The sequence below is a fragment of the Zalophus californianus genome, chromosome 9 (genome assembly GCF_009762305.2).
Source record: "Zalophus californianus isolate mZalCal1 chromosome 9, mZalCal1.pri.v2, whole genome shotgun sequence".
NCBI classification, from domain to species: domain Eukaryota; kingdom Metazoa; phylum Chordata; class Mammalia; order Carnivora; family Otariidae; genus Zalophus; species Zalophus californianus.
The window spans coordinates 34,960,115-35,032,203 of NC_045603.1; positions in this window are offsets into that span (position 1 = coordinate 34,960,115).

The window sequence follows — 72,089 nt, forward strand, 5'->3', positions numbered from 1 at the left end:
ACCTATGTCTTACAAATAGAAGTTTTCAGAAATACAAAGTTAAGTGACTCTTAGAAAACAATGGGACTCAAAGAATATGTGAACTTCTGTAAGACAGATATAGAAGTAATGCCTAGAATTACACTAAAGCATCAATTTTTATCTACTGACAATGACTCAAAAGCTGTTTATCTCATCTTTTGAAAAACTATACTTATACATTAGTGTGTAAATAGTTGTATATTAACTGCATGTTTTTGTAAAATCCTTAGGATTAATGAACTTTATATTAATGTTATTCATATTAGTGTTAAACATAATATGCAAGTCTGAAGAAGAAACTAGAAATTATTTTACTTACAGTCAAGTCAGAAGTTATTGATCATATTCTAATTCTGATTTTGTCTGAATTGCTTTGGGCAAGTTAATGAATTTCTTTGAATATAATTTTTTATCTGCTAAATTAGAAAAATAACATATCTTAACCTTAAAATCTGCCATTTGATCTAAACATCATTCAAAAAAGAGAGATTGATAAAATAGATTTTAAAAAAATAACCAACCCTAGGGTTCAGTCTTGGTGCTATACATTCTATAGGTTTGGACAAATGTATGACATATATCCATCATTATATCACGCAGAGTAGTTTCACTGCTCTAATGTAATTGTTTTTTATAGGCTTCATTTCTTTGAAGATATTCTCCATCTTCTCATTCATTATTTCCCTCTTTTCTCCAGGTCATAATCAGCTAATTCCAATACCTAGGTCATAAGTGGTCCTATATTCATGTGTTTGTGAGTTACATTTGCTTGCTTTTCACTTGTTTAAGTATGTAATGTTTGCCATAAATTAGGAATAGATTAACAGTAGGAATTGATACATACCATTATTTTTCTTAAAGTTCATAGTTTTCTTGTGCTTGAAAGCCTGTTCCTTTTTATGTCTACTGACTGAACTTAGGAGATGATCATTCACATTTTACCAAGTGCAGGTTGATTTGGAAGTGGGCCATAGGTTTTGATAATTGAGCACACCTGCTATGATGTTGGTAGAGCTGCCAGATCCAGTGTATTTGATCATATCAATGTTGAGTCTAGGGGATGGGCTGGTATTTGCGGGCAAATTCATTAGTAATGGCCTCTAGTTTCAGAGACTTTTGCAATACACAAATACTATCATAACCTTTCTGAGTTGCAGTCTCAACTTCATTGAACAAACAAAAAGAGTGGAAAATGGAAAAGATTGAGGTATTGCATAAAGATTTAGCTGGTGAGAACTCCTAGAACAATTTTTAAAAATTAAAGTTATCCTTAACTGTAACAATATCTCTATGTACAAATCATTTTTGAATAGCAGTTATCAGGGTAAAGTGGTACTTTGTAATTGAAATTATAGAGTTAGATGAATATGAGTTATAGATATTCCTCTAATATAACAAAATGTTATAGAGTGAAATTGTGCTTTCCCAAATGTTCTTGGTTTTATAAGGGGCAATAACTTTTTACATTCCCCTAGAAAATAATAATTCATATTTTCACTGATAAGGGGAAAATCCTTGACACTTTTTTTTTTGTCTTTAATTTCTCCTCTTCTAAGTACTTGCAAGTTAAGTTCTTATCTGAAATCCAGTTCAGTCATGGTACTTTCTTTTTGCCAGTAAGCTTGTCCTGTTTTGTTTTGTTTTGTTTACCCTTGAACAACAGTTAGTTTCTCATATAAAATAATAAACCTTAAAGATTCATGAACCTTAAAATTCTGTTTGAAGAGAAAACTTATTTGGAAAACTAATCATGCCAGTCATGTGGTTAATATTATTCTCATTGACTTTATCAATTATTATTTTATATTTTTCAAAAAGTCCTTTTACATATTTTCTTATTATTGTTATTTACCCAAATATATTTTGAAGAACTTTATGAGCTGCAAAGCTGTTAAACAGTATGATTATAATTACATAAAGTGTATATGTATATAAACATGTATATCTTCAGTTAAGGACAGAAACAGCACTAATGACAAAGGCTTCAGTCCCCATATTTCCATTCCCTATTTCTATGATTCAAAAAAAATAACAAATGCATATACAGAGGGATAGATATAGATAAACATATATTCCAATATGTACAAGATACTGTGGTTTAAAATATTATCAAACTTTAATCCTATCGATATATTGTATGTAATCTGCACACACAAAACCGTATTTTTCTAATACACAACAAAATGTATCTAGTATTTTGGAGAGAACTTGAAATTTATAGTTTAAGGAAGATGAATTTGAAATCCAGCTCTACACTAGCTTGTGATAACCTGTCTTATTTAAAATACGGATAATAAACATTATTTTTCAGTATTCTTAGGAAAAATACATGAGATCTGCATGCAATATGACTGGTGTATTAATTACCTTTATTAATACAAATAGTTGTGTTAGAAAAGCCAGAGTAGTGTTCTGAACATATTCAGGAATACAAAACATTACATTTTTGTAAAAAGTAAAATTTTTACTCTGGCATTGATTTTTTGTCTGACTCTCAGCTTCTCCATGACAACTCTGGAACTATATAACCATCCCACAGAGTTTTCACGTGGATTAACCAGTGGTAGGCGGTTTTATGCTACTCAATTAAGTGTATTGAGGTGGTGAATCCCCCATCTTACTAAGAAAGTGATGTGATATTCATTTAAGAAGATGCAACATCCATAGTCACCACAGGCATTTTGAACTGCCTACCTATAATGATAATTTATTTATTCAGCACCATCCACACACCTGAGGCCTCTTGTACCCAGCAACATTCATATCTGGGAATAAACTTTCAACAAGTGACCACAGTACATAAAACAGAGAAAAGGGCTTTCAGTTTTTCCTGTGAGTCAAGATGTTTGAAAGCTTTCCTTGTTCTTATTTTAAAAAGGGGTTTCCTTTCATTAATCCAGTTTATAGTGTGTGCACATGTTTTATTGAAACAGAGTGCACTCTCATGAAAATGTCTATTAGACAAACAAATTCTTTTTTGTTTTTGGTCTTTTCTCACTGTGGAAAATTGAGGGAAAATAAGAATTCTTTACAGATGGATTTATGTAAAGGCCCCCGTAATTAGAAGACATGATGCTGTTTAGAAGGTAGTTTGATGGAAAAAACATAAATAAATTTCTAAAAATTAACCAAAAGAATAATTAATATATCCTGATGTTGCAAAATCAGAAATGACAATGCCTATGATTTGTATGCTATCCTGTTTATTTACATTACAGGAGAATTTAAAAAAAATAAAAAGTTACATGTTTCTTTGCTGCCATATAGTCATATATTTAGAAAAACTCCTGTCTTAATTACCTGGGTCAAAGATAATAAGCACCAATAATTTGTGTGTATTTGCCAAAACAACCCTAGCTATTTGGTTGTTTTTCATTAGTTGGTTTCCATTGAGGAAAACTTAGAGTTCATTTTTTCCAAACCATCCCTTTTGTCACATCTTGGAGCAATTCATCCTGCTTGAGTATTTCTTAGTGGGCAGCTCATTAATTTTCATGACATCTTTTATTGCTGAATAGCTCTCATTTAAAACACAATAAAAACCATCAATATTTAAAAGTTTTTCCAAGACATATTTCCCTATCATTTTTTCTAAATCAATTATCCATCTATTATCTATCTACCTATACCTATAAGTATATATAGATACTTATATATGTGTATATGTAGCTATATTTATATATTTGTATCTACATCTTCATATAACATAATTGTGAAGCTGTCAGATTACTTACAGGAAAATTTATACACCAAAGAGGAAGGCAAAATCTTAAGTACAATGAGTGAATATTTGACTGAATGAGTGACACATGAAACAGTTGATGAATTAGATTTTGACAGGCTTATGGCAGCTACTTGCTAAATTTCTTATTGTTTAACTGTGGTGGATCATAGAACTTGCTGAAAATAATATTGGCAAGAAAACTAGTACTTATATCATCTCAAAATCTCTAAGAACATAATAGTAAAATCAATGATTTCTGTCAAGTAGAAACGTTCTGTGTGTGGTATGGACTCAGAGACTCTGGGCTGATTCTACCTGTTAACAGAGTCTATGTTTCCATATTGTCTGGGTGTCTTCCAGGTTAAATTGGCTGAGCCTGGACTATATTAGTGATTCTATAGTAGCAAAATTGCATCTGGAGACCATACGCACACTTTCTTTCTTACCAATTTTCACTTGGTTCTATTTATTGAACTTATAGAAGTGCTGAGTGAGTCATGGCAAGCTGCCTGTCAAGTGAAAGGTGCCATCCAGCTTGGCTGAAGTCAGCAAAGGGACTCAACATCTTTGTACTAAGTGGCTGGTAGGCAACAGCTTTGCAATTTCACAATTGCATATGTAAGCAATAAAATCACTTTTATTAGATGTACAAAATTTTAGTTGTTAGGGATTTTTGGTCATTTTATTTAATATGGGAATGCTTTCCATCTAACCTTCCACTGAGATGTCCATTCAGACTCTGAATGTTTCCTATACAAGGCTACATTAGTCAAACACTTCCATTGTTTAGCTGTTCAAATTGTTGGCTCTTTCTTAAATTTTTAATTCTAGATTTAAAAAAAAAGTAGGAAAAAACTAGCCTGTCTGCCAAAGTTACAAAGAGCCCATAACATCTATGGGCTCTAGGTACAGGTGACTTTTTAAAATCAAATTAGAAGTTTTATGGAATAAACTTATAATAACTTTCAACTGTGATCTTGTCATCCTATAACACTGCATGTTTCTGAAAAATAACATTTCAAATCTTTTTACGTGATATCTGTCTTTTGCATTTCTTAAGCATTGAACTCAGATCTTTAAACCAATGACTATCACTTGGGGTGGGGGAAGGACAATTTTGCTGCTGAGGGGACATTTTGCAATGTCTGGAGATATTTTTGGTTGCCATAACTGAGGATAATGAATGCTACTGGCGTCCAGTGGGTAGAAGCCAGTGATACTGATGAACATCTTACAGTAAACAGCATGGCCCCATAACAAATAATTTCCTGACTCAAATTGTCAATTGTTTCAAGGTTGAGACACAGTGATTGAAGGCAACACAGAATTAATCTAATTATTTTAACATATATACTTTTAAATAGAAGTCATATCATTTTCCACATTTATGAGAGTATATTAAGAAACAGGAAAATGACTTGAGGAGTATCATAGAGCTAGAAAATATCCCCCAGTTGAACCCAGATTTCCTGGATTCATAGCCAATGCTTTATCTGCTTTATTCATTGGTGTGTAAGACAATGCTTGTATCTCATGCCAAAGCTATCAGGACTAAATCATGATTCTCCTTGTTGGTAATTGGTTCCAAGATAGTCAATCAGACCAGAAGAATTTGGAAAACCTTTATCATGTTTTTACCTCTCTAGCTTTAGGATATCTACCTAACTGTTCTACTTATAATAATTATTGCTAAAAATAACTCAATATTTCCTTGCTTTTCTACTTTATAGGATGTCTGTCAATGACTTCTTCTGCATATCTTCCCTTCTTTTGGGTGGGAGGAGGGAAATGAGGAGTGAAAACTTTGTGTCTCCTGTATTTACTTAATTCTGTGTCTAGCAAATGTTCATTAAGTATTAATGCACCATTCCTTTATATATGTATTTAATAGATCACTTGTTACAAATTTGCACAAAAAGTAGGGCATAATTCTACAGAACTATGGTCAGTTTATATTCATAACTGTTAACTTTTCTTTAACAAGTAAAGAATTTTTTTCTTGATAGCAAAGTAACAGTTGGAGCAGTAGAGCTAGGTGCAGTTAAATGTCTCTGATATTATCTGTGATAGTAAAGAAGCATTGAAGGCAAAAGTGGGACATGTGTCAGCTTCAATTTCTAGAGGGTATGGAAATATCTATAGGATAAAGCTATGGGATAAACTCAAAATCAGAAACGCAAATTGTGAAACATAAGCTACCATTCTATTTTGGTTTGCAGTGTAATGTAAAAAAATAGATTTTTTTATTAATAGAAAACAATCCATTAGAAGTTTGGTAGAGTCAACTCATAGTGACTCTTTAATCATACCTTATCCACCAGGTTTGCATTTTGTTTGTACACACATATGCTAAAGTTTTAAAATTATCACAAATATGTTTCTTACTCATCAGCATTTAACATTTTGTTCATGGAGACTGAAAGGTGTATTAAAATATTTTTATATTTTTGAAAATATAGTCTAAAATTTCTTGTAAAATATCTATTTTGTTTAATAAAAATTGCTTTTGAAGATCGATGTAACTCTTCAGGTATTTCCAACTAGCCTGTGTTCCCCTCACTCTTAGCCCCACCTGCCCTCTAAACCCCTCTCCCTGATTTAGCTAAGCCACAGTCATGTCCAGGAAGATTTTTTTTTTTTTTTTTCCAATGCTGGCAACAAAAGTGAGAACAAAAAGCAGCTGAGGTGGAGGCTATTTGGCAGCAAATAAGAGAAGTGTAATGTGCTGTGAGGAAAATACAAGGACCTCGCCATACGAAAGGTAGCCACTCTGAAGCAATTATCCAGAAGAGGGTTTGGGCTCAGAGTCACAGCTCTTGAATTTGCTCTACTCAAACTTGTCCCTCCAGGCTGCTGTGATCGAGAAAACTGAATTCCCACCTGTTAGCCTTATGAATGGTACCTTATTACTAATGCTAGAAGACAATGCCCAAAGGCAACTATTATTTGGCAAAATAATCCAACATCTACCAACAAGCCATTTTTCCCAACTCTCTTTCCTATATCTCCCCAAGGGAAAAAAAACCCTGGCAAAAAAAAAAAATAAATTTAACCTTTGATGATTTTTTAAATTTCTATTTCTACACATTTTTCAAAATGCATTTTGCTAATTTTTCCAAACATTTACTCTATTGTTCTAACAACCACATTAGTGTTCTTTGATCACTGATCATGTATTTTCTTCTACTTATAATAGGATATGCTCTACACATATCTCAAAATACCCTAATATACATTGATAATCTTTAATATGGTTTGTCTGCTTATGATTTTTTAATTTTGAAAACCATTAACATGTTCCTTTTTAAGTTATTTTTAAATTCATATATAATCTTTGAGTAGTCTATGAAAAAACAAATACTCATTGTACAACAAACACACAGTGATAATCTACATATTATCCTACATTTACCTTAATCAAGAGATCAAGTAACTATTTAGTGAGCATCCACAAAATTGCCTGTGGATGTGGTCAGAACAGAAGATGAAGAGACAAACAGTACAATATGTCTGCCCTTAGAGAGATTATACTCTTGTAGGAAACACCAAAAGCAACAACTACAACATAATGTTTAAACAAAACATATATATATATATATAAAATATTCTGTGAGCACAATAAAAGAGTATATTTAATTTTGGCTGTGTGGGAAAGGAAAGACTCTAAAAATACAAAATAAACAATCTTGTTTTCCAGAAAAATTCTGAACCACCCTAAAATCCTAACAAACCTACAATCTTATTTTTTTGTTTTAATAACAACTTTGATATGATTAAGTAGACTGTTCTAAAATTATACAATCGTGGATAGATGAAGTATCACTGCTTTGTGTTGGTGTTCAGGAAACAAAAAACACTAACTAAATGAAAAAGCTGCTGTTTTCAATCATTTTCATGTCAGATTCAAATGAAAAACACATCAATTTAAGCAGAGTCTTTTCTTGTTTGTATGGGTGGTTATTATATCAGAAGCCCATAATGAGTATAGAATTCACTATCTCTCACTTTATTGTACAGACTATTATCTCTCAAAACAACTCATTTCATTTTGAGATAGCTGTAAATTTCAGCCCAGAAGCTTTTACAATTTTATTAAATTGCAATATGAAGGGTCCAAATAGAATTGCAATTTAATTATTTTTAGTTAAATTTCAACACATCCAAAACCAAGTTTAAAATGGGATGTTTTCTATCGCCTTTTATATAATGGCCTATTCATATTTATATCCATTCAGATCTAACTCAGTATCTAGCCAAAATCAAGCATTAGATATATGGTTATTTAAGCTTTTATATTTTGTGAAAAATGAGAAATTGACCATTTCAAGAAATTCACAATTTACAGTGGAAAATGTTAGGCTTGAGGCTTACATTCATGCATATAATTTTAAATTGAAAATGCGTAAGAAACAACATTTCTCATTTGAATTTTATAAAGACAAACCCACAGCAAGGTTCAGGTACACAATCTTCAAGAGTACTCCATAATTGGTTAAAACTTTTTTTTTTTTTCAGTTTCTTCTCAGATTAAACAGACTTCCTCTTTATCTGTTGCATCAATGTATTCACTGGCTGTCCAGACTAATGAGAAGTTAACTTTACTAATTCACTAATTTACCTAACTAATCAGTGATTCCTTGAAATTAACAGACTCTCTTGTCTTACATAATCTGGAATTAATTGTGATACATAAACAGTAAATGGCATCTGAAATAGTTCAACAAAATTCAAAATAAAATGTTACCTTTATTGCCACAATTGACCTAATTTCCTTGACCTCCCAAGTCATTATTTCAAATGAAATTTTTTTATTTCAAATGAATGAAATTCGAACTGGTGAAATATCAAAAGGCTTTTAGACTCTATTAATACTTAATGTTCTTACATGCAATACTAATGTATTTAAGCTCAAATTATTTTTATTCATTTTATATACGTATATATGTTGTTTTTGTTTAAGGTCTTGGATTTTAAGAATAATTTTTTAAAATTGCTTTTGACACTATCTTCAATTTCTTTTAGTCTTTTCTTCCATATATTTTTATTTGGAATTTGGTTGTCATGGATTGCTTAAATATCTGCTAAACTAACTTCTAATTCCTGGGGCGGGGAGTGAATGGGTTGTGATCTTTCTTTTCTCTATTTAATTTGTGTTCTCTTCAATTTCCTGAATATCATATTTTTCCTCAAGGGACAATTTTTGCTTTGTTTAGAGATTATTTGATTATGGGGCACCTGGGTGGCTCAGTTGGTTAAGTGACCGACTCTTGATTTCAGCTCAGGTCATGATCTCAGGGTCCTAAGATAGAGCCCCTTGTTTGGCTCTGTGCTCAACACAGAGTCTGTTTGGGATTCTCTCTCTCCCTCTGCCCCACCCCCTGCTAGCACTTGTGCAACTCTCTCAAATAAATAAGTAAATAAAATCTTTTAAAAAACCATAAATAAAAAAAAAGAAATTATTTGATTATATCAATAATGAAGCAAAAGAAAATGAATACGATACATTCTTCATTCATAAGTAACACTTGACAATCAATACTCTCCATTCTAGGATGAGTTGGCAACCAGTCTTCCATTTTACTGAGCATTCCCAAATGCCAAAGTGCAAATGATGTCTTCTGGGCTACCATTACAGCTATTCTTGTCCTTCCCAGTCACATAATTACATTTGTTGATATGTATTTACCTAGGACGTAGATGCTTGCCTTCTAATCCTCTTAGGTTCAGGAATGGGGGAAGGGAAGTGCTTTATTATATATATCAGGGCATCCTCCATCTCAGTCCAGAGATCCCCCGGCATTTAAAACGGGCAAATCAGGGGCGCCTGGGTGGCTCATTCGTTAAATGTCTGCCTTCAGCTCAGGTCATGATCCCAGGGTCCTGGGACAGAGCCCCGCATTGGGTTCCCTGCTCAGCGGGAAGCCTGCTTTCCCCCCTCCCACTCCCCCTGCTTGGGTTCCCTTTCTCTCTGTGTCTCTGTCAAGTAAATAAATAAAATCTTAAAAAAAATAAAAATAAATAAAACTGGCAAATCAGTTCTCTTTTCTTCCGTCAGCCTTTACTGAGCATGTCATTAACCATGGCTTCCACTACCCTGCTTTATCAGTCAACATACTTTGTTCTTCCAGGTATTTGTTAGAACCATTTGTCTATCAATGCCCCCCGTCCCCACACTGATGTTTTTTGTTGATGTGGACTTACATGGCTCTTAAAATAATTTTAATGAGGTTCCAGGAGGGCAAGTAGATAAACTGAGTTTGTAATCTTGAACCAGAATCCCCAATTACCTATTTAATACTTGTTTTCATTTGTCTGACTCCTTGGCAAGAGAATCCTACTCATCTTTTCTTTCTCAGTACTTGGCATGGTGTTTGGCTCGGAGCTGGCACTCAATGATATTCATTTGAGGAATTAATGTTTATCTGCAAAATGCTCCTTTACATTCTTACTGCTCTTAAGACCAGGAAAGAAAGACAGTCTCTATCTATCTATCTATCTATCTATCTATCTATCTATCTATCTATCTGAATTCGTGTTCTTCTATAATTCCCTAACAGGGCCCTCAAGAAAATGCCACCAAACTTCCTCTAATTCATCCCAATTTTGGTAGAACACATATTATTACATCATGGACTTTGGAAGGGGAGTAAATTATGAATACCAAAACGAAAGTATTTTTAATGTGACTGAATTATTAAATGTTCCCAAATGAAATATGGAAGTGATCAAGAAATCTATAGATTTAGAATTCAAACAATTTGAATTTGAAAGAGGCTTTTTAAAGATTTCATTTATTTAGTTGACAGAGAGAGAGAGAGAGAGTGAGCGCATGTGCAGAAGCAGGGGGAGCAGCAGAGGGAGAGGGAGAAGCAGACTCCCCACTGAGCAGGTAGCTCAATCTCAGGACTCTGGGATCATGACGGGAGCCGAAGGCAGCTGCTTAACTGACTGAGCCATGCAAGCGCCCCTTGAAAGAGGTTTAGAAGGAATTAAGCAATTGTGGGTGAAAATGAACAGATCAAAATTAAATTTAGGGCAACAATTATCATTAGTACAACTTATATTTGTGCTAAAAGCATATATTAGTGTATTTTCCTTAATTTATTTTAAACTCTAAACACACACACACACACACACACACACACACATATATATATATATATACATTTTTGTAACATATTTTTGAAAACAGAATTATAGCGAACATCATTTATGGTGATCAAATAGTTCGGGAGGAGGCTTGAATTTGTATTTATATTATAAAAAGAATTAAAGATATATCAAAGACAATTGAGAATCTGCTATTCACAAAAGGTAATTCTTGCAAAGTTAAAATGGTCATAGAAACAAGCACTCATAAACTTGTCTAAGATTAAGCTGAACTTCCAAACTGCAAGGTTGCAAAGTTTCAAAATATCCTGAATTACCCTTAGAAATTATTAAAAGTAAAACTGATAAGCAAATTCAAAGTAAAACGAGTCTTAAGAACAATAGCATAGCAACAGCTTTATACTACAGAGGTAACTATTTTGCTTTTCCCAAAATAATATTTTTTAGTAGTATAATCTTTGCTGGTCATTTAGTTATAGCTATTTAGTATTTGGTGATACTTGTCCTAAAATTTGCTGCTTACTGTACTGTTCTCTCCTACTATAAGGATTAACATTTCCTCTATTAAACTTCTTCCATTTTGATAGAAAGCCAAGACTATATTCATCTGTGTTCCTTGGGAGGGATCAACTATCTCAGCCCCTTTCAGCAGAATCAGGAGTTTGTGGGCCAACTGAGCAATAGCATTTAATATGAGATGTTCAGTGGTGAGCATCCAGTGAATATCCAGGAGTATTTTAAAACAGACTTTTCCATTAATTTTCTTTCAATTATATTGAGTTACATTAAGCCTTGTTGGATAACAGAAGGAATATAGTTTATGGAACCAGACTGTCCTGGATTTCAACCCTGGCTTCACAATTTCTGTTATCCTGGAAAATTTACTTAACACCTTTGAGATTTAGTTTCCACTTTGTGAAGGGCTTATGTGATGACTGAATGATAGTAGAGTATTTAGCACAGTGATTGGCATACTAGGCACATAATAAATGCTATTTCTCTCCAGAATACCTAAAGGCAGCATTAAAAAAAAAAAAAAGCCTTGTTTGAATACTCATTTTCTCTGCTCAGGTAGGGAATTATTTCCTGTTAAAAAGACATTTTGTAATGCAAACAACCAAGCAACCCATAATATATTTGCCACTTAAAACTCTTTTACTTCCTTTATCATAACTGAATGAAGTCAGCCGTCTAGGTAGGCTGAGCTCTCACAGGTTTAAAACCATGGGAAAATAATCTTGAATGCAAGGAAATCAGGAAATATCTTGGTTTTGGAGTTAACTCCTGAGAAAGCTAGTCATTAAGACTTTCCAAAGGACTCGCTGTAAACTAATTACATAACCAAGGATATCTGAGAAAGAACCTTTGCTCCATTGTAGAGACCTTGGTTTCTCTAACTGGAGAAACTGAGCAAGTTGCTTAACATTTGTAATGTGTGACTATAGGGGAGATACATATGTGTGTGTGTGTGTGTGTGTGTGTGTGTGTAATCTAAACATTTTATGTATAAATATGTATATTATATATAATATGTATATAATCTCTCCATACACTCATATATACATTTATAGAGGGGGAGGGAAGGAGGAAGAGAGGTGTCAATGCCTATCATTATCACTATGTTGCACTCAATAACTGATAAAAGGATAAAAAAAAATCATAGCAGATGAAGTCCTAGGAGCAGACCAACCACAAAATGTCAGAACAAATAGCAGATTTGATGTTTTGGAAGATTTACCCATTGAGAATGAAGATATATAATAATTCTTTGAGTTACTGAATCTATGTTCCTGGCTTCTGTTTCTAAAGAAACTCAAACTGTACATTAGGAAATATTGTCAGAAGCCCAGTTTCATTGAATGAATTAATAACGCCATTAATAAAGCTTGGACTATTTCCCACAGGTATGATCCTGTGATTTGCTTCAGAACTGGGCAAAGCTAGATGATGAAACAACTCACAGGTGAGGGTATGCAAAGTAGGAACTGATAGTAGGTTATTTTCAGTAAAACAGTAAAATTGTGCTATTTAAAGATGCATTTTCTATTACTGAATCCAAACAGGATACCAGAAAACAGGAAATTAAAGTAAGAGAATAGAGGTGCCTGGGTGGCTCAGTTGTTAAGCATTTGCCTTCGGCTCAGGTCATGGTCCCAAGGTCCTGGGATTGAGCCCCGCATCGGGCTCCCTGCTCTGCGGGAAGCCTGCTTCTCCCTCTCCCACTCTCCCTGCTTGTGTTCCCTCTCTCGCTGTGTCTGTCTCTGTCAAATAAATAAATAAAATCTTTAAAAAAAATAAAGAAAGAAAGAAAATAAAGTTGAATTTTAATGTAATGGCATTATTTTTATTTATAAAAGCTATGTATTTGATTTTTGGAGCAGTTTTAGGTTTACAGAAAAATCGAAAGAAGGTACAAAGACTTCCCATATACCTCGTGCCGCATACATGCACAGCCCCTCCCATTACCAACATCCCCCACGAGAGTGGTACATTAGTTACAATGAATGGAAAGCTATGTATTTTTATTGTTGAAAATTTAAAAACTATAAAATCTTGAACATTAGAGGAAAAGAGTACAAAGGAGAAGATGAAAATCACCTATAATGCCATGTTGCAAAAAAGATTAAAATGTCAGTGTTTTCAATACGTGTGTGTATATATATATGTGTGTGTATTTTATATAATTACTTACATATATATTCTTTTATAAAATTGAGAAAATTACATATAACTTTTAATCCTTTTTTTCACTTTCAATATGTATTATGAACCGTATCTTAGTTAAATTCTCTTCTAGAACACCATTTTTAATGATTTTGTAGTATTTAATCATATGTCTGCAAAATAACTTATCTAACATATCTTTGCCTTTATTTCTATTTGGGAGCAATTGCTGTCAATTAGACTGTTATTCTCAAATCCTTGCTATCTTCTTCTAATAGGATCACTGATAAAAGCCTGTTGCCATGCAGTGGCTCTCAGTAAAGAAAGTTGAATATAAGCCCCTTGCCCCTTCCTTCCATTAACTTGGGCTACAGCTTTGGGACTTATTTTGAACAATGGAATATTGGCAAAAGTGTAATAATGCTTCCGTTTCCAGAAAATACTTTAAGTGGTGTCTAGTTTTAAGCTCACTTCTCTGTCATTGATCTTAGAGTTTCTTCAGACTAAAGTCAGATGGAAGACACATTGAATCCAGAAGCGGCTCACACAGGCACAGCTGGGCTATAGCCTCATGTGCATTATATAAATGCTTGTTTTTACAAATGAGATTTTGAAACTTTTTATTACCAAGTTGATCAATGCAATTATTACATAGAATGTTGTAGTGACACTCTTCGTAGACTTAATCTTTTTGTGTATTTCTTGTTTCATTGCTAAGTTTACATTCCAACAATGTAAACTAAAGCTTTAAAAGATACTCATATTTTTAAGGTCTTTAATTTGAATTGCTAAATTTTATTCAGAAATATATTAATCATCCTACTTCATCAAAATGTTTGAGAATACTCATTCTGCTACATCATAAAAAGGGGGAGGGGATTAAAATAAGTGCATATAATGTGATCTATCTACTGATGATGGCATCTTTAACAAAAATTAAAATATATCACCTGCAATATTTTACAATTTTCATTTTTTCCTTACTTAGGCACTTAAATATTTCTCCTGAAAGCACACTGTAATATATGTGTCATAATACTCCTTGGGAAAAGATTATATTTGACACAGATGGCAGATTTTATTGTCCCATTGCTGATTCATTCCCAGATTGATGGACCCGAAAACTTTAGGAAATATCAAAATATCTTTCTTATCCTTGCATGAAATAACTGAAACATGACTCTTATTCTTAGCACAAAGGCATGTAATTGAACACTTTGTGCATCAGAGGACGCATCATTTGCTGAAGATCCCAGGAACATCACTAGAGTATTAATTAAGAGCATTAGGGGTACTATACCACTAGCAAACGTCATTAATTCTTCGCTTGTGCCAGTTTCAAAGTTAGGCCATTCTTTGTTAGCTATACCTTAAGTACTATGTACAGTGTAAATAAAGTAAGAAGTTATGCAATCATAGAACCATAACAAAGCTGCTAAAGCAGGGGTAAGTGGTCTTATTCTTGGTTTCAATCCAAATTATTAAGGCACGGCATGGTAAACAATGGAAGAGATACTGATTAAGTAAACATTATTTGTCAGCTACTATGCCAGGTGTTTTACAAATATTGATATAGCTGTTAATTCTCTCCCTCTAAAGATTCTCCTTTTAGAAAGAATGCTTCCCTTCCCTGCCAAGGGTATAACTAGAGATTAAAACGCATCACGCTACTAATAACATTTCTTTCAGCTAGATGTGGCCATTTAGTCATTAGCATCTGAGCTTATGCAATGTTCACAATTTCCATATCATGTTTTTGTATAAGAAAATCATTTGCCTTACACCTCTTTCATTCTTCCCATGTGGTGAAATGAAGTCATTGTGTTGTGAGCAGCAGTAACGATGTAGGTGACAACCATAGAGGCTAACAAAGAAAAATAAGAGAAGGAGGTTGAATAGTTGAATCCTGAATACCTTATACCTGAAGGTATACCTGAATACCTTAGAACAAAGTACAGATCCACTGTCAACCACTTGCCCATCTATGAATATGTACTATGAGACAAAAATAAGCTAACCTGGTTTAAAACACTTAATTTTGGAATTTTGTTCTTAATAGTATAGTTTATATTACTAATTATTCAAAAAACTAATCTCTTGCCATTTTTTTTTTTTAATCTCTGAAATATGTAGTACTGGCTTAGAACTTGGGAGGGCAGGGAGTATTGCAGATCAAAGAGCTGGTGATCCTCATTATGTTATGGTAAACATTTGGTTAAACTGCTGTTTGTTAACCTTGAAGGCAAACCACATGCCCACCGAGACTAGACTATAGCTATAGAGGAAATGAATGAAAATTCAATAACTTGAAGTCTTTCATAGGTTGGGAAAAGTTATTCAAATGTAATTAGCAGTTGGTATTATTTTTGTTCAGATATTTACTCTGAGACCTCTTATTAAGAATTTCAGCCAGATGTTGTGAGTCAGACCCATGGCAAAGATTAGTCTAAGGGAGGTGTTTCAAATGGCTTACTGCTTCACATAGCGTCATTAAATCCATGATAGGTAGATGATCTAAGCACAGAATTCAGTAAAAAAAAGAAGAGAATTAGTAGGCTTAAGTATGATGTCAAGAATAGACTTTAGGTTTGGTTACTCAACAGTGGAAGTTTTTCTAAATAATCAGACTTGAAACCTGATATATAATTTTACTGGCAAAGAAACAAGCCTGAAATACAAAATTATCTGTGATTGTTTCATTCCTATAAAAGCCCCCAGACTCCCAAACCTACCCTAGCAGGAACTAAACTCCAAAATTCACCATCCCCTGGAAAAGACACACATTCTAATACTAACTTAAATTTGGCTACAAAGAAAAATTATGCATGAGTCGGTATAGACTGAGTTTTGTTGCAAAATCAAAATCTCTATAGTATACACCACCACCACCACCAACAACAACAAGTTTTTATTTTTTGGACCTGAAATGTTTGATGTGAAATTAGACATCTCTCCAGAGCATATAGCCCCCATGTCAATAGATGTTTCCACCATCATAAAGATGCTTCCACATATTTCACTGGCCCAAGAAAGTTATGTGGCTACTTCAAAAAGGCATGGAAGAACAATTTTCTTTCTGCCTATAAGCAGAAGTATGCTCATTAGTATTGTATATTAATAATATCTACCCTAAATAAATAAGAAAATCTCTCTTCAGGAGCAAAACCAAAAGACATAGAGAACAAGATACAAAGATTTCCAGAGACAAGAATCAGATAGAGCCAGATGGACTAACAGAAGAATTTGCTCTATTGATACAACAGGACTCTCCTTGATTCCTGCCTATAAGAAATTGCTAACGAATGTGTTTCCATTTTTCCTTTTTTCTAGATCAGTTTCAGAATTATATGCAAAGTGATGGAAGAGATATCACATTGTTCAGAGATCCTGGATTTTGAACTGGATGAAGTAACTGCATAGGATTTTATATTTTCCTCACTGGAGGAAAATTGAAGACATTTACAGAAAAAGCTAAATGCAACCTTCCTCCTGTGTGACTGAACCCCTAAGATTTTAGTTAAGTACATGACCACCTATGCTATTATGGGTCCTCTGAGATGCATATGATAGGGCAGAATTAGATGTGAAAGAGATATGGCTCCCACATAATTGGAAATGGTTTAAAAGATTGCAGGAAGTACCTTTAGATTATAATACAGTGTGACATCTGTGAAGGGAAGAATGGAAGGTAAAATTACTTGGGTAATAAGAGTCTCAGAGCTGAGTGCGCCATTGAGAAAGTATATGCCAAACCAATAAGGAGTCCCCCCCCCCGCCAAAAAAAAAACATTTCCCATTAGAGAAATTCCAAGTTAAGCAGAAATGGTCTACCTATAGTAACCCCACAAGTATAATAACTGGCTTGGTACAGGCCAAGGAAAGCATGACATTGACTAGATTCCTATGGTGAATCCAAGTACATCAACTTAGATGCTGTCAGCCAATTACATTCCTCATAGCATTGTCTCTTAAAGGGAGATCTGAGTCAAGTATTTCCATAACTCACACATTACTTAACTACAAACTACCATTATCAGTCTCTCTTGAAGCTAGGATTGGCCATGACTGATTTGGTCAATGGAATAAAAGAAGTGATTTATACAACTTAAGTAAAGCATTTTATAAGGCAATTTCTTGCTTCCCATTTCCTCAATTCCCTCATTATAAATTAAAATTTGGATGATATGTGAAATAAGGTCAGACCTTAATTGATGATAAATCAAAATGATATAAGAAACTTGAATCTCTTTAAGACCTTCAGGTGGGCTATTGTCATGCTAGTTTAACTGCCCATTCCTAAATCAACTGCCCATCTCTAGACTGTTACTTGAGAGACAATTAAGTTTCTATCTTATTTGGGTCAGAGATCTTGGAGTCTCTTTGTAATAGCAATTAAAGCTATCTAATACAAAAACAAACAAAAACAAACAAACAAAAAATTCTAATGCCTCATATAAATACTACTCTAATATAAAAGCAGAGGTAACCAAATTCAGAAATTAATTTTCAATTTTCTGTCACTAGTAATCAATAGAACTTGTGCTCAAATTCAAATTGTAGAACAAGCCCTAACCAGAAATATGATTAGTGCTTAAAACTCCTTCCTAGATTCAGACAACTGGAGTTCAAATTTTGGCTCTACTATTACTAGTTGTATGATCTTTGACAAGTCATTTAACCTTTCTAAACCTCAAGTTCCTATCTCTACTTTGACATGGTCATTATTATTGCATCTATTTCATAAGATTATGAAGATTAATTAAATAAGAGGACAATATTCCTGATAAATATAATGTAATGTTAATCATAATTGTTCAATATTATTAACATTTTCTTTCTCTACCCCTGCCATTACTCTCTTGTTCCCTAATTGTTCTAACCCCACATTATTTGTAGGTCCACAAATATGATTGCTAACATTTAAAAATAACACCAGTAATAGTTCTAAATGGAATTATCTTCTATTTTTCTATCTGTATTTATTTATATGAACTATGAGTGTATTTTATTAATTTAAAATGAACCAAAATGACAGGAAAGTTGAAGGGGTGGGGAGAGACATCAGAAAAGAAAGTTTAAAGTATTTAGGGGACAATTAAAAATGTTACAAACAATGAACTAGCTATCAATAACCATACAGGTCTGTTAACAAAATATGACAAGTGACTCAGATAAGCCATCAGGAAACACAAAGGATGTCAAAGCTATTTGCTGGTGTGGGAAAAATATTATCCATGAGGAAACAAAAATGTTAGGAAAAGTAAGGGTTTTTGTTTGAGTGATTGTTCAAACATATTTTTAAGAATATGGAAAGGGGAAGGGATCATATATAGATTCCATAGGAGACCAATTAATCACTCATATCTGTTAAAATCAATACATTTTAAATATATTTATTTATGTAAAATACTGAACTCTGAGGATACTGATACAGGGAAAGGAGACAATAAAATGCATACATCATTTATGACAATGAGTTTTCCAAAGAACATCTTTAAGAAACCCCTAGTTTTAATGGGAACATTGGGTTAAAAGTGCATTTGGCATCTTAAGAAGAGGACTGAAATTGATTTGAGGTGTTTCTATTTAGAGGAAGCATGTTCTGGTACAGATTCATACACACCATCTGTGATTAAGCACACAAATACCTATGATCTATGAAAGGTTAACTAGACTCTCTTGATCTACATTATTTTCTTTTAAATTATAGCTCTAAATGTTTTTAACCATCTGATCATTTAAATTCATTCTTTTCTTTTTTTATTTTCATATTTGTCTTCCATTAAAGATAAACCTTAAGATCTACATTGGTTCTGGTTTGAGCAGACTGTGGCTATCATGATCAAAAACCTATATTATTTTCTTGTTTAGTTGTATGAGGTGTTGCAAAATAGATTAAACTGACTCAGCATCTTTGCTTCTTTCTCTCAAGTAAAAGTAGAACTATCCACCCCCCACAGTAAAACTAATCCCACCATCTCTACACTGTATCTTATCACTTCCTCCCTATGCTTTGTACTGTCTTTCTCATTATTATTTAATCATACCCTAAATTTTGAAGGAAAAAAAAAAAAACTCTCCCTTAAATCCACATGTTTGTTGGATATAAAAACAGTCCCTGACTGTATGGTTAGTTCAATTTATGATGGCTCAACTTACAATTTTTCAACATTACAATGGTGCAAAAGCAATACTCATTCAGAAGGAACTATACTTCAAATTTTGAATTTTGATCTTTTCCCAGGCTAGTGATAAGTGGTACAAGTATTCCTTCACAATACTGGGTAGTGGCTGTAAGCCACAGCTCCCTGTCAGTCATGTAATCACAACTAATACAACTGCTCTGGACCCATATAACCATTTTGTTTTTCACTTCCAGTACACAATTCAATAATTACATGAGATTCAACACTGTACTATAGGTTTCATGTTAGATGAGTTTGCCCAACTGTAGGTTAATGTAAGTGTTCTGAGCATGTATAAAGGCTAGGCTAAGCTATGATGTTCGGTAGCTCAGGTTATCTTAAATGCATTTTCAACTTATGATGAATTACCCCTAAGTCAAGGGAGATCTGTAATCGTCTCTTTCATTCACACCTAGGAGACCAATCATCTCTTTCATTCCCATTAAATCTTGTTTCCAACTATTCATCAATTCATTTCTCAAATTCTTGCAACCTGGTGTCTACACTCAAATCTATGCTCAAGTCTTAAACTGAAACAAGTCTGGTTAAAGTTGTGAATGATCACTTTGTAGGAAAATTGACTTTTCAGTTGCTATCTTTCTTGGTTTCTCTTTGGTTCAACACTATCAACCACTTTTCCCTCTTCATGTGCTTTTTTGCCTTGAAATTTGGAATAACATTTTCCCACATTTCCCCTACATACGTAGTGTAGTGAGTGGGGGGAGGGGCAGAGGGAGAAGGAGAGAGAATCTCAAGTGCCTCCCCGCCGAGCACAGAGCCTGATGTGGGGCTCCATCTCATGACCCTGAAATCAAGACGTGGGTCAAAATCAGGAGTCAGATGCTTAACTGACTGAGCCACCCAGGCACCCCAACTTATTACCTCATTTACCCCAGAATCTCTTCCTTTTCTGGTGTTAATGGTAAAGGACATTGTGTACTAGCCAGTGTCTAAAGGCAGAGATCTAATTTCAGTTGTACTAGCCTCTCCCTTTCATCCCTGCATCCAATGAGGGAAGTCCTCTCCAATTTCCTTAAATCCCTTGACACTCATCTTACAAGACAGTCACCTCTCACCAGATTAATTCCACAGCCTCTAACTATTCTCTTTGTTTGTGGGTTTTTCCTATATGTTCCTTTTGTCCATCCTTCTCCATTATATATTGTTGTGCCAATCTTCTTTCTACCAATATGATCATATCATTCCCTTTCATAGTTCTTTGTTGATGAAAGGATCAATAATAACACAAAATAAACTAGAAAATTTTAGGAAGAACATATTACCGTAGATATTAAATAAATAACCATATCAAATTAATAGATTTTATATGAAAACTAGGCAAGTAGATAGAAATAAAATTCCCCAGTGATCCTAGAACATATCTTGTGTCACAGTAGCAATTTCTATCAAAACTGCAAATGGTTTTAATGTAATGCAATGGGAACTGGGTTGGAGGTATAAAGAACCCAGTGAAAACTTTAATCATGTTCTTGTTTCAAAGCATTGCTATAAAAATAGAATATGAAAAGGTAAAAGCATTTTGCACTCTATATAAATAGTTTCAAACATAAATGTCATTTTTATCCACATCACTTTTCTCTACCTTCTTACACTAACCCATTATGGTTATGGTTTCCTTGTTTCTTCTATCCCTACTCTTTGCTGTAATTAAAACTTGATTCTCTCCCTAAATCTTTAAATAATCTTTTTAAAAATCACTGTTTAGGATTATTTAAGACTTCCTAGAATATAACAACAGCTGTTTCACATTTTCTCCCTGTCAGTCTCCTGGTATTGTGTTAGCAACCTGACAACACATTATTTTAACTGTTCAGAATCCAGGACCATCGAGTCATTTAGTGCCTATGCAGACCTCTTCTCTCTTGCCACATTAGGAACCAATATTGTATATCAAACACCAAAAAAGGATCTTTAATTCATGTATAATACCTGCTTCTCTCAAGTCATCTTTCATTTTACATTTGTTCAGATCCAATTTCTACTCTAGAATCAGTTGTCATATAGTATGACACCAAATATGTATTATTGAATGAAGTCAAATCAAGAAGTGCCTTGAGCCCCTGTTATGTGCTCTGCTTGTGGTGTGTGTTACAACTAAAATAAGGATAACTGAGTCAAGACTATGGAGAAGTTAACATAACAATACAGAGAATATGTATATTTTAAGGAAATTAGCACTAACTTGGATAAAGTTGGATATAGATTAGAAAGGAGATTGGTGGTAGGAGAAACTGAAATAAGTTTATATTCCACACAATATAAGACCAGGAAGAAATGATATGTTTAAAATTTTGCTCATTGTTCTTTTTGTATGATTTTTAAAAATTCCTTTATTTTTCTCACTGGTTAGAAGAATACCTAGCACATATTGGACACTGATTTTTTTTTAATAAATTGTTTCCCCAAGAGATGAAAGACAAATCTTTTAGAGGATATGAAATCTGAAAAAAAAATGAATAAAACCCTAAAATTTCGATGATCAGATATGGAAAATGAGAAAATTCTAGGTTCATAACAAGGCCCTCTCCTGCCAGTCCCTCATTCTACTACAGAAGAAAAGCAACACTGGATAAAGCGATCCATTTCTTTCCCTTCGTTATGGAAATAAGGATGGTGGGAAAGTCAGAAATACAGTTAGCTATACAAGCTTTTGAATGCAGACTGAAGAATCTCTACCTGTTCAGACAGCAGGGGAAAATAGTAATGATTTTCGAAGCAAAGTAAGATCATGGGTTGAATTATATTTTCACAGGAATCTTCAGACTTGAGGGGAGAAATAGGTAGAGGAAGAGACCATTAGTGAAGCATGTCAAAATGTAATTCTTTCTGTCTCAGAGATAGTTTAGAATAAAAAGATCAAGACTAAACTATAAATCCAAATACCCCCACATTCTAAGTAAGTTGCCAAACCACCTATGCAAGTTATGCTTAAACAGTATGAAATGCTTTTGCTACCATTAGTCTTCCATCTTCCACCACGTACAGGAAAGGCAAAAGAGTTCGTGGGGTATTTGATGAAACTAGAGAGTGAAGCTTCTTCATAAAAGAGCTGTTAGTGTAGTACATAATATGTGGATTATTTCCACCAACTCCAGTCCAATGAAAAAATGTTAAGAGAACGAATTTGGAGATCTTTCTAATAATTCTTGATCAATAGAGTTGAAGCTGTTTGTAATTCCTCCTCAGTCTCACATTTTTCTTTCCTCTTCAAAGCTAAATATTACTGCATCTGTTTTTTATTATTTATTGCTTATGCTCATGTCCATATATGCACATATCTACATACATATATGTACATGCATGCATGTACAAACGATAAAACATTTTTTGTGTATATAACAAAACTTGTCATAATATATGTTTGCAACTTTTTTTTACTCAAAATTGCTTTTAAGATTTATCCATTTTGGTAAATATAAATCATGTGTATTCACTTTGTTGCTGTATGATGTTCCATTGTATAAATATTTTATAACTGATTTATAGTTTCCAATCTTGAAATCTATTTCATTTGTTTTCTTTTCTATCACAAATAAAGTTGAAATGAGTAACACTGTACTCCTTTCATTATACAAGTATAACAAAGTTTTTCTAGGATATATTGGTATCAGGGATTTTTCTGGGTCTTCGGATATGGGTATCTTCTAAGACTTTCCTGCTTGCATTTAATTATAATGATACTTGTGTCATATACACATTTCCCAGAATGTTTAAGCTCTGTTTCTGAACTTTGTATTTTATTGTATTAATCTATTTGCCTATCCCTGGTCCAATATCAAAAGTCTTGAATTTTACAGATTTAATTTGTGTCTTAAACCTTTATAGGTCATATATTTTCTCCTTAGGCTCTATGTTATACTGTCTGGGCTATCCATGGCCTTTAAAATTTCACATGAACTTAAGAAGGGTTTTAAATTTTAATGAAAAAAAAAACTTTGGAGTTTTGATTTCATTGCTTTGGATTTATAGGCTAATATATAGAGAATTAACATCTTTGGAATATTGAGCATCCCCATTCATGAACACATTTTTCCATAAAATTGTCTTATTTTAAAGCATTCATTAAAAGATTATATATACCCATACATATCCTGCCTTTTTTGGTTTATTCCTATGTAGTGAAAAACGCTATTACTATGGATGAATGAGATATTTTTAAATTATACTTTCTAATTTGTAAAATATTTTTATACAAGTGTATATCCATCAACTTGCTCTGCTCAGTAGTCAAAAATTTTTTTAGATTTCTTATTGGAAATAAGTATATTATCCACAAATGAAGAAAATTAATCATTCCTAATATGTGTACCATTGTTGTTGTTATTATTATTATTATTATTACTACGACGACGATGATGACAACGTATCTAGGATTGCCCATGTAATAACTAAAGAAGTAAAAGCTTTGATATTTTTATTTTTATTGGTAATAAAGGAAATATTTCTAATAGCTCTCCATTTACTAAAATGTGTGCAGTAGGATACCTGGCTTGCTCATTTGGTGGAGGATGGGACCCTTGATCTTCGGGTTGTGAGTTTGGGCCTCATGTTTAGTGTAGAGATTACTTAAATAAAAATAAACAACTTTTTTTTAAAGATTTTATTTATTTATTTGTCAGAGAGAGAGCACAAGCAGGGAAACAGTAGAGGGTGAGGGAGAAGCAGAGTCCCTGCTGAGCAAGGAGCCCGATGTGGGACTCGATCCCAAGATTCTGCGATCATGACCTGAGCTGAAGGCAGAGGCTTAACTGACTGAGCCACCCAGGTGTCCCAAAATAATAACTTAAAAAAAAAATAAAAAATAAGTAAATAAATAAAATGTGTTCAGATTTTGTTTCATTTTGTTAAACTGATAGGGAGATTTACTTTTATTCCTTCTTTGTAAAAATTATGAATCTGATAATAAGTATGCAATATTCACCAAATGATTTTTGCACGTGTTTAAAAATTATCAAAATTTATATTTTAATTTTAATTATCTTTAATAAGATAAATTTTACTACTAGAATAAAGATTCTAGTGTTAAATATTCATCCCTTTCCTGGTTCCTCAAAATACATGTACCTTCATTGTGTGTGAGTCTCATTCATACTTCTGAGTTTCTATCCTTGCGTGGAATTTAATTTTTTCCTCCTCTAAAAACTTAGATTATATCACTTCACCTCAATTACAAAATTTCTTCTGAGACCCTTAGAATCCATGCCAATGCCAGGTTTTCTTATTTGATGTTGCCTTTACAATCATTACATCATAACTTTTTAACTTATATAGATAACCTCTTCGTTAAATTTAAAATAAACTGCTTGAAGGAACAAACCTTATCTTAGATTCCTATTCATCTCTTCCATTTCTAGCCTACTGTGGTGTAAGTTGGCTAGTAAACATTGCTTCGAGGCGCCTGGGTGGCTCAGTTGGTTAAGCCTCTGCCTTCAGCTCAGGTCATGATCCTAGACTCAAGGGATCGAGCCCCACATGGATCCCTGCTCAGTGGAGCCTGCTTTTCCTCCCTCTGCTGCTTGTGCCTGCTCTCTCTCTGTGAAATAAATAAATAAGGTCTTAAAAAAAGAAACAACAAAACTAAAACATCGCACTGGATTGATTAAAAGACAACAGAAACAGTAATAGAATATGTAAATGGGGAGAGGCACACACATGGAAAGTTATGTATTTGAGAGAAAGGAACAAAAATAGGAATAAAATGTTTTTAAAAATAGCTTTAAGATAATGACCAAGACAAAAAGATAAAGAGTAGAAGAATATTTAGTGGATATATGATATTGTTTGAATGATTTTGGGAAAACTTGATTTTCTATTACATTGATTTTCTACCATTGCCATTTGTCCACTAAAAGAAAAAAAAAAAAGAGTTCACAACTCAATAGCTCTTCTCTGAATGTGGGGGCAATGAAAAGGGTACTAAAGGGATAGAAAGAGGTATATTTCAAACAAATTTCTGTCATTAATTATTTGTTTGATTCCGAACAAAACACCAAAGAGATTATCTCCTAGTCCTTTTTTCCACTGGTGTGGGATTTAGAGTCGACTTATACCAACATTTCTTAAAGTGTGTTCTTTGGAACAGCAATCCCATAACATATTCCTCAAAAAAATGTGTATATGTGCATAGATGGATAATTTTATATATATGTATGTATATATATGCATGTATATATCATATGTAAAATTCACACGCACACACACACACACACATTTTTTTTTTCCTGGAATTGCTGCCTACCATATCATCCCTTATAGATCTACAATACACCTGAATATGTTATATACTATCTGAGAATTCCTACTGTAAAGAAATTTTGACCGTTTGATCCAACATTTTGAAAAGGTACTTGTAAAACACTGAACAATGATATTTTCAAGGTCACCATTATATCATTGTGGTTCTTATTTGATAATTCTACTCCAAGCAACCTATTTTGAGGGAGAATAGCCATTAAACTGCAGAAACAATGTCCCACATAACAATCTCATTGACTGCAATTACCCTAACACATATTCCCAGGCCAAAAGTTTTTAATATTTAAGATAGACAATCAAATTGAATATAAGACTATCTAAAGTGTCATGGTTGGAATAATAAAAAAATCTTGGGCTCGATTATCACATTAAGAATCAAGGGGGATGCCTGGGTGGCTCAGTTGGTTAAGTGTCTGCCTTTGGTTCAGGTCATGATCCCAGGGTCCTGGGACCAAGGCCCACATCTGGCTCCTTGCTCAGCGGGGAGCCTGTTTCTCCCTCTACTTGTGCACTCTCTTCCTCTCTCGCTCTCTCTCTCTGATAAATAAATAAAATCTTTAAAAAAAAAAAGAAAGAATCAAGGGTTCACTCGTGCATATCTCAAGAAACAGAAAAAGATATATTCAACAAATATATGTTGGGTTCACTAACATATACATGGATTATTTGGAAACAAGCAGACATTTTTGTACATATACATGGATTATTTGGAAACAAGCAGACATTTTTGTATTTGCACATAAATTTTTTGATTATTAGGATATTCCAGAAAACTGTTCCTTTTAAACATGATAGACTTAAAACTTTATGCATCTATATATTGTTTTTACAATAAAATTAAGCAAAAGTAGAAAAAAGCCTAAGTGTTATGATATTTTTTTAAAATTTTTAAATTTATTCCAGAGAGAGAGAGAGTGGGAGGGGCAGAGAGAATCTCAGGTAGACTCCCTGCTGAGTGCCAAGCTGACATGAGGCTCTGTCTCACAACCCTGAGATCATGACCTCAGCCAAAATCAAGAGTCCGACACTTAACCAACTGAGCCACTCAGGCACCCAAGTGTTATGACTTTTTCAAAATATCTCAAGGGGTGCCTGGATGGTGCTGTTGGTTAAGCATCCAACTCTTGGTTTCGGCTCAGGTGTGATCGCAGGTCATGATCTCAGAGTCCTAAGATGGAACCCTGAATAGGGTTCTGTGCTCAGCGTGGAGTCTGCTTAAGACTCTCTCTTGCTCTCCCTCTGCCCCTCCATGCTGCTCTCTCTCCAAAATAAATAAATAAAATCTTAAAAAAAAATAAAAATATCTTGAGCATTGATGTTTCAGATTTTTTCAGCAAAAAATGAGGATACAGAATGAAAACATGATTTAGGATTCCTTAAGAGATCTTCTGAGCACTTTCAAAATTATCAGAAAAATTACCTTGATTTTTATCATTTCATTTTAAAGAAAACATTTTTTATTTGCTAAAAAACATATAATTAGTGATTTTTTTATTATGTCCATTAAGCTTTAGTTATGATAGGTAAGTTATAAAAACTCCAGTCTTATGCAAATGGATTGAAAGAAGTAAAAGCGATCAGGAAAAAGAACATTACAAAGACAGAACAAGAGAGATTTTCATTATCTTAAGGAGCAAATGATATCTGTAAATGACAAAGGAACAACAAAAAAAGAAAGTTTAAAGATAATAAGCGTGATTTCTTTAAGTTAACTATCCAAGTCATAAATGATGATGAACAAAGGGAATTGGGAGGCCTTGGAGACCTCACAATGACCATAACAGAAAAGACTGAATGTGTTCAGTTTCAACTGGAATGATTACTACAATCTATTTTTATCATGTGATTATCAGTATTTTATCTCATTAGGCTGTAGAGTTTAATGATACTTAAGACAGACAATCAAAAGGTGAAGGTAAAAATGGATACAAATTGTTTTCTATGCTAGCCAACATGGGGAATAAGGAGTCTAGAGAATATTATTACCACTCAGAAAGGTAAAGAGAAGCAGGGCAGTCTCATTGCCATGCCAGGAAGAGCAAATAGTGACCTTCTGAATTTTCATATCTCTGGGATGCCCTGTGAAGTTTCTGCCTCCTTGTATCTACCATGTGCAATATTTGAATTATCTAATGAAATTTTAGCTTGTTATTACTCAATGAGTTATATTCTCCAATGGTGATACCACATTTATTCTTAGTTATGAGGATCACAATAAGAGTGATATATTCACATCGAAATGTATACAAGGAAAATAAATGGTTCTGAAAAATATTTGAAAAACAACTGTTGGAAAGCTGAGTCTGCTAGTCTGAAGACAAAATAACTCAAAATGGAAGGAGTGGAAGGATACCATGGTTGCTTTCAAAGAGTTAAAAACTAGACAAATAGGAGTGAGACCAGATACAATGATCACTACAGATATAACTAGCTAAGCAAGAGGGTTAACAATTTCTGTGTAAGACAAAGATATATATATTCTAGTTGTCTGCCTGAGAAAGCAGTGAACTTCTATCACTGGTGGTCTCAAATCAAGGCCCGACAAAAACAGACATTTGCAGAGGAATTAAAGATTAGAAAGTTAATATTTTTTAGGATCTCATCTAACCCTAATATACTATAAATCTTAATTTGTGGTTAACCTCTGCAAATTAGGTCTAGACATCTAAAAGGAAGCTATATTCTCACTCTATAAATGTTCTGCTCACTCACTGGTGTCAAATTATGGAATCGGCTTGTTTCTTTCTTTGCATTACTTGCAAATAAAGTTTCCTCAGGGTAAAGTCGTTAATCTTTTTAGCTTTGTTGTAAATGTGTCATCCCAGAAAAGGGTTCTTTTATTTTGGTAGAATTTGTATTTCATCTAAAACTTTGAGAAAAATGAATTCTCTATCACATGGTGAAATCTGTAGATTAGTAATTCATCAAATGTGAGTCAACCAATAGATCTTTTGAACCCTCCCTTTTGCCTTCACTGGAATTCTTTTGGCCTTTGTTCTGCACCATAAAAAGGGTCTTAACATGTGGAAGAAATCATCAGAAACTCAAACAAGAGTTTATTCTTAGACATGTAAACTTGAACAAATTCTTGACAATGACAGGGCTATCAACGGAATATGGCATGCATCTGGGCAGGTTCTCCCAGATAGCCCCCCAACTGATTGATCTTCAGGCAAGTTAATGGACACCAATATAAGTAAGCAATGTTTGGCCAGTCACTTTCCATAGTGCAGTCAGCCAAAGATCCAGATGTTGCTTCTGCTGCTGTTTACTCTTGCTGAAAAAAAATGTGTGTCAAACAAGTAACTGGGACCTGAAGCTATACTATTCCCCTACATCCATTGTACTTTTCGTTTTATTTCTACAGAAAAATTGGAATAAAAAAAGCCAAAGTATTATACATCACGTGGAAAATATTGGGAATTAAAATGTGCAGTGACTCACCAATTGCATTTCTAGCTCAAAACAACACATTGATCCCTCAGTGTATTTGACTAGTGTGCGTGATACTCGTTCATTGTTGTGGAGGTCACGTTTCTTCTCCTGTGGCCTTACCAGCATTATCTAACTTCATACCTAATGATATGCAAAGACAGGCCTAATACATCTGGCCACATCAAAACAATAAATCCCCTTGCTATACATGATGCTAACACACTCAAGTTTCAATCCTCATCGGTACGAGTGAATAAAGTAATTTATCATAAGAGTTTGTTAGAATGTGTTCTACCTATTATGAGCTGCTTAAAAAACTGGTGATAAGATTCTCAATTATGAATATTAAACAGACACCAAATTTTGCCTGGAGTTTTATTCCAGAGTACTATTTTGCCAAATCACATTCAAGAAGGTAGGAATTAATTCTAGTGTATGTTTTAATAAGGATAGTTAATTTATACTGGTTTTGGAAAAATAGGTTATAAACTAAATCAATTTTCAAATTTCATGTGTAAATGTAGATTTATATACATATGAAATTTACACATAATGCAATAAACATTATTACCCTACATAAACAAATTTCATTTTACTGTTCCTTAAAATGAATGTTTTTATCATAAAAATTATTCTTCAGTAATTTAAATTCTACTGAATTATTATGTTTATCTTATTTCAATATTTATAAATATTTTAAAAAGCAATTAGTTGGAAGATGCTTCACAGAAAATCAATAAAATATGCCAATACACTTTTTTTCTATTTTAAGTCATTTTAGAATTATACTTAGCAAGGCTATATTATAAGCATTCATAGTGAATATCAATTATATAGGGAAAAAAGAGCACTTATTCTTTCTTCTTAAAAATCTGACATTTAACTTTATTATTAAATAAATTTTTACTTAAATTTATTTTTTTAAAAAACTGTTTTTGAATTTCAAACAAGGACTCTCTGCTCATCCCCAAATGGCTATTAATTTCTCCAAGAATAAAGCCCAAAACCCTTTGAAGAATCTTGCTCAATATGCAAAAGGCTTGTTTTATATAACCAGTCTCATCTCTGTGTACTCTTTCCTTTTTAATTCATTTTTTAACTGGCATTTCCCAAGCATGTGTCCTGGGTTAAAATATATTTAGGTCAAAAAAATTAAAGCAAACTCCTAATATATTAATGCATTTTTATAAAATTTCCAAGGAGAACAAACTATAATATGCAGTTTTTCTTAAGCTTATTTGGCCACAAATTTCATTGCTGAGCATTTCCTTGGAGTAACACTTTAAGGAACACCTTCTGCAAAATGCTTTAACTGCACTTATGGCTTTTATTTTTAACACAACATGCTGTCATGTCTCTCTATGTGTTGCATGGAAAACCTTGATATTTCTCCTGCTAGTAAAACATTGCATATCCTTCAAGACTAAGTTCCACTGTCACGTCTCTTTCAAATATTCCCTTGACTTCTGCAAACTATGCTAATTCACTACTCTCACTCTATCTTGCATAGAATTCTTTTTCCCCCTATTTTAGTAGTTTTCATATTATATCACCATTGCTGTATTTCATCAAATCTAAGGCATCATTGAGTGCACCAATCGTGTATTGAGATTTTCAACCCTTTAAGCAATAAAAACTCACTGTTGAGTTTTTATATATAATTAATATATGATGTTTCATTCTACTTAGAATTATCTTATACTAATAGGGATAGGTCTTCTAGACTTATTTCAACATATTTTATCATGTGAACCTCTTGGACACACATAAGAAGGAAAATATAAGTGAAATAAAGGGAGTAAAGTATTTCTAAAACTATCGCAAATTCCGACTTCAACTTTTGCTAAATTGCTTTTTTTACTCAGGATTGGCAATATTTACTCTACAGTATCATTCCCTATCATCAAGAGCATTGGAAAATTCTTAAGAGAGAGCTTTAGTACTGCCTCTGGGATATTCTTCCAAGCCATGGCCTCCCCTTCCATAATTTTTTTAAAGATTTTATTTTTAAGTAATCTCTATAACCAGTGTGGGGCTTCAACTCACAACCCTGAGATCAAGATTCATATGCTCTACTGACTGAGCCAGCCAGGCGCCCCCCACTTCTGTAATTTTTGGTGTTGGCATTTTCTTCGTCATACAGCAAGGTCTTTTCATTTATTTGAAGCCAAGAAGGAAAGGAGTTACTGTTATCCAATAATTTTATTTATAGTAACCAATTTCATAATTACTTCATGATGAATTCTAAGCATACTGACAGAAATTTTTCCTGCATAACTTAGGGAGGAGCTCTAACAATTTATGGGAACATTCTCCCCATATACATTTTTAAAACAAATAGAATTTTCCTCTTGATGAGTAAGACTACAGACAGATGGAGTGTTGACTAAAGTGAGCAGTTTTAAATACTAACAGAAAATGTTGCCTAAAAAACATTTTTGAATCTGACATTGTTCACACAATTCAGTGATCTCTTAACTTGTATTTAATGATAATTTAACATGCTGTTAAAATCTGCCTGGGGTTACTTCCAAATTCAAACACAAAGTAAAGTAAATACTCTTAAATAGATGTTTTTATCTTAAAGGAATCATTGCTTCCTAGAAAGCCACAAGAGCTACTAAGGGTCAAAGTATCAAAAATTTGGAATTTTTATTTGAACATTTGGAATTTTTTAAAATGGCCACAAACACTTCATAATTGCTTGTCTTTGTTGTGGAATATTTAAGATAACATTGTAAATGTTGATGGAACATTTAAGATAACTTAGGAAACATTCAGTTTGAGACAATAAAGAAAATATTTTAAAGGCACTACCTTGTCTCATAAGCCTTAACACTCACTGTTGTTAGACAAGTGTCTTATGCTTTGTTTACTGAATTTAGCATGAACAAAATATGGCTGGGTCCCAAAATGTCACATGGGAGTTAAAATAAGTTATATTTATAAAGGCACATGAGTATCAAGCAGTACCTCTTAAAAATAATGAGAAATTTTTAAAAAGAGAGAAATGAAAACAAGAGGTTAAATACTGTGGTCTAGTGAGTCAGGTAAAATACTTCCATTGAAAGGAACTACATGTATAAATGTAACAATGAGAGCATGGTCTGGAATCTAAATATAGAATAATTTAAATATTTGATTAATTAAAGTTTGAATCACATAGAAATATCATGATGTTCAAAGAGAATATGAATCTTTATTACTCTCTGTATTTCTATTATTATGTCTTTTAAGTATGGAACAAATCTGAAGGTAAAGTCAGAAATAATTATTTTTTAATTGACCAGAGTTTTTACAATGCACAAATCCAAGGCTAACATTTGATGGAGTCATCATTTGGAGGCTGGTTATTCATTGCCCATTCTAATCTCTTTATAAACCCTTCTGAGCTAAAAAACTAAAGAAACAAACAAAAAACAACCAAACAACAATATAAAACTCCACCAACAGGGGTACCTGGGTGGCTCAGTCGGTTAAGTGTCTGCCTTCGGCTCAGGTCGTGACCTGAGGGTCCTGGGATTGAGTCCTGCATGGGGCTCCCTGCTCAGCGGGGAGTCTGCTTCTCCCTCTCCCTTTGCCCCTTCCCACCGCTTGTGCACACACTCTCTCTCTCTCTCTAATAAATAATTAAAATCTTTAAAAAAAACCCACCAACAAACAAATAGAAAAATGAAAATCTACACATTTTTAAACTCTGTTGCAGCTCAATTGTTTCTGAGTGAATTAGAGTCTAAAAATCTATGATTCTTAATTTAGAACTGAATTAAGTATGGGAGCGAAGCATAGTATAAGGGATCCATTTATTGATACACATTGCAGCAAGCTTTCTGAGGTGGCAGCTTCCTGAGGCCTCATTAGCAGTTTGGTCAATACCAGGAAGCTTGGCCTGGAACCTGCCACTCTTGGTCTCCCGATGATTTGTAAGCCTCACAGGACTTGGTTCTAGTTATTCCTACAAAAGCGCTTTCTCTTGTCTGCAACTGAACCATAGTATTACCCAATTGCTGCCAGGAACGGTTATGTATATCATTCTCACACAAAATGAGTCTTTGGGAATGGCAGGCATCTGACACTTTTTTTAGATATAAAGGTAGTGAACCCTCATCTAGCATTAAAAGATGAGACATGGCCTGATTTACATTTTTAACTGGATCTCTCTGGCTGCTGTCAGAGTAAAAGGCCAAAGCGTATCAAGAGAGGTAGAGAGACAAGTTAAAATGAAATTGAAAAAGAGAGAATACTTCAAAACTAATTCTATGAGGCCAGCATTACCCTAGTTTTGCTAAAAACAAAGAAATTACAATAACAGTAAACTACAGAACCATATTCTCATGAACATAGTTACAAAAATTATTAATACAGTTTTTGCAGATCTAATCCAATACATCATGACCAAGTTGAGTTTATCACAGTTTGTAAGATGGGCTTAAATTTTGAAAAACCAAGGTGTAAGATGTGTATGTAAGGTAGATGTGACTTCTGAAAATTGTCAGTATTAACAAAAGAAAAAAGAAAAAGGAAAAAGATATTATCTCAATAGATGCAGAAAATCCATTTGTCAAAATTCAACAGCAATGCATATTAAACATATTATATTAAAAAAAACTTCCATAAAATTTGGAATAGAAGATAAATACTTCAGGCTTTTAAAGGATGCATATAAAAAGATATGGCTTCAATATCAGCCACTTGAAATCAAGGGAATAGAGTGAGCTACCCAAAGATACTATATAGAATGAAAAGAGAAGTTATAGGGACAATTTTCTGTTAAAAATCAGGCAGAGTAAAGGAAACTGTGATAAGGAATTATGTAGTGACTTTTTTTTTTTTTTTTTTGAGAAGGGGCTATTAAACCCTAACAAATACCTTAAAGCAAGAAGTGGGGTGAAATAAAATATGTCAATTTGGTTACTGGCTGTCTATGGAAAAACTAATTTGAGTGGAATTATAGAGGTGGAGCTAGACTGTAGGAGACTGCTAGAAGTGAGAAATTGAGACAATAAACATTGACTATTAGTATTAAGAATTTTGGTGATAAATGGTAGGTTCTGTGGTAGTGGAAAGTACTCTGACCCATTTGAAACCCTTACTTAATATAAGAATGACAGGTGAACGTTTATTTCCTGAGAAAAAATGTCATTAGGAAGAGCTTATAAATACACAAGAGAAGGCCGATTAAAAAAAGCATCTTGAAAGAGAAGGATGGCAAGAGAGCAGAAATAGTTTTTTTTAGTGAAAATTTAAAGTTCTTTGTCTTTGGGCGCCTGCGTGGCTCAGTTGGTTAAGCGACTGCCTTCGGCTCAGGTCATGATCCTGGAGTCCCGGGATCGAGTCCCCCATCAGGCTCCCTGCTCGGCAGGGAGTCTGCTTCTCCCTCTGACCCTCTTCCCTCTAGTGCTCTCTATCTCTCATTCTCACTCTCTCTCGAATAAATAAATAAAATCTTTAAAAAAAATAAAAAAAGTTCTTTGTCCTTAAAAATATGAAGTAAAAATAATTATACTTGTATTCTTTTAGAATGGTATCTAGAGAGTTGTAGGTTCTAAAACTACTTAAAATAGAGTAGAAAACTGTATAGATAAATCACTGGACAGACAACAGTTTCTCCACATTCTATAAACTTCAAATTAACAAACAAGAATGGAATGTAACACAATAGCTTAGAATAGGTCCATGGTTTCATTAGAGACAATACTGTCTTGGGTTTTTGGTTTGTTCTCTTTATCCCCCTGCAGTCTTTTTCTAGGTCACAGAACACATCAATATTTGTATTCTTTTAGAACCAAGAAAAGTGTTTCAGAATTATTGTAGAAATCAAAGCAATAACTTTTTTTAAGCCCATAAATACTACTCTTCCATTTTACTCTACAATGTTCATCTAAAAGCCATCATTTTTTATGAATGTTAGTATGCTAACAGGACCTGCCCTTTACTGGAAGAGCCTCAATTGAATTAGCATCATGGATACTTTGGGAGTTATTTAAGAATGAAGAATACACTATGTAGCCTAACTATATTAAATTTATTAGATGGGATTTTTGTTTAAAGCAACATTCTAAACCACTATTGTATTCCGTAGCACTTTAAATATTAATGCCCTTTGGAGAAAATTCAAATATGAATTTGACTTAGAAAGCAGAAGCTATTTAAAGAGAAAGATGACTTTCCTACCTACAGATTTTTCAGATCTGATGGATTTCATTTTGGTAAGAACATCAATGTCATGTTTCTATTGTTTATTTTGTTTTTACCAGTTTTACATTTAACTATTCAAAGGTAAATAAATAATTTGTTCTATTTGTTCATTTCTTAAAGTCTGGTGGTAGTTTATAATTAAAGCTTCTAAATCAATTTAATTAATTAAAAACTTTACTTCTGTATAAGTGACTTCTGTAACAAGACTAAGTCAAGTGAATTTAAGATTTTTTTTAATCCTTCAACATGAAGAACTGCTATAATACCATGAGCTTAAGGAGAGACGCCTCTCTGAGGTAACTTTATTTCTCCCATATCACAGGCATACACAGACATACACATGCACACACATATACATATGTATATATGTTAAATATCATGAAATGTAAGAAATCAGCACATTATACAACATCCTACCTACCGTCTTTATGGGGGTCTTTTTTTCTGTTGCATTCAACAGAAAATCTGAATCAGAAAGAAGATGTATTGAGCTCAGCAGTCTAGCTACTGTTGGTATTGGGAGCTCAATTAATGTGATTAGGATTTTCTTTCTCAATTTCTTCTTCCTGCCTTTATTAGGTTGACCTTTTCATATCTCCCAACTTATTTGTGGTTTCCAAATAGCTGTAGCCACTCTGCAACTTTATATATAATCTCATTTTTAAAAGAGTTTCTATATACCCACAATTAAAAGAAATAAATCTTGGCATCCCTTTTTGTATTAATCAGTGGTTTTCAACTGGAGGAATTTTGCACCCATGAAAATATCTAGCAATATCTGGACACATTTCTGCTTGTTACAACTGGGATGCGATGGATAGATGCTACTAGAATCTAATGAAGAGAGGTTAGGCATGTTGGTGAACACCCTACACTGTGTGGGACAGCCCTCCCCACAAAGAATTATCAGGCTCAGAATGTAAATAGTGTCAACATTGAGAAACCCTAGGCTAAAATGAATGGAGTGTTTATATCTGAACCAATAACTGCAAAGAGGGGAAAAGAATACGCTGAAAGCTATAAATCTACCAGTGGTTACTCTTGAAGTTGAGAGCAGAATTCTCCCATGGCATGAGAAAGAGGGAGATGTGACACGCAAAAACTACTGAGCACAGTCTTGCCAGATATGATAAGCGGAAATTCAACAGACATCTACTGCAGTCTCTTCTACCTCCACTGTTTCGGTAGACATAATTTTCTACATATTTATGGTTTAAAGTATTTATGTTCTATTCCGTAACAATAATTCACAGACTTTTGATTTACACGGGAGTCAAAACTTTTTGTATCTTCTCCATTTATCACACAGTAGTAAAGAAGTTTATCCTTGAATCATTTGTTCAATTAGATTTCATGGAGGGGGAAAAAAAATCCAAGTACTTTAGGTTTGAGAATAGCATTTTTACCATTACTTTATCTATTGCTATATAACAAGTCACTATAAAGCTTACTAACTTAAAATATCAACCAAAAACAATTGCTCGTTAATCTGTAATAATGTAGATAAAGGAGTTGTTTTGCTGATCAGTTCCAAGTTCCAGCTTTGCTTCAGCTTCAAATCCATTCTTTTCTCCCTCCCCTGGGATAGGAAGGCTGGGGTTCTGTGAACCACATTCAGCTTGGCCAGTTGGCTCTTTGTTAGGCACCGACCAATGGATGCTAAAGGGAGTCTGGAAGTCTGGAGGAAGAAGAGACTGTTCCCACCTGCTTGCTTCTCATTCTCGACAGTATCATCACTGCAACACTTCATCCTGGGAGCCACAACTTACTCCAACCTGTGAAACCAGCTTCTTCTTGCCTCTTCCAATAACCCCGAAGATTGAGCACAAGTTGAACCGCGCATACTTCTCAGAGGTCTGAGCTCCAAGGCTGCCTGTCATCCAGGCTTCTATGAAGCAATAACTCCAGCCCCTTCTCTCAACATGGTAGTGGGTATTTGCAGTTACTCTCTCAGGGCTACCTTTGTGATTCCATTTTGCTTTTTTATTTCAGTAATTATACAAAATTGTTTGCAGTAAATATCCTCTATTAAAATAATTGGTGTGGTACTGCCTTCCCGCTGGACCTTGCTGGTACTGTTCCTCTCTACAGTACTGACCTGCTGTTGAGATTTCCCTCCCATAATTGCTCCCTATTCAAAAAATCACAACTGAATTACTTTGGAAAGGAAGTCAAGGAAGGCAGAGTAGAAATACAAGCCTATTTCCCTCCAGGAGTTTAGGACTCAACACAGCAGTATCATAGCCACAACAAAAATTCCCCATTGGTGTTAAGTTTCTGGTTGAGCCAATCACATTAGAAACAGATTAGTGATCAAATATTGCAGGTGTTGTTCTTCCTCATTTTCCATATATTCATGCAGTCACCTATTTACTGTTGATACCAGATGTCAGACACCAGATGGCCTGGCCTGCAGAAGAAACTTGATATACCACTCAACAATTTTACTGTTGCAGGTAATATTTTTCACATAAGAAGTAAACTCCTTATCTTTCTCATATTTTACTTATGACATGACTAAAAGATGCCTTCACTCTCTTGCCAGAGTCTCACCCTAACACGATTTTTAAGAGCTCACTTTTCTGTGTGCCATATACTGCTTTAACCTGGGATACAGAATCCCCATATTTTGTTGTGCAGGGAAATGATAAATATTTACAATGACATTTTGGGATTATTGTCAGATTTAGGCAAAATGAAGACTCACACCAAAGTATTACACTTTTTAAACAGGTCTTAGATGTAGTCTGACATCATCTCTGCTCTTTCTGAAGTCATCCACTTCAATACGGTTCTCATTTTCAGTATAGTTTTCTTCTCTGAGAAGTAGTATTCTTAGTGTCTCTAAATTTGGTTGGAAAAACCTATATTTCTCCCTTATGAGTGTAAAAACCTGGAATAATAGTGCTGATAGCATTTGTGTTTTTGATTCATTATTAGTTTGTTTTGTTTGGGGGGAGATTAATGGCACCCACATATACAAGGTACATTAGTCACATCTCCAAAAGTTGGATTACTTTCTCTATACTTCAAATCACCCATGTTTTTGAGAAATGACTCAGTGTCTTGAATTTCCTCAAAGAAGTGAGGCCATTTTTCAACTAGAGGAGATAAAAGGAGGAGTATGAGGGTAAATGTTTTATCATCAGACTCTCTGGAGGAAAAAATAGATAAATAAAATGCTGAGCTAAAGTATTTGTTGATTTTCATGGTGGTGATACTCCCACCATGGCCAATTTCAAGTTATCAATGTGTTGTTACTGAACATGGAGTTGGGACAAAAATCTCTGTCAAAGGAAAATACACTTTGGCTCAAGCACACCACTGTGAGACACAAAAATGCAGATACTCTGTTGTCCAACTTCATTATATCTCCCTAATGATTAACCAGAACTCATTTCCAGCATAGGGAGCCATCCCTATATATGAGAGTAGATTATAAGCTTCTTTATAAACTTATAAATCATATATTTGATTGTGTTATTTTTTGATTACTTACTCTGTTAAAGACACTTTGTTCCAAGGAATGTTTTTAAAAGGCACATTACTGCAATCAACATACTTAAACCTATGAAATCAAATTACTTTGAGTACTTCCAAATTTATCATATGGGTGTATGATATCACCTATTCCTCAGAACCTGATTGCAATTATTGAAAAATATCTGTTTTGATCTGAATCTACTAAATTTGCTGATATCAAAAGTCTGTTGACACCACTTTTTAAATTTAGTTTTTACTATATGATTACTTACCAATAAATTAAGTGATCAATTTGCATTTACATGATAATCAGTAAAAGATTCTGGTAGAGACTCTAGGAAGAGTGTGTTCATCATCTGATGCTGATCATTGGACAGATAAAAGAAACTGACAATTTCTGGACCATTTCCTTACACCACACACAAAAACAGACTCAGAATGGTTGAAAGACCTCAATGTGAGACAGGAGTCCATCAAAATCCTAAAGGAGAACACAGGCAGCAACCTCTTCGACCTCAGCCACAGCAACTTCTTCCTAGAAACATCGCCAAAGGCAAGGGAAGCCAGGGCAAAAATGAACTATTGGGATTTCATCAAGATAAAAAGCTTTTGTACAGCGAAAGAAAAAGGCAACAAAACCACAAGACAACCGACAGAATGGGAGAAGATATTTGCAAATGACAGATGAGATAAAGGGCTAGTATCCAAAATCTATAAAGAACTTCTTAAACTCAACACCCAAAGAACAAATGATCCAATCAAGAAATGGGCAGAAGACATGAACAGACATTTTTCCAAAGAAGACATCCAAATGACCAACAGACACATGAAAAAGTGCTCAGCATCGCTCAGCATCAGGGAAATCCAAATCAAAACCTCAATGAGAAACCACCTCCCACCCGTCAGAATGGCTAAAATTAACAAGTCAGGAAACAACAGATGTTGGCAAGGATGCGAGAAAGGGGAATCCTCCTACACTGTTGGTGGGAATGCAAGCTGGTGCAGCCACTATGGAAAACAGTATGGAGGTTCCTCAAAAAGTTGAAAATAGAGCTACCATATGATCCAGCAATTGCACTACTGGGTATTTACCCCAAAGATACAAATGTAGGAATCCGAAGGGGTACGTGCACCCCAATGTTTATAGCAGCAATGTCCACAATACCAAACTGTGGAAAGAGCCAAGATGTCCATCGAAAGATGAATGGATAAAGAGGTGGTATATATATACAATGGAATATTATGCAGCCATCAAAAGGAATGAAATCTTGCCATTTGCAACAACATGGATGGAACTGGAGGATATTATGCTGAGGGAAATAAGTCAATCAGAGAAAGGCATGTATCATATGACCTCACTGGTATGAGGAATTCTTAATCTCAGGAAATAAACTGAGGGTTGGTGGAGTGGTGGGGGGTGGGAGGGATGGGGTGGCTGGGTGAGAGACATTGGGGAGGGTATGTGCTATGGTGAGCACTGTGAATTGTGTAAGACTGTTGAATCGCAGACCTGTACCTCTGAAACAAATAATACATTATATGTTAAAAAAAAAAAAGGAAGAAGATAGCAGGAGGGGAAGAATGAAGGGGGGGAAATCGGAGGGGGAGATGAACCATGAAAGACTATGGACTCTGAAAAACAAACTGAAGGTTCTAGAGGGGAGGTGGGTGGGGGGATCGGTTAACCTGGTGATGGGTATTAAGGCAGGCACATTCTGCATGGAGTACTGGGTGTTATACTCAAACAATGAGTATATCAAAAACTATATCAAAAACTAATGATGTAATGTATGGTGATTAACATAATAATAAAAAAATAAAAAATAAAAAAATTATTTCAAACCTTGGGGCAGAAAAAAGAAACTGACAAATTACATATCTTAGGCTGTTTTTCAGATTTTTTTTTCTATCTAAAATTCTATTCTCTCCCACTCCCCCATCAAACTCTGCTCATTCTCATAGTTTCCCAAAATTTTTGTGAGCATACATTTGATGTGTCTGTGTGTACGTGTCTTCCTCTCATGTTTATAGACCTTGAAATAGTTCCATTTCTCCTTTTAGAGGCAAATTCTTGGTTTTTCAAGGCAAGAGGATATAATTTTTGAATAATGACATGAGAAATTTTAAAGATCATAAGGTAGTGAAAAATAGATGTAAAATATAGATGTCCTAGAAAAAATAGAAGATATTTTCTGTTCTAAACAATGGTAATGATAAGAAATCACTTTAAATTGGTCTTTGACTGTTAGAGTTTTGTTGTGATTGCAGCTCAATTACAGTGTATGATAGTGGTCTTCTGAATTATTTTAGAAGGAAATTTAATTTTTCCCAATAAAGACAATTTTAATGTTCACATTATAAATTCCCTGTAAACAACAAATAACTTGGAATGCAGGTAGCAATGTATAATATTTTTTATATAAAACAATATATTTTGTTAGAAAATAGTTGTACTTCTAAATGCAAATAACAAAAATCAATCATATTAGATATTAACATCTAATAATTTTGATGTTTTCTACATGCCAGATACTGTTCTGTTAATTTATATATGTGTGTGTATGCATATTCATTTGATCCCTGAATTAAATTCTGAATTAAGGTCCGCTTTCAGATGAAGAAACTGAGGCACACAGAGATTAAATCACCAATGGTAAATGACAAAGCTGAGATTCAAGCTCAGTCTTGCTCTGAACTTGGATTCTTAAAAGTAGCACCACCCCGCCTCTTTGCTTCTCCTAATAAATTATCAAGAGGGTGCTGAAAATACGTGATGTGCTAAGAATTAAATGGATTTTATAAATGGTTTGACTCAGAAATTTTCCTTATACTTCATGTCTTTTAAAATGGTCTCCTTTAGGGGTGCCTGGGTGGCTCAGTTATTTAAGCAATTGCCTTTGGTTCAGGTCATGAGGGATCGAGCCCTGCATCGGGCTCTCTGCTCAGTGGGAAGCCAGTTTCTCTCTCTCCCACTCCCCCTGCCTGTGTTCCCTCTCTTGCTGTCTCTCCCTCTCTCTGTCAATTAAATAAATAAAATCTTAAAAAAATTTTTTTCTCCTTTAGTTCTATGCGTTTGTGCTTATTCATTGTTTTCTATAGCCCTTTTCTAAAGAGATAAGGTTAGATTTTAGAGGAGTAAAGAATTTTTCACAAAATTCATGAAACTACACATAAGTCCTGTGAATTAATGTAAAAACATCTTTTAAAATGTGTTTTAATTTCAGAATTATTGTGCTATTATCACACTTGCCTTCAATTAATATATTTCCATCATATAGGATATATGTATTTATTATATATAGTATGATATATTACAGTATGATAATATAAGGCATAGTTTGTTTTATATCATTTGTAATATATAATATCGTTACTGCTTCTGCATTAATCCATACCCATATTACTTGTTCATTGATTAGTACAGTAATTATAATAGTCATTATACTAGTTTACTATCTGGTTATCTGGTTACAATTTCCAACTTAAACTTTTACAATTCATACTCTTAGTCGTCACCAGATCTTTTTCAGGTGCGTAACTCTTTCATATATATAATAGTACCTGGATTTTCAGCTGGGGAGCCATCTTTTCTCTATTCACTCCATGTAATTGAAATACTGAGAACTTTACCTGAACTTGCCCAATTACAGAGCACCATATCTCCTGGCCTTGAGTATATATATATATATATATATATATATATATATATATACCCCATGGCAGGGCACATTTCCAGCTACTTGGGTGTTAATTTGTTAACAAATACAAAAACATATAACTTAATGTACTGTGAGCCTGGGTCCTACCAGAGACAAAGCACAAAACAAACAGCAAAGCAATGAAGAAAGGCTGGACCTGATGATCCCATTTCAGTCATGACTAAAGCCAGATGTCTGCATATCTGTTACACATATCTAAGCCACAAACACGTTGTCGTCTAATAAATATTAACATACATATAATTAAATCCACAATTAGTTTATAATTGTATATCATACATATACATATTATGATTGTGTTATCGTTATGATCTGTATAAACTAGAGTTGACTTTTTCTATTTGTCACAAGTTAAAAACCCCTAATGAAATACAATCCATTATTAATACAATACTAATTTTTTTCTTTTTTTTTTAAGATTGTATTTATTTATCTGTCAGAAAGAGAGAGAAAGAGAGAGCACAAGCAGGGGGAGTGGCAGGCAGCGCGAGAGGGAGAAGCAGACTCCCTGCCAAGCAGGGAGCCGGATGTGGGGCTTGATCCCAGGACCCTGAGATCATGACCTGAGCCAAAGGCAGACTCCCAACTGACTGAGAAGCCCAGGTGCCCCGTGATACTAATTTTCTATGAATTCAGTGATCATTTTAACTTCATTTTGCTAAAGTCAAGCATTTCTTATTTTTAAATTCCTTTTACATTCTGTCTCCCTTTTTAAAATTCTCTCTCTCATTTTCCTTATTTTTTTAATTATACAAGTGATGTTTTCATTCTGGGTAAAATTAAAAAATACAAAAATGGTAAAATATATCACCTTAATTTCACAATTGATAAATAAAAACTGCTAAATCTAAACTCTATATTAGTCTATATTTTCTATTACACAGTATTGTTAAAAAACAATATATATTCCACATATGTATGATCTGTATAGTTTATTTGACTAATACCATAAATATCTTTCTATATTTATAAATATATACCCCAAACATTGTCTAGTGGTTACATAGTGTGCCCTCATTTGGATAGAACATTTGTTTACTAATTTCCTTGTATTACCCATCTGGGTTGTTTCTGGTGTTCACTATTAATGCTACATTATATACTGATACATAAAAATATGTTTCTCTGCTTCTTAGATGGTTTTTGAGAAGTAAAGTTTTAGAAGGTGAATTACTAAGTCAAAATTTATACACATTTCAGAATCCTTTCTCTATTAGCAAGCACTGATGACCCAGAACCATCCATCCCCTCTCCTAAAAACTCTTGCATTCTTTTTTTTCCCATGGAGTTGAGTTCAGACCAGTTTTGGGTCTCTGTCTCCTATCAGAATAGCCTTGAATAAGGTCTTTCTTACCTGTATAACTTTTTCCAGTGCAATTTTTGACAATTCCTAACCACATGGAAAATGGATTCTAGAAGACAAAGAAAGCACATATTTTAAATTATCAAAACATACTGAATGCCATTACTGATAAGAACAATAACATTCACCATACTTCAACCTCCCCCCTTATAAAATAGAAATGATAATACAGTATGGGATCTATTTCAGGCTATACATAGAACATCAAATTGTGATGCTAATTGGCCCACATTAATGATTCAGTATAGCTTTGTTTTCAATATATGCCATTGGGAATGCCACAGGAATATTTCTCAGCAATTTACACATTAACTTGTTCTTCATCTCTCCAACTTTAAGATAAGGTCCAACTTGAATCCAAACTCTGACTACACATGTAGACCAACTATAGTGCTACCCTTTGGTTGATCCTTCACAACACTTTCCTCTAAAGTTCAGATTGTCGAGTCAAATAAGTACCTTGACTTTTATATTCCTGACTTTCTGAATATCTGACTATTCATATTTTGATAGTTTTTCCTGTGTGGAAATATGAAAGGCTATCTATGGTTACCTTTCCTGCCAAAACTTCCATTTCAAGGAATTAGTCCCCAGCCTTACAAATTTTCTCCAATGCTCTTAATACAAAATCCTGAAACTAAATGTAGACTGTTGTTGAAAAAAACCTATGTTACTGAAGCCACCAACTAAATCCAGATGTGCAAGAAACCAAGCTGTGGTAAAATTATGCCAGAGCTTTGTAGGTCATAATAATTTGGGTGCATGGGCATAGAATCACAAATATTCAAAAATTCCCCAAATGATCCCACTTTTGTTTTTTAACAGATACTTTGAAGTTCACCTATTGATCCCACTTTCAAAGCTTCTTCTCCCTGCTATAATTACGGGTTTCTTTTTAATAGCATTGTCTTGAGTAGATTTGTATTACACCCATAATGGATGAACATTTAATAATATGACATGAGACAATAAAGATTATAGTATGTGCACGTATTTCCCTATTATTCTTTCCTATCTACTTTAAGCTTGTTATACAAGCCATTACCAAAATGTGGAAGAATCCACCAGGGACAAATTACTATGTCATTATTATTTCCATTTATTAGTGGTTTCCTTGAGCATAATGTATGGTAGAGGAGAGTAATAGTTCTTAAAAGAACAAAAACTAGAATCCTCAAGTGAGTTTGAACATTTTCAGAAAATCTTTCATTTCAAATTTTCTGCTTTCCTCAATTAAGATTTCTTCCTTGTTAAAAAAAAAAAAGATTTCTTCCTTGTAGTTTATAAAATCCATGCTTATATATGTGACATTAACATCTGGCTTACCCGAAGTAAATAATAAAACACAATTGATTTATTTTATTTTAATATGTGACCAGCTTCTATTCAAGATGACAAAATTAAACAAACTATCATCTGCTAACAACTAAGTGAATTAAAACAATATCACGATGGATACCTGAATTATATACTTCAATTTTTCCACCAAAGCCCCTCCAATGCATTCTCCATACTGCTACTTAAGTGATGGTTCCAAAACACATGTCTAACATTTTGTTTTATTATTTTAAATATTGAATTGCTACCATAAATAGGACAAAATCTTAACTTTTTAGTGTTGTGTACAGATGCCTTCAGGACCTGCTGGTTTCTGCTTATCTTTCCTGCCTTAATGCAGGAGGCTTGTAGGAGGTTTACATGAGTCAGTGTGGCCGGTACATAATAGAGATGCATACACCTAAATTCCCTTTCATTGTAGACACTAGTCAATTTACAGCCTGGGGATGGGTACAGGAGGGGTCGTGGAAGGACTGCAGAGACCTTGAGGCTTAAGCCAACATATGCAGACGGGTCCATTCTTTTGGAGCTGCCGGATTCCTCACTACCATCCTGTACTGCTTCCTCAATCTCTCCTCCCAACCATATCCATCTATACTGACATTTTATTTTCCAGAGTTACTTCTTCCATTTTGAGCAGTAATATAAACATATCATATTCTTTTGTGACATTTCCTCCATTCAAAATACTCCTTCTCCTTTGGATTCCTTTGCAAATCTCCTATTCAGTCTTCAAAACCTCCCTCTGATTTCATGGTGTTTCTAAAGTCTTCCCTCACGTCTTTCTTGCACACTAGGGTCACTCTGCTGCCATACATTGAACTTTATTCAATCATTCTTTTTATATCACCCCATTATTGAATTATGTTCTAGGTCTGTCTTTCTACTAGTCTGTGAACAACTTGGGGACAGGATAATGTCTTATTTATATATTTTTTTCTTTGATATATATATAAATAATGTCTTATTTATATATATTTTAACACTTAATGTAGTAAAGCTAAGTGCATAAATCTAGTTGTTGAAGCTGAATTTAGAGGTGTATGTGTGTGTAGAATTAGTTAGGTATAAAAACTGAGGGGTCGGAAGGAGTGATGGTGGTGAACCAGTATGATTTATCAAATTTTCAATGAAAATAAAACAGAAAAGATAGAATAAAGACAATACTAAGTTAGCTGACAATAGTGTATGTTCTTGTGAATTAAAAATTTAGATAATTCAGACATTTAGTTGATCAAAGTACAGTGTTTTATTTTCCTAATTGCAATAACTATATTTAAGTAGTGATATATCTTGATACTTCAGTAAACCTGAATAAGGGAATGGCTAAAGAGTTAAGAAGATCTGATTCATGTTCCAAAATCTGTTTAGATGGATTATGCCAAATAAAAATCAAGGAAAAGTTTAAAACTCTTATGATGGAACATTTCCAGTCTTCCAATCTCAGACTAAACCTAGCTTTGTATTTAACACCTCTGTTCTTTGCTCAGTGTCAACCTATTTCTGGCAATCACTTATTCTGTCTTACTGAATTCTCTCTTCAAATATGAAATGCTTCCATGCACTCTTTTATTGCCATTCTATTACCTATGTTATCTTCTCAATTTGTATAATTGAACAGTATTCTTCCAATTTGCTTACTCAAAACTCCCTTAAAGAATGTGAAAAGCAATGTATATACTCACATAGTTTAAAGATGAAATTGTTCATCTCGTTTCAACAATTCTGAATTATAAAGATTGATATTTTAAAATCAAAACTGCTGCAACACAACTTAAATGTACGCAGTGAACTGCAAATACTATAACCACTTAACATCTACCACCATTTATTTAAATATCCATGTAAATACCTTCTTAGAAAATTAGAAATTTCAAATTGCTGGTTGAAATCATAGTTGTAGGTTTTGTATTTCTATTTTACTTTTCCAAAGAATTTTATCCTAATATATTTTTATACTTTAAAGTAAAAACTATGACACTACATCAAAAATTCATGATGTAATGTATGGTGACTAACATAACATAATAAAATAAAACTTAAAAAATTTTTCAAAAAAATTAAAAAATAAAAACTATGTACATTTAAAACAAACTATTTCTTGAGAGCATAAGTTCTTCATATGTTTGTGTGTATGTATATTCTTTGCACAGTTGTACTCATGTAGTCATTGTATAAGTAGCCTTTCAGTTAAACAGGCTATTCACTTAACTTTTCCACATTTGGCAACTTAATTGTGGAAAGGGGAAAGAGCATTCTGTAAATGATTGCCCTGTGATGAATAGCCACATGCTTTCCTTTGGCAGAAACCCTCAGCCTCATATTGTGCAGCATACTCTGGCACTCACATATACACACAGACATACAAGCTCAACACACACTAGAATCAATGTCTTTAAAAAAAAAAATCACTTCCTTCTGCAGTCTTCAGAGAATTCTACAAAGCCATATGTTCAGTTATGCACTGTGATAAGAGCTGTGGAAAGATTGAAAAAGCATGCCAAAATGTTAAATAGTAATCAGTTTAGTGATTCCATTTGTGATTTTGTTTTGAATAAATCTAAATTTAAAGCATTTTATTGGTAAAACAGACATGTCACTACAATTAAACAATATTCTTTAACATTGAGTATTTTAAACAGCAGGTGCATTATCACTTGCCTAAGCAGATTAGAAGTAATTTTTTCACTTTAAAAGTTAAAATCATCTAAATGAATTCTAATAACTGATGTCAAATACAGAAAAAAAGTATCAGGAAAGGTAGTAGAATAAAATTATACTTTAATCTTATTAATAAAATGGATAAATGATTTCTAAATAACTGGAATTAGAGTCTATGTGGGATACGGAGTTTGTCTTCTTTGTTTTGCCTATGTATAACTTACTTTTTATACATATAAAAAAGTATAGGACTTTTAGAAAATGTAAAAATTCTAATATTACATTTAAATATACATTAATTTTCATAAATGGAAACAGACATGGTCTCTAATAATTTGAAAATAAGAAAAATGAGGTTGGTCTTTGACCAATATTATAAAGTCATTCCATAATTAATCAAAGCAGAACTATATAAAATCACTTTAAACAACAGGAATGACACACAGACCATAGATACCTATGAGAACAAGAGTGAATAAAATAGTAGCATCAATTAAAATATGTTAATCCACTGAGTGTACTGTTCCTGCTTGTATATATGAAGACAGTAACTGAGGCAAGGGGTTTCCAAATCTAGTCTACTAAAAATACCTCTTAGCTTAAAGAATGTGACAGACTTGTCCAAATAGTTCACAAAGCCATCTTATAAAAATGAAGGACTTTAACCAACAGTAGGATTGTAAAAATGTTTTTGTTCCTCACCTTGCCACTGTGATGCAAGCAATCATATCTATTTTAATTTTGATTTACAATGAGATTGAGTAGACTTTCATATATTTATTAATCTATTTGTTCTTTATATATCTTCAGCACATTCTTCTAAATTATTATTCTGAAATTATGTTTCCTTTAATTCTATTAGGTTTTTTTTAGATTTTATTTATTTCAGAGAGAGACAGAGATAGTGAGAGAGAGAGCACAAGTGGGGAGGAGAGGGAGAAGCAGGCTCCCCACAGAGCAGGGAGCCCGATGCAGGACTCCATCCCAGGACGCTGGAATCATGACCTGAGCCGAAGGCAGACGCTTAACCGACTGAGCCACCCAGGCGCCCTAATTCTATTAGTTTTGCCTTCTTTTTGATTTGTGAGAATGCTTTATATTGTCCCTGTATCAATCCATTGTGTGTTACATATTAGGAAAATATTTTTTTTTTTCAATCTACCATGTGCCTTTTAACTTCATTTATATTGTCTATTTCACAGGGAATATTTTTACTCCTTGAGGGTCTTATTCTTACTCAACAAAAAAAATCACCAAATTTCTGATTATAATTTGGCTTTCCCATGTTGTTTTGTAATAAGAAGCATTTGACAGATGATACAAATATATTTCCTTCAGCAAATATTTTTTTTCTTTAAATTAATACACTGCAATTCTGGTTTATATAAAATAAGCTAAGTTTGAACGTGGCTATTATGTGCATTCACCCTGGACAGAAAGAGCTATTGTGCCTGGGCATAAAAGTCATGATTCTAATTCTAAAACTTAGATGTTTACTCATTGGATTAAGGTGAAGTACTTAAAATCATATTGTGAGATCATATTGTGTAAAATCATATTGTGAGATCTCTTGATGAATGACTTTTCCTTGGCAATAACCCTCTGCTCATATTGTACACTACACTGTTCTTTAAAATCTTCTATAAACATTAATATGTTTAATAGGCATTCAGTTAATATTTACTCAATAAATTGTATTCAGATATGCTACTAAAATGCAAATCTAAGCTGAATAAGTATCTTTTCAAACATATGCAAAAAAGTCAAGGAATTATTTTATACTTTCATTCATCCATTTATTCATCCTTTGTAATCGTGCTGTCCGGTTTCAAATGTAATATAAACTTTCTTATCAAAGAATGACAACTAAGATTGCCTAGATATATAGTGATAAAGCAATGTAAAATTACAATGCACTAAAATAATATAGAACTGGATTAAAAAGACCCCATATAATTGCCAAATTGATCTCTGAACTTTCTAGAAACCATGGCAGGAAAAATCATAAATTCACTGGGTTATTACAAGCTTTCTTGGACTATTTTGGACACTGCTTATTGGCAAGAGCTCTGATTTAAGTATCAGAAAACCAGAAACAATATTTTAATTCTCATATTGTCAAACGATAAAATCCAACTCACTTTCATTAAGATTCAATTTGCTCAACTTTGTGGATAAATACACATAAAGTTGTCATGGAGATCAAATGAGCCAATACATCAAAAAGAGCTTTAGAGTCATAGGTAATTCTATTATTTCTGTCATGTGAGCTCTAAAAAGGTCTTCGAAATGTTTAACATAGTGTTTTAGACCAGAAGTTTGCCTTTAAATTGAGCTCAACTGCCTTTGTTTTATATGGTATGAAACAAAGGCTTAGAAACAGTATTGAAAGCTATAGTTTGGGTTATTTTCATTCACTTCATTTCCCCTCTAAATTATAATAGTGTCCTTAAATGAGACTCTGCATATTAAAACATAAAATTAAACCATATAAATCAAATTCATATCTATTAAACTACTTTCCATATTTTAAGTATTTTTCACTCCTTGTCATTATTAAGCGATCAAACAAAATCAGACCAATATGCACAGCAAGTTGTTAAATTAAAAATATGTGTAACTGTGAAACAGGTGACATATTACTTCCAAAACTGAAAATGCAGAAAGTTGATCAAAATAACCACCGATCAATTTTTAGATGTTTGCTTCATATTATAGAGAAAAAAGTTATTTTCCAGTGCTATAAAATAACTGAAATTGCTGAATCTTTTGCTTTATTTCACAGCTAATTATTTTTTAATAATAGAATTCACTTGACATCTCCACCTCTCACCTCCTATTTCAACCTTATTAATGTGGCTTCTCATCACTCTGGCAAACTGCTACCTGGATAATTTACAATGACCTTGTAATTGGTAAATCAATTTGCATCTTCTCTGTCTTTATCGCTCTTGACTTCTATACAGTATTTGTCAGCATAGCCCTTATCCTCTGTGACATTTTCCAGTCCAGGGATCTATAATGTTACAATTTTACACTCCTACACACACACACACACACACACAAAAAAAAAAAAAAAAAAAAAAAAAACCTCAGCATTTTCATTCCAAACTTTCATTTCAAAGTTTTTCTTCCTTTTTCTTTTTTCATAATGGAATCACAATCCAGGTCAGACAGCCTCAAAACACTGGAGACATCATCTGCTATTCATTCTACCTCATATGATCCATTTTTGATAAGACTTGACTACGATTTTATATACACTAACTAAAATCTATCTCTTTCCTACTTAATGTCCACCAATTCCAATTAAAAACAGACCAGAATTTTTTATGGTGGCTTACAAACTTCTACTCTACCTTGTTTCACTTTCTTTTACCATTCTATCCCTTGCCATTCAAGCTGCAAGCATAGAAAGCTTCTGTCATTTGAAAGCACCAAGCTTCTGCATTTCTTCCTCAGTAAGGCTTTAGTAATGGTACCCTCTACCTGGAATGCTCTTTCCTTTTATTGTTGCATAACTGGCTGCTTATTTACCATCACATTCCATCTTCAATGTCATCTTCCTAGAGAACCTTTCCCTGACCAGTACAATTTAAAACACAAGATCCCCAAGAGTAGGAAACTTCTCTTTTTTAAAAAAAATCTCTCTGTTATTAGGTCCTAGGACAGCGCATGGCATGTATTTGGCATTAAATACTTTTTTTAAACAGTCAATGAATATTCTAATTCAGAAATATCTTCATTCATTGTTCCTCTCAACATACAGTAGCTCAGAGTATTGTTGCCATTTCCCTTGGAACACTAACTACCCTGGACTGCATTCTTCCAGATATGACCCCTCTGGTCATGGCCCTTCCATTGTAAACAATCTGCATTGACTCTCCTCTTCTCAAAGAATGAGGTTCATATATGGCATTCCATGATTAGACTCATGCTTGTCTCTCTGGTGCAGTGTACCTTATAAATCCCCAGTCCTCTTCCCTGAAACCAAACTATCATAGATAGCTTGATAGATGGGACTTGTCTGTCTCTTGAACATATACTATATGTTTTGTCCTCCATGATTTTTATGTCTTACTTTCTAAATTCAGACTATTTCCAAACTCTTGCCAGCTAAAATCATACAGGTGCTAGTGAGGCTCAGTTCAAATCCTATCCCTTTAAAAAAATATATTGCTCAATTTGAGTAGAATTAATGTCTCTCCTCTGTGAAAAACACAAAAATATTTTCCAAAAAGTATAAAATGAATGTCTTATATCAGTTGCCCACTTTCTTACCCCTACACAAGACTGCCAGCTTCATTAGTGAAGGAATAAACTCTCAGGACATATTTTTAATCCCTCTTTCATCTAACATAAGGTCTTTAACTGAAAGGTACTCAATGAATATACATTGCATAGATATTTGCATGTTTTAAATTTCATAATACTAGTATACTCTAAAATTTCAATTTATTAATTTTAGAAATTATTTCATAACTTATACAAATTGCCGAATAGAGAATAATTACTTAAAATTTTATCTGCCCTTTTAAATTTTTTTTTTTTAATTTTTGAGAGAGAGCAGGGGTGACTGGCAGAGGAAGAGGGACAGAGAACCTTAAGCAGGATACACACTTAGCATGGAGCCCAACTCAGGGCTCCTTCTTATGACCCTGAGATTATGACCTGAGCTGAAATCAAGAGCTGGATGCTTCACTGACTGAGCCACCTAAGTGCCCCAATTTGTTTGTTTTAATTATTCTCCTTAGGAAACAGAGCTGATTGAACTTGTCCACCTAAGTTCTTTGTGTTTCAATTAAAATTATAACTCTCTTTTGAAAGTATTTCTGTCTTTACTAGCTCTGAATATCTTGATGCTACTGAGATATAAACTGCCAAAAACACCACCAATTCATCAGTAATTCAGTATTTGTTATCCATAGGACAGTATCCTTATGCTTACCTTGGGATCCATAAAATTCAATTCTAAAAATGAGTGAAGAAAAAGTATACTTCTATCTCAAAAAAATTAAAATATCACATTGCACACACAGCAACTCATTGGGTCTGATATTGAACACTTTAAAATATTGTAAATACATACACATAATTATTTTATTTAAATTTTTAAATACAGTAATGCAAATTATGCAATCTTGAATAAATACATAGGTCATGCTTGGCAGTAATTCTAACAAAGGCTTTTTGTAGTGATTCAGACCCTAGTGTACAAAATACTTCTTTTCTTAAAAAAATAATTCAATTTTTCTGGTTATTGTCTATTTGAGAAGCTTTGGTTGGTTGCAGTTTTAGGATGTGTCATTCCTTAAATGAGATTTAAAAGTTTTATATATTGAGAGAACTACAAAGCATTCAGTATCTAATTTCTTCACCTCATCACTCTGAAATGTATTACCTGATGTCACATCTCTAACCAGTCACAACGAAATGTGACAAAGCAAGCACTGTTTAATGGTTCCATTTACAACAAGACTTTTATATCTATTCTATTTTTCTGTAATTTCATATGCCAAATGTCTTCTGTAGAATAAATTAGGTATTGAGCAAATGATCAGACACTTTAAAATGTACAATCTATTTTAAGATACTCTGAAGTCTTTTAGGGCAACAATTCTTTAAAAATTATAAAATAAAAGTTCATTTTCACTTTTGTCTCCCTTGCCTTTGGAGACATGTCTTGAAAGAAGTTGCTGTGGCCGATATCAAAGAGGTTATTGCCTATGTTCTCCTCTAGGATATTAATGGATTCCTGTCTCACATTGAGGTCTTTCATCCATTTTGAGTTTATCTTTGTGTATGGTGTAAAAGAATGGTTGAGTTTCTTTCTTCTGTATATAGCTGTCTAATTTTCCCAGCACCATTTATTGAAGAGACTGTCTTTTTTCCATTGCAAACTTTTTCCTGCTTTGTCGAAGATCATTTGACCATAGAGTTGAGGGTCCATATATGGGCTCTCTATTCTGTTCCATTGGTCTATGTGTCTGTTTTTGTCCCAGTACTATGCTGTCATGGTGATCACGACTTTGTAATATAGCTTGAAATCAGGCAACGTGAAATCAGGCAGCTTTGTTTTTCTTTTTCACAATTTCCTTGGTGATTCGGGGTCTTTTCTGGTTCCATACAAATTTTAGGATTGTTTGTTCCAGCACTTTGAAAAATGGCATTGGTATTTTGATCTGGATGGCGTTGAGGTGTAGATTGCTCTAGGCAGCACAGCCATTTTAACAATTTTTATTCTTCTGATCCATGAGTATGGAATGTTTTTCCATCTTTTTGTGTCTTCTTCAATTTCTTTCATAAGTGTTCTGTAGTTCCTAGAGTATAAATCCTTCACCTCTTTGGTTAGGTTTATTCCAAGGTATCTTATGGTTTTTGGTGCTGTTGTAAATGGAATTGATTCCCTAATTTCTCTTTCTACAATTACATTGTTAGTGTATAGGAAAGATAAAAAGCTTCTGCACAGCAAAGGAAACAGTCAACAAAACAAAGAGGCAACCCGCAGAATGGGAGAAGATATTTGCAAATGACACTACAGACGAAGCGCTGATTTCCAAGATCTGTAAAGAACTTCTCAAACTCAACATCCAAAAAACAAATAATCAAGTCAAAAAATGGGCAGAAGACATGAACAGACACTTCTCTGAAGAAGACATACAAATAGCTAACAGACACATGAAAAAATGTTCATCATCATTAGCCATCAGGGAAATTCAAATCAAAACCACATGGAGATACCACCTTACACCAGTTAGAATGGCAAAAATTGACAAGAAAAGAAGCAACAAATATTGGAGAGGTTGTGGAGAAAGGGGAACCCTCTTACACTGTTGGTGGGAATGCAAGTTGACACAGCCACTTTGCAAAACAGTGTGGAGGTTCCTCAAAAAATTAAAAATAGAGCTACCCTATGACCCAGCAATTGCACTCCTGGGCATTTACCCCAAAGATACAGATGTAGTGAAAAGAAGGACCACATGCACCCTAATGTTCATATGAGCAATGTCCACAATACCCGAACTGTGGAAAGAGCTGAGATGCTCTTCAATAGAGGATTGGATAAAGATGTGGTCCCATATATTCAATGGAATATTACTCAGCCATAAGAAAGGATGAATACCCAACTTTTGCATCCACATGGATGGACCTGGAGGAGATCATGCTAAGTGAAGTAAGTCAAGCAGAGAAAGTCAATTATCATATGGTTTCACTTATTTGTGGAACATAAGGAAAAGCATGGAGGACATTAGGAGAAGGAAGGGAAAAATGAAATCAGAAAGGGAGATGAACCATGAGAGACTATGGACTCTGGGACAAACTGTGGGTTTCAGAGGGAAGGGGGCTGGAGGGATGGGTTGGCCCAGTGATGGGTATTAAGGAGAGCACATATTACATGGAGCACTGGGTGTTATACATAAACAATGAATCATGGAACATTACATCAAAAACTAATGATGTACTGTATGGTGACTAACATAATAAAAAAAAAGAAAAGATAAAATGTTAATAAAAGAATGCTCTTTCAGATTATCTATGAAGGTTTTTTCCAATTGGAAAAATACAGGTTGTGAAACTAAGTCTTCTTCATTTTCTGTCCTTAAACAGAAAATGTCTTTATTTTTAGAATATTATGTACTGTTTATAGGACAAATTCAAAGGTAAAGCATAATAGAAATAAAATTTTGATTTTTTTAATGGGCACACCAATACAGCCACTACTATGAGGATAAGTACTGAGCCAAGTCCTGGGCTAATTACTTTTCATTCCTTGCTTTATTTAATACTTAAAATAACCCTGGAATAGAAATGTAGAGAAATTTAGTGTTTTACACAAATTCTGAAAATAAGTTGCAAAATATATACTTTAATATCTAAGACAGAGCTAATATGAACTCTTAACTCCTATAAAATTCTGCTTCTTCCTCCTTCAAACCAATATTCATATATGAATGTATTTCTCACACATTGCATCAACTTTTATACACATGCACACATACAACACACACACACATGATTCAATGTGGAAAACTTTACTTTTAAAAAATTGGGAAACCTACCAGTATGTGGAAGGGCTCTGTAAATTTTCAAAGATTTAAATTCACATATCTCTGAAAGAATAGTGATCTTTTTTCTTACACTATTCAGTACCAGATATCAGAAGAAATATTGATGATTTATGACCAAATTAACTCATACTTCATTCTCAACTCCTTTTAGAAAGCCATAGAAGAGTCAAGAATTAAGTGCTATCACTGTCAATATCCACCTATCCAAGTCAATATTTATTTGCTATGTTTTTGTTATTGAATATGCAGCATGCCAAAATGGTGTTTCAGGGAAATTTATTCTGGCTAAAGAAATTTATAATTTATTTAGGACGCAGATGTTTTGTTTTGTTTTTTTTCCCCTTAATATGCATTGGTTACCCAAAATCTGTTTTTTTCTCATCTTTGCTTCTTAGTGTTTGAAATATTTATACTGGAAAGGAAATATACAAGTTGTACATATGTATTTTTTTAGGATATTAGTTGTTTTGTATAAGGTTTTAAACTTCTTCCTAAATAGTTTTCCTTTTTACTACATGCATTGTGTAAGTAGTAAATGCAGTATTTGCTAAAGTGATACACATACACACACACATTTGTAAACATATTTACAGTTTTTCATCCTCATAGTTTAAACATTGGCAAGACAATACCAACTGAACAAGCTAATTCTCATTCACAGATCTGAAATTTAGTTAGAAAAAATATCCCCTATAATTATTAGGAGAAGAGATTTATTTTAACATAAAATGCTTGATATTTTATTACCTCTGAAAAGTCATAACCCCCCCGAATCTGACTTCAATGTTGACAATCCAATCATATTAAATTTTTAATGTGTATAGGTAAGGAAGCAAGGGACATATAGGTAAAGAATTTGCAAATTTAAATGTCCATTTAACAAATAATTTTTTAGTTGGTACTAGGAGTTACAATTGAAATAGAGAGCAAGATAGATGTGGTCTTTACCTCTGAGCACTTACAGTATAAAACAGAAAGCAAGCAATTGAAATATAAGTACAAAAAAAAATGTGGAAATGATGTCAAAGTCAGAACAAGCTTAACGGAGGTGCTGTAGATTACAAAGGCCGGGTAAGGAAGATCAGACCTTCTCCCCAGATTTGCCTCCCTGTGAGGCTGAACTGAGCCAAGGATGTGAGCAGACAACGGGAAGAACTGTGACAGGAAAAAAACAAATAAACAAACTTTTTTTTTTTTTTTTGGAATGGCAAGTCATTACTCATCGACATAGACCATGTGGGTCTATGTACAGAATGCAGGAGAGAAAGGAAACATTTAGGAGTTCTTGTATCATTCAACATAAAATGACAGACTTATTTGCTGTTATCCGTTCCTCTTGCCTCATATTTTGCCTTAATGTATATGCACAGCTGTTGTTTCTGACCCGAGAGACTTTATATTCAGCCAATTAGTCTACGGTTTTTAAGGGGATTTTTTTTTTCATAGTTGTCATTTGCCAAGCTTTTAAAGTAATAAGTTTAGTTGGAAACACATGTTGCTATTCCTCCTGGGATAATTTCTCAGGTAAATTAATATTGTATTGCAAAACAGTCTAAGATCTCTAATATAGCATTTAATAATCAAAATCTTTAGGTCGTTTGAAAATCATTACCTATTTCTTAATAATGTATTTTTAAATCTTATATAGGATTTTGCCTAGAATTTTAAAAATAAGTGACAGAGGAGAATTTTATTTTGCAAACTGCCGCAAACTGTGTTATACTGGCATTTAGTATTTAATAAAAATGATTGCTTGGATTATTGGGGCTTTGGCTTAATTGTTAAATATTTCCTGCAGCTTTCACGAAATATCAGAAAATTATAATCAGAGGAAGGACCTGTGAATGAAGATTTTGGGGCCTAGAAAGTGTGCCACCTCACGAGGCAGTTTCTCACATGATTCTCTTACTTCCCAGCCTTCCTGCACACCTCTCTCCAGCCAAATTCCCACTACATGCCAATTTTAGTCATATCAGATATATACCTATACTAAAAATTGGAGGAAATATTATGAAAGGTTTAAAAGTTCAAGCTTAACTCATAATAGCATGAGTTTGATTTTATGTTCAAATTCTCATTTATCAGCACTCTGATTTTGTACAGTTTACTTAAAATTTTTAAGTTTAGGGCGCCTGGGTGGCTCAGTTGGTTAAGCGACTGCCTTCGGCTCAGGTCATGATCCTGGAGTCCCAGGATCGAGTCCCGCATCAGGCTCCCTGCTCGGCAGGGAGTCTGCTTCTCCCTCTGACCCTCTTCCCTCTCGTGCTCTCTATCTCTCATTCTCTCTCTCTCAAATAAATAAATAAAATCTTAAAAAAAAAAAAAATTTTAAGTTTAATTTTATTCAACTTTAAAGAATAATTTATAAAACTTACCTTAAAGTAAGGTTGATAATTAAAGGTACTAATTTAATGAGCTAGGATACATAAAAGCCTTAGTTCCTACTTCATACATGGTAAATTATCAAGAAACAATAATATTAACTGTTTTATTAACTGCTAGGGTATCTTTTGCCCCTACTAATTTCACTTTAAAAAATGCATCTGGGAAACTGAATCTCTTAAGTAGAAATAGGTGGTAATAAGTTATTCAAAAATTGAACTCTTACAATTCAGTAACAAAAAGACAAAAATACCCCAATTAAATAATGGACAAGAAATCTGATAGACATTTCTCAAAAAAAATTCAAGTGGACAATAAGCACCTGAAAAGAAGTTCGACATCATTAGCCAACAAGGAAAAACGAATTGAAACCACAACGAGATACTACTTTATTCACATCCATCAGGATGACTACAGTCAAAATGACATGAAATGAAGGTTGTTGGCGAGGATGGAGAGTAGTTGGAACCATCATGCGCTGCTGGTAGGAATGTAAAATAATGTAACCCCTTTGATACAGTCTGGCAGGTCCTCAAAAGGTTCAACACAGAGTTACAGTTTTACCTAGATATTCCATTATCAAACAAACTAAAACATGTCCACACATAAACTTGTAAATGAAGTTCCAAAGGAGTATTAGAAGACTTTAGGGGTTCTTCGTGATCTTGTACTCAAACTGCACTTAACATTAGAGAACAGTAAACAGCCCTAGGGCAAAATAAAGGCTAACCGGGAGAAACTGCAATGCATGGAACTAGCACATGTACCCAACAGACTGAAGAGTCCTAGAAGATGCTACTCCTTTTCCCCTTCTCACTGGGTGTGTGTCTGCAAAGCAAAGTGATCTGGCTTTATGCAAATACTGGGGGCAATTAAATTGTGTTCTGAAGGATATTTTCTGACTTGAAACTGGTATTGTGTGAATTGGTAAATATGTCATTACCTGAAATTATAATGCCAAAATATCACTTCTAAAAACATTTTTTGAAGGTTTTGTTTTGTTTTGTTCTGTTTGTTTTGCCGACCCCCAAAATTGCTCTCAGAAACCATCAACCTCCTGACCAGAGTTGGCATTCCTATTCATAGGGGGTTGCAGGAAGTCTGAGGAGGAATGCAGAGGATTGTTGATAGTTAGATAAATGTTTACTTCCTGGGTCAGCCCTTTTCTTGAATTGGATTAGCTTCTAAATGGATTACTGAAAGACAGAAATTCATGGGAAAGTGATATTGACCTCCAAATATAAAGAAACAGAATTCTGGGGCGCCTGGGTGGCTCAGTTGGTTAAGCGACTGCCTTCGGCTCAGGTCATGATCCTGGAGTCCCAGGATCGAGTCCCACATCGGGCTCCCTGCTCAGCAGGGAGTCTGCTTCTCCCTCTGACCCTCCCCCCTCTCATGCTCTCTCTCTCTCTATCTCATTCTCTCTCAAATAAATAAATAAAATCTTTAAAAAAAAAAAAAAAAAAAAAAAAGAAACAGAATTCTATCTCCTGTTGCCAAATGTTTTTTTCCTTAAACAAAGATAAATCTATGTAGATGAATTTGTTTTCTCTATTTCAAACTCATTACATACTAGGTTATTTTAAATTAAAGACAACTATAGTCTATGGAACATTCAACACCTGTCGTTTCATACTGGCTGCTAGTACCACACTCTCCTTCTCAGCTTTCTTCCAAAAGATTGTTTTAATTGGAGTGTATCCTTTGCTCCATTGGATCAAAATGTAAACAATGGAAAAAAAAAAAACAAAACTGTTGGCACTGGTTATGTTTCTCATTTCCCTCTAGTAAAAGCTATCTTTCCTTACATGATTGTGTGTTGACATCTGTTCTTTGGTGCTAAACAAGATAAATAATTATTTTCATGTGTTTGGTGAACATCCAGTATTTCCAGTAGTTTCATGATCATAACCTAAGTAATGTGAAAGAGGTACAACCTCAAACTGCAGTTTGTTGAAACTCCAAGCTTAATTAACTTTTTAAATAAAGAATTTCTACTTCCCCTTATAGATTCACAGTACTCCTTGTAGATTCCCAGTTATTTTAAAATCACTTTAGATTTGAAGAATTACCTAGAAAAATTAGTTTACTCACAAAATTGTTGCACTGATGATGAAATCTATTCCCTTATGTTTCCTAAATAACACAAAGCTGGTGTGAGAGTTACTGTTTTTCTGCTCTGTCTTGGGCTTCTGTGCTTTCTTCTCACTAAGCATCCAACTGAAGCTGTTTCTGTGCAAATCAACACATTTGGAGGAAATGTGTCTAGGCACATGAGATTTTGTATTAATTCTATTTTTTCACCTAGTCTTTCATAAAGAGTCATGAAGGCCCCAAGAGTGTATCCCAAATTTGAGATGAACTCAGCTCCACAAATTTAGGAAACTTTATAAAATGTAATGGACAGGTGTGGTTATTATTCAGGTCAAATGGAAGAATGTTCCAGAAGCAGTAGGACACTTGCCTCTCTTCCTCAATAAGTTTCTCAGCACCCTGAAATGATGCTGATATATTTTTGTCAAATTCCTGATAAAATGTGAGCCAATCAGGATCATAGTAACACATTAAGTACGAAAAATCACATTTCTACAGTTCATTCTTTTTTTTCCAAGTATATAAATGAAAATAGATGAGTTTTACATAGATTTGTTCTGAGACTACAATCTTAAAAGTATACACTTGATAGCATATAATTTACAAAGGAAGAAATGGTATATAGATCCTTTAAGGACTCTAAATCCTTGATTATAATAAGATAGACTGAAGTTGAAAGAAGCAAAGAAATAGGCTACCCATATTAGGGAAACTTAACCTTTTCTGATTGTCTTTATACTACACAAATGCTACCTAAGTATGTATGTTCTCTCCTCCCCTACTCTATTCCCTTTCTCCAAAGGATGGAGGCTGCTTATCCCCAGGCTCCAAAGTCCACCTATTTCCTCTTCTCTAGCCTCTAGTCAGTTTGCCAGTACATAAAATCCAAGTTTACCCACTACACAAAAATCACCAAGGTACTCTTTACCTATTGAAAAAGAAGTTAAGTTCTTCATTTTAATACTGCTTTATTCAGATCATTATATTACGTTTTATCTAATTCTATGACTAAAATAAGAGTCTGTACATCAATTTCAGGACTCTTCCTTGAGAGTGTGAGTGTGTGTGTATGTGTGTGTGTGTGTGTGTGTGTGTGTGCAAGCTTTGTTTTTTAAATTTTGATTTGTCTTGTAGTCCATCCTGTTTTCACAATTATTCATATAACCTGTGTTACTTGAGAAGTAAAACTAGAACATGCTTATGATCTGTGAAAATAATAATTAGAGTAGAGCTTCCACTTAAAATATAGTATTATTTTCATGTATCATTTTTTGTAACGATTTTCTATTTTCAAATTATTTATGATTTCTGCTCTGAGAAAAACAGAAAGATAGTATAACAACAAAATAAAATGTCAAAATACTTCCAGAATTACATATAGAATAAAATAATTAAATATTTCCATTAAAGCTTTTAGCATGAACAGGTCACAAATGGGCCAGAGCACTGAAAGCAAGATCTTTCTAGCTTCATTGGACTAATTAACAATATTTTATAGAAAGGAGCCTTTGCAATGACCCAAATGTGCAAATATGAAATTTGTTTCATCTGAATAAAAGTATAGGAGATGAAGTCTTTCTTTAAACTTTGCTTTATTAAATTCCTATTAAAGTTATATAATTTATGAATAACTCAGTATCTGCACATAAATTTGAATTTTTAAAATTTATATTTCTTTTTGGATGCCATTATCTTCACATAGGTTTTCACTTGATCTCAGTTTGAACTGGAAGCAAACATAGTGTCATTAACATTGTGAAAATGTTGGATGTTTTGAAGTATTTCCATTTCTGACCTCCATCTTTCTCTTCATTTTAAATTGACTCTTCTTCTCCAACTGGGTCATATAAAAAGGTCATCAAGTGTTTGTGGCTGGGGCAAAAAGGCTTTATGGCACCGAACAACTCAGGCCACAAAAGATAAAACCAGTGGATGGCAGAGAGAAGGAGCTCCTTTAAAGTCAACATTGAGGAGGAACTTGCCACTGCCCCTGTTTTAGCATTCCTATTGCTACTGGAACAAATTGTCACAAATTTAAGAACTTAAATCAACACAAATTTATTGTCTTATAGGTGTATAGGTTAGAAGAATTGCATGTATCCCACTGGACTAACATCAAAGTGTTGGGAAAATATATTCCTTCCTGGAGACTCTAGGGAGGATTCTGTGTCCTTGCCTTTCAGCTTCAAGAGCTTGTCCAAGAGCTTGTCAGGAGCATGTCCTTGCCCATGGAATTCTTCCTCCAGAAGAAAGCCAACAAAGTTGAAAGCCCTCTCATGTTGCCATCTCTCTGGCTCTTTCACGGTTCCTTTTTCTACCTTTTTTTTGGTGCAAAATGGTGGTTTTTTTTAAAGCATGGGGACAGGACCAGTGGGCAGGAAGAGTGGCTGCACCAGGGTGTTGAGGAGTGATGGTTTTATATACTCTGGAGTTGGGGGAAGTAAGTAAAAGACAGGTTTCAAAAGAACTTTCATACGCTGAAGAGGACTGACCTACAAGATAACTACAAGATACCAGAGGTCTTGCCATTGTCAAGTTAAGGCTGTTTTTCCCCTCTAGCAAGGTATTAACATTAAGACAGTTGGGAGATTCCTGGAAGAACGTCACGCATGTCCCACCCAGGAGCGGGGGGGGGGGGGGGGTGGGGGGAGGTTGCAGGGTGTCAGCTTATGCTTTGTCTTCAGCTAGCCTTCTGCTCCCTCATCATTTCCCCCCTGAACAATTTCGACCCTTAGATCTTTAAGGTTGTTGAAGGTGGAAGGTTACATCTTCTATAACTTCTTCCTGCTAAGTAGGGGCGTAGAGATGTCCCTACCTATGGGTCAATACTGGTCATTTGGGGAACATACAGGGGAGTTACAAGAGGGGAGATAGCTGAATCCAACGTGGTCAACATATATGAACCTCCTCGAGTAGAAGGGATCATCTGTTGATGTGAAGTCACTGTAGGGATGGAGTCTCAGCACCAAGAGGAGAGATATTGAAAAAGACAATGCATTAAGATTAGCATGGCTATAAGAATGAGAAGTCCAATAAAGAGATCCTTAATAGTTTACTATAATTCTCCTCCAGTCCAGGAGTTTAAAGCAATCACTAAAGGAAAGAGAGATCAATTAAAGTCCCAGTTTGAGTATTAATGTCAGTTAGAAACCCATTAGTATTTTGTGATAATCTGGACTGCACACACAGCATTCTGTTTTTATGCTAGTACAAGTTTCACCTCGTATAGCCGTTAAAACATCTAATGCCATTCTATTAAGTAAAACCACTTCACACATTTGTGTTACTTTAGTATTTAAGTCTATTTTGAGTATAATTTAGGGCTCTGACCATGTATGTATTAAGAGCTTCCATGTGCCAAACAGTATCCTCCAGTCTCAAAGAGGGAACAAAGATAGATGCTAGGTGGTTATACTAATGAGACACAGAATATGTTCACCATTGTTTTAAATTTGGAAGTTTAGCTGGGTTGGCAACAGTTTTAATAATGCGTCTGAGCATTCAGGCAAAACCCAAAGTACAGCAGCCTATCCAGCCTGGGGGGAAGCTATGGACAAGTTAGAGTCACATAGCCATTAGGTCGCAATGGCTATCCTCTTTCTATTTTTAAAAACCTTTCTGATTACATTGGGCCCACCCAGACAATCCAGGATAATCTTCCCATCTGAAGATCAGCTGACTAACAATCTTAATTTCATCAACAAACTTACTCCCTTTTTGGCCCTGCAATTACCATATTTACTGGTTCTGAAGATTAGCACATAGTCATTGCTGGGGTCATTATTCCATCCATCATAGAACCTTTCCCATCAACCTCATGTTAAACTCTAATATTGGCTACAGTGATGGTGAAGGAAGGGATGAGGATGTTGATTAAGTTATTCACAAATTTTGGCTCTTATTGGGTAAGCCAATGATGTTCTAGGCAATAGAGATTCCAAAAAATGAAAACACACCCTGCTCTTGAGAGTTTGTGCTGTAGCCAAAGAAACGGTAATACAAACAATTGATTATAAAATAATTCACTAATTCAAGTATGCATTTTAATTGTGAATCAGAAGAGGTGTGAAGATGTTTTTAGAAAACCAAACAAAAATGAAATCTTAATTAAAGCAAACTTTGTAAAAAGCCTTACATTTAGAGAATGGCTTTGAAGTGAATTATATAACCATATTGTTTTGTCAGTTTACTAACAAGTTAATACCATTTGTTACTGAAGTTGCCCTTGATTTTCTTCACAGATCTTTCAAAGAGCATAGATTCACTTGATTATCATTTCGAGCTGTATCTGAAAAAATTATGATCTGACCACTCTCTTTACAGTTGGAATTTAAATAGAGCATGAAAGAATTATCTGCAATAATAGAAGTCTACTCACTAACCTCCCCATATAAAATAATACTGAGACATATATATGATAGAAGTAAAAGATGTTTAACTTATTTAGGGGGATAAAGAAGTTAATATAGTTAATATCTAAACGAGCATATTCTTCAACTTTCTCTGCCTACACCTGAAGGTGCTTGGCAAGTGGGGTCTTAACAAGAGTAAAAGGGCAAAGCAGCCATCAGTAATTGTGAAGTGACACTCAGGTAGGGTCTGGATCATTGAGTACTGAAAGCCTTCACAGTATAAGAGTAACAGACAGTACATATTTCTGGAGGGAATTTACAAGTTCATATAAGAGAAGAAACAGAAAATCTAATGCTTATCTTTATAAGAAAAGAGGAGGAATTCTTAAGTAAAGTATATCTAATTACTAATTCTTATAGAGGTCAGGATGTCTTCTGATGAAGACAATTACCAAACCACAATTCACACTGGCTTCACAATATTATAAAAATATATGAATACACCGTATAGCTGGAGAGTTTAGAGACAAGGGGACATCTGTATTGGTTGATTCAACAATGTCATCATGTTTCTAATTATTCCTTTTGTACTGCCCCCTTCTCAGCCATCTACAGTGTCAAGAGTAGAATGTAGGGAGAGGGGCTATATACTATTTTTTTTCATGAGTAGCAGATAATAGAGTATAAATTTGCTCTACAAGGAACAAATGCCCTTGGTTTAATTCTGATTGACCTTGCCTTTATTGATTCCAGAGAAATGCAGAACACTGATAAGCCTTTTTTGTAATTGCATCCTTGAACAGAACTCTGTGTCAGGATTGATGGGATTACCTAGATTGGCTCAGATCATTGAACCTTATCCATGGAGCATGGTGTCAGTCCTGTTAAGGCCCATGAAACTTGCAGAGAACTCATCCACCAAATCAGAGTACCAAAAGCAAAAATAGAGCTAAAGCTGCTCAGAAATCAACTAGCAAATACTATCTACATTTTAAACCTTAAATATAATTTTTAACTGTATCCAGAAAGTAAAAATGTATAGTCTGTACCCTTATTGTAAAATGAGAAAATTAAACAGATCTAGGCCAGTGTGAAATATACTTGGTGACATTCATAGATAAAATGTACACATAAAAGTGAATGACATTGAGGGACTGAACTAAATACACTATGAGATGAAAACTAACTACAGGTGTTGAACACTTCTGGAGAATTCTACTCACATATTAGGAAACATCAATCTAAGACGCCTTTGCAAATAGAATAGCAATAGAGGAAAAACAGTATCACTTCATATAGATTTGTCAAAATCCTAAATTAAGTAATCTATGCTTAAAATTGAAAGGGTTATTGAGGTTATATTTCAGAAGAAGGCATATTCTCTCACTGCTTTAAAAGGTAATTATTAAAAATAATTGAATTCTGGTTTTAATTTTATTTAATGCATTTTATGTGATTATATATATTCTCAGTGCATATTTCAAGTTGAGATATATGAACTTCCATACTAACTGGACTATAATAGTATAAAAAGTAGAAAAGAAGATTTAGTTTCCCTAAGAATATTAATTTGAAGAAGCTTAAGATTGCAATTGGTAGCATAAACTAATATCAATATAGAAAAGTGAAAAATTAACAGAGATTTTTAAATGATTCCTGAAACTGAATTTCCTGAGATTCAATTTTCTGTAATCTGATGCTATTGCTAAAGCTCAGTTCTACTGTCATCCAGATGGCAGTTGTCCCAACACATACACACATGTGAACACACACACACACACACACACACACACACACATACATATTTCTCTTTCTGTCTTCAAACTTTATCCTATTCAATTTTTCTGTTCAACTCTTATCTGTTGTCTCTATAATAATGCTATATATCCCTGGGGCTTTGGAGCATGCTTCTGATAAAAGAATGGCAGATAGACAAAACTAACATGTCAAAAAGCCATCATTAGATCCAACATGAATACTTAATTTATTGGAAATATTCAGCATTTTCAAAAATTAATTCTGATAAAAGACCAAAAACTAAAAGGACCCTGTCAGCATTGTATTACAGTTCTTAGTCCTTGAATTACTGAAAATGTAAAATTTAGTATACAAAAATAGTATATTTCTTATCATTGAATTGCTTTAAAATGATATAAATAACAGACCTATCTCAAATTTCTACAAATTCAAATTTCCTCTCCCTCTCCCTCATTTTCCCTCTATCTCTGTCCCTCTTAGACATTATTCTGTCAGTCAATTAGGTTTTTCAATTCATTTATTCCAAAAATATTTAGGGAACATTCACTATGTTCCAAGACTATTCCATATTCTTGAGATAATAAAAATGACAATGGGCTTGATTCATGCTGAACATCTAGTTTCAAAAACAAGTAACTAAAATAAAATGTAATGGAACAAACCCAGAGTGCTATGGAAATAAATAGTAAAGGCCCCTGATGTAGTCTATAAGTGAGAAGATGTTTTTCACATAAGATGTAATCATTAAGATTAAAGAAAAGTTATTATTTGACTTCATGAAGTAAACAAACAAATAACTCTGAAGTGAGATTGCAGAGGATATAAATTTTGTGCAAGTTACTTATTTTATATCTCCACCTTTGTAATGAAGAGAGTGACATTACCAACTCCACAGAATTCTTGTAGGGACTAAATATGCTAATGAATGCATAGCACAAAGAAGTATGCTTGACATAGTAAGTGTCTAATAAACTTTAACCAGTATATTAATGTTATTATTAGTGTATTTAGCTACATATCCCTTTTAAGCTAGATGGACAAAGATCTAGGGAAACACATCTACACTACAATCCAAATTCTATGAGAGTGAACAAAGACAGGAAATTCTTTCATTCCATATATAGGAAAATTGTCCATGGTGGAAGAATTTACAGATAAAGAAGTACATTTCCAGAAGGAGAACAGAAGTGAATACTTTGCTTAGAGAGGTAATGGATAGGAAATTCTGATGTGATGTTCAATACACACTTCCTTCCAAATCTTCCCCCCAGGGCATTAGTCTGACAACCTTTCCCTAAATTTCAGCTTCACTCAGAATCTAGCATATAGACACAAGTGACTTGGGCCAAATCCCAACCATATTCTGGGACTCCCTATTGCTGTATTCTGTCTTTTTTCTCCCTTGAACTGATTCTCACCTCCTACCAACTAGGACATATGTTTCCTGAAGGAAGGGGTTTTATGAGCTGTTTTAATGCTGTATCTAGTGTATCTGAAACAGTACCTGGCATATAGTACTTGTTCAATAAATATTTTTGAGTGAACTAAATATTACAGAATAGAACAAGGACATAGCAGGAGCTCAGTCATTAAAGTCCTCATCTATTTCCCACTATAGCATCTAAGACAGGACAATTAGGATTATTATATTTGGACATTGCAAGATATACCCAGATGAACCACTGAACCACTGAATTATTATTGATTATATTTTTATGTTTGTTAATTTACTTCATATATAAAAAAGAAATGAAGTAATTAAAAATAATTATAAGTCAAATGGTACAGCACATTTGAAAATATGTGTCAGAAAGTCATTATGGTTTATATTGCAGTGAAAATTCACAGAGCAGGAACACTCAGCATTTACCCATGATTTATATATATATATATTGATCTATTATGTCTAACTAGATGTTTATGGACCATGTAGGTAAACACACCTTTTCTGTTTAATTTTAATTTTTTAATTTTTTTTTTAAGAAAAGGAAAGGGAGAGGAGGGGGAGGGGCAAAGGGAGAGGGAGAGAGAGAATCTTAAGCAGGCTCCACACACAGCATGGAGCGCAACACAGGGCTCGATCTCATAACCTTGAGATCAAGACCTGAGCCAAGAGCAGGAGTCAGATGCTTAACCAAATGAGCCACCCAGGTGCCCCTAAACACACCTGTTTTTATTTTATTTATTTTATTTATTTATTTATTTATTTTAAGATTTTATTTATTTATTTGACAGAGAGAAAGACAGCGAGAGAGGGAACACAAGCAGGGGGAGCGGGAGAGGGAGAAGCAGGCTTCCCGCAGAGCAGGGAGCCCGATGCGGGGCTCGATCCCAGGACCCTGAGATCATGACCTGAGCCGAAGGCAGATGCTTAACGACTGAGCCACCCAGGTGCCCTCACATCTGTTTTTAAATATGAGAAAATTGTATGTATCTTCCTTCAAACACCTTGGCATGAATTATATGTTTTGGATAGTTTTACTTCCTTTACCGTAATTCATAACCTAAAGCCATATGGATAGACTATGAAATATGACTCAAATAAGAAAATATGAATATTTTACGGCCTTTTATTTTCTATGCGGTATTAAGATGTTATATTTGGCATAATTCTGTGTCCGACAATTCTGGTTATATGTTTCATGTTTTATTGATACTAAATTAATGTAGATATCAAGCTAGGATCCAAATCCTTTTAGGCAATAAGAATACTGCCAAGGGAAACTGAAGGTAACATTTTTCTTTTTGCTATAAAATCAAGGTTGTCCTAATAATGACATAGCAGTATCTTGTAGAGTAATTGAATATTGCTGTTTTTTCTCTTTTTCACCAATTCACAAACATATAAAAAGGCATATATGATATCTACAAGGAATATAGTAGGTATTCAATAAGTATTTTTGAAGGAAAAAACACAAGAAAAAGGAAGAAAAGGAAGGAAAAGAAGGAAGGAGGGAAGGGAAGAAAGAGGGGAAGAAGGAAGGAAGGAAGGAAGGAAGGCAGGCAAAAAGGAAGAAAAGAAGGGAGGAAGGAAGAAGGAAAGGGGGAAGGAAAAAGGGAAGAAAAGAAGGAAGAAAAGTGTGGAGGAAGAAAGAAAGGAAATCTGTGGAATGTGAAACTAGGTGCCAGTGCCATCAATTCTATCCCTAAATTGAGACCCTTGGTCTCCAAGCATCTACTTTATATTATTATACATACCATATCCCATATGGAACACATACCATACATCATCAGATCATAGGGACCTAACATTATACCATAATGAATCATTTTTACTGATTGAAAAACATATCTTCTGTTATAATTATTATGTTGTCTGATTAATCTTAAATATACCAATCTGAAATAAAGATATTTTTCACAAATCTCAGAGAAGCAACATATGATTTTACTACCAAAGAAATAGGCAAACACAATGCATTTGTTTTTAATAGTTTACTCCATTTTATTACTTACCGAACATTTTTTTGTTTTACCATCTATGAATGAAACTAAAGTGCAACAATTTCTCGAGCAGAATTTCATTGTAAATACTTTGTTTTTCCATAAAATTATTTACTATTACTTTAAGTGCTCCAATATTTACTTTTTACATAAGACATAAAAAAGCTCTTTAGTTTATAGTTTTTCCATTCCCCCAAAACCACTGTGTTACTAAAAACTTTCAGTTTCTTTTACCTAACAAAATACAATAATATAAGGTAAGCCTTTGGAATATTTCCAATTGAACATGTAACATTTAATGTTTATTGCTTTTTTAAAATGTTTGTCAGAAGTGTCTGGGTGACTCGTCGGTTAAGCGTGTGACTCTTGATTTTGGCTCAGGTCATAATCTCAGGGTCATGAGATTGAACCCTGTGTTGGGCTCTGTGCTGAGTGTGGAGCCTGCTTAAATTTCTCTCTCTCCCTCTCACTCTGTCCTCCCCCCTCCCTCTCAAAAAAAATGTTTGTCAAATAACAGGGAATATCTCTACTGAAATAAATTTTCTTAGCATTTTCGATACTATAATATAACCTATTTTTCCACTTTGTTTAGGGATGAGAAAATCATCATAGGAGGAAATCTGTGTATTCATGGTACCATGACAAATCATTTATAACAAATTTTACTCTTCACTATAAAATGAAGAAATTTTGCCTCTGGGTCTGTACTAGCAACCTGACAATTTTGCCATCCGGGACTCCTATTATTCAAACTAGTAATTAGAACAAAACCTATCAAAATCATGCTTGATTGTCAGCTATCATCAAGTAGGTATTTAGATAGTGTGTAGTCTGAAAAAAATCTGATATGTGATAGAGGATGCCAGGTGGAGAGAAAATCCTGTGATTCAGGAAATAGTCTCTGGATAGTATCTCTTTAGAATTGAAAGAAACTTCATAAAACATTTGCTCAAACACAACACTTGAACGGAGCCTAAATCAAAAAAAAATTTTTTTAAAGATTTTATTTATTTATTTGACAGAGACACAGCAAGAGAGGGAACCTAAGCAGGGGGAGTGGGAGAAGGAGAAGCAGGCTTCCCACGGAGCAGAGAGCTTGATGCAGAGCTCAATCCCAGGACCCTGGGATCATGACCCAAGCCCAAGGCAGATGCTTAATGATTGAGCCACGGAGGCGCCCCCTAAATCAAATTTAAAATTACCCAATTGTGTAATTGTTTATTTCCTTTTGCCAGATTATAATCTTCTTAATGGATAAAACAATGTTTCTTTCTTTCTATAGTAGCTACTATATAATCGGTTCTAAATGAAGTTAGTTAATAGATTTACACAGTATAATTTTTTTATTTATGTTATGTTAATCACCATACATTACATCATTAGTTTTTGATGTACTGTTCCATGATTCATTGTTTGTGCACAACACCCAGTGCTCCACGCAGAACGTGCCCTCTTTAATACCCATCACCAGGCTAACCCATCCCCATCCCCCCCCACTCCCCTCCCCTCTAGAACCCTCAGTTTGTTTCTCAGTCATGGTTCGTCTCCCCCTCTAACTTCCCCCCTTCATTTTTCCCTTCCTACTATCTTCTTTTTTTTTTTTAACATATAATGTATTATTTGTTTCAGAGGTACAGGTCTGTGATTCATCAGTCTTACACAATTCACAGCGCTCACCATAGCACATACCCTCCCCAATGTCTATCACCCAGCCACCCCGTCCCTCCCACCCTACACAGTATAATTTAATATGAATCTATATTTAAGGTTATATTCATATTTCTAAAAATATCCAAGAAATGACTTAGTATGT